The sequence below is a fragment of the Anarhichas minor genome, unplaced genomic scaffold (genome assembly GCF_050575085.1).
Source record: "Anarhichas minor isolate MPS153535 unplaced genomic scaffold, ASM5057508v1 ptg000006l, whole genome shotgun sequence".
Classification (NCBI taxonomy): Eukaryota; Metazoa; Chordata; class Actinopteri; order Perciformes; family Anarhichadidae; genus Anarhichas; species Anarhichas minor.
In genome coordinates, this window is record NW_027466452.1 from 1,867,361 (window position 1) to 1,933,660 (window position 66,300).

A 66,300-nucleotide genomic window follows, 5' to 3' on the forward strand; every position below is an offset into this window, starting at 1 on the left:
GGCGAAGTCCCCGTCCCCGGTTCCCGCAGAGTCGGGCTGGGCACCCGGGTGGAGCCCCTGCACCGAGCCGGAGTGCTCCGAGTTCTGCAGCGGGGTGAAAGCCACGTCGCTCTTCTTCATCTTCAGGACCCCGTCCGATTTAGCCGCCATTATTGGAAGCTTGTAATATCACTCTCTTATTTTTCCAGCGGTCCTCCCCTCCTCTTCTCCTCTAGGCTTCCCCCTGCCTCTCTCCGTCGACACCCTTCTGTGTGTGTCTCTCCTCCTCCTCCTCCTCCTTTCTGGGCAGGACTAGCTCCTTCACACTGCCGCCTGTTCATAATACACAATCGAGACAAAATAGAGGACTGACCCAGAGCTTGCTCTGATATTCTGGTCCATATCACGTCTTTATTGGACTTCTCCTCTGGTTTGTGATCCGCTCACATCCAGCCGGCAGGAAGGGGCTTTTCCGATTTGTGTCCTCCGCCTGCAGACAGGCAGCGAACAGATTCTGCTTCTGCGGTTTTTCCCTCTTTGTCCTCGATGAGTCCTAATGCTGAGGCAGATGTGGAGGGTGGAGACGGAGACAGGAGCGGAGGAAAAGGAGGAAGGCTGCATCCATCTGCTTCTTCTATCGCACAAACTAAAAACTATGACATCATCCTCCTCTCTCTCCCTCGATGACTCTCTCCCTCTTAATGCCAGTCTCTCTGTCTCAAAATCTCCTATTGCAGGCGAATCAATCCGCCTCTCAGTTTACCTGTCAGCATGCAGCATGCCCTATCAATCGGGATGTTAAAAACCTGAGGTGAAGCAGCCTCTCGTCCTGCAGAGTACAGACTGCTTTCCAGCACCATGGACAGTTACTTACTGTTACTCAGCATTCTCTGCAGAGACTTGAACTTCATAATCCTACAGTCAAGTGCTTAATCCCGAAACATTAGCAGCAATCACCACATCATTTTATATTGTGCAACACTTCCTTTGCCCAACAGAAGGCCATCTCACACTCAAAACCTTCCCCAAACTGTTGCCAAAGAGTTGGAAGAATAGGCCACTGATGTCGGAAATAGCATCATATACTGTTAGGAAGCCGACCCTGACCTAAAGTACACCAGGCCCATGTGCGCATGGGCGGATAATAAGAAAATGGCCGCCTGGGCGCGGACATGCAAACGGCCCCATCACCTCTCCTGAGGAGCAGGACACACATACTTTATAGTTGTTCAGCCTCGCTTTGTGGTCACTTTGTGTCTCTGTGGTTGCTTTGTGTCTCTAGTCTTTGTCAGTCTCTTTGTAATTTATTTGTGTCTCTTTGTAGTCATTTTGAGTCTTTTTGTAGTTGATTTGAGTCTCTTTGTTGCTGCTGTGTGTCTCTTTGTGTTTTTTGTCCCATTTCATAGTTGCTGTGAGTCTCTTATTGTCTCTTTTTAGCTGTTTAGCAGTTTATTATATTTGTAGTTGCTTTGCGTCTCTTTGTAGTCATTCGAGTCTCTTTGTAGTTGCTTTGTATCTCCTTGTAGTCATTGTGAGTCTCTTTCTATTTGCTTTACGTCTCTCATACATCAACATCATACTTTTTGTGAAATCTGAGCCACTATGTGCCACAAATCTTTGTTCATCATCATCAATCATGTAAACTATTAATTATAAATCGATTCATTGTTTTTGAGAATCGATACAGTATCGCAAACATAATATTGCAATACCAAGTGTATCAATACTTTGAAATAATAGTTGGATAATATGCTTTGAAATACTTTTCAGAAGTTGGTAAATATTGCATAACTTTGTAAATTTAATCTTATATTCTATCTTTAGGTTGACTTTGTAACATCTGCCCTGGGACTACAGATGTAAAATAGCCTCTTGGCTAATGCTGGCGCATTTACAGCAATGTTTTATTAATGTGCACAGTCCATGACCAAATAATAATACATAAAGATCACCTCACATATGAAGCAGTACAAGTACAGGAACAGCAGGACAACAAAATGCAATCTATTGGTTCATGAACAGGAACACAGATTGTCTGGTTTTTTTTGTAGCTCTGAACGACTTCTTTTATAGTCTTTTATAGCATATTCAGGATGCGTTTAATTCATGTGTCCACCATGAAAAAGGGTCCTAATTGACTTTCCAGTCCAAACTGACTCACCAGTATTTTTGCCCTACCTCCCCAATCAAACTGATGCACATGCCAGTGCCAGCACTAGGGATGGCGATGTCCATGTCTGTCAGTCATCTGGTCGATCACAAAATATCTCTTTAGGAAAGATGGCCATAATATTTTGAATGGAAATTCATTGTCCCCAGATGATAAAGCCTCCGGACTTAAGTGATCCACTAACCTGTCACTGTAAGGTTGCCAGTTTTGGTCATGAGTGAAATATCTCAAAAACGATTAAATAGATGGCCATGAAATTTGGCACTCTACAGTAATACTACTGCAATATTTATAATAAATGAGCTGAGTAAATATGTTTTGGACAAACAATAGTTTTAGGCTGTCAGAATGTGCCTTAGTCTGATACCTTATCCTATTGCCCATGCATGCTAGAATGCCTACAGACAAGGCCGGACATGGAGAATATTTCAGCATATTAGCATCAGCCCAGGCTAATCTCCACACATTCACACCATGTATACTGTAGCAGCTTTGCTGAAATATCTTTTCTGTTTACTGTTTATCCCAGAAAAATGTGTAATGGGGCGGTACATTTATTTAGACCTAATTTTCCACTTGGTATAATTATCAACGTTGTTTGAATGTTAATGCATGTGTAAAATGTGATGCTGATGGGGGCAGTCACAGTCTCACTTGCTAGTGTGTAATGTGCAGTATTATTGTTACTCCACTGAATACATGGTTCGTCTTTTCTGTTTATGTGCGACTACAAAGTGCAAACAACCTGATTTGCAGACAATGATGTGACCTGTTTCAGTGGATGTGCAAAACAGGAAACTTAGTCCCCAGTTAGCAGCCTTGGTCACTTTCCTAGCATATCTCTGCCGCATTAATTAGCTTAGCTGCAACGTTGTCAGCTGTTTCTGCCTGGCATACTCTGTCCTTTCAACACTACATGTTATTATTCACCCATTCACACCCATTCATACACTGATGGCAGTGGCTACCATGCAAGGTTAGCACCTTGTAAAATAGTCTTTAACTAACCATTCATACCCCCAAATTCACACAAGGATTGAACCGCCGATCTACTGATTGAAGTACGACTGCTCTACCACTTAGCCACAGTTGTCCCTATATATAAAATATTGTGGGTCAGAATAGCCAGAAAAGCATGATCAGATATAGCAGAATGTCCTGGTATTTTTGGCATACTGCAAGTGACATACTATGTGACACACTAACACTCTTTTTCTGGCATACTGAATAGCATGGTTGTGTTGGGTATTGGAACACAGAGAGTGTGTGTGAGACGATGAAGTTAGCAGTAAGGTTATAGCTGTAAACATAGAAGTGAAGTGTGTGTAACATTACAGTTTATTTGTTGGTGAATACATGCTTCAACTCCTCAAGACCAACACGTTCCAGTTCCAGTGTCTAGCTTGCCAGCCACCTGCTGGCTGAAGTGAAGGCTGTTAGCCTCAAAGTTAGCAACAACTCTGTAACAACGTGCTGCCGCTCAGACACACTGAAATGGACCAACGCTATTCTCCATTAAAAAATACTAATACTAAATACTTATTATCAGTTTACGGCTAAACGGTTAATTGTTTATCTCCCCAAGTCATTCATGTTGAACCGCTCACACACAGCGACAATAGACACAAATCAACAACAACTCAATTGAGCTCTCGAAACGATATGTCAGTAGGTTGGGTTCAGTGTTGTCAACTCCTCAGTAAGGAAAGTGGCTGTCCTAAAAGTCGCTAGAACTCGCTAAATGACGTCATCCCGAATTGGCATAATTGTAATGGGCGCTGTAGGAGAGAGGAATAATGTCGTGGGAGAGACAAAAAGTGAGTAAAAAACACCCTAAATATGTTTAGAACTACAAATGAACTTTCTTCTGTTGATTCTTTTTAATTTTTTTATTTTGCATTGAAATAATAGGCCATCACTTCTCAAAATAACTTCATGACTTTAATGCTTCGTCTAGACCCATATTACATAAAACAATTTTGTCCTGTATTGTTAAATGTTAGAATATCAAATTTAATCAAAAGACTGTTATGTGGGGTAGAATTGCTAGCTCTACGTCCAACCCTACTCTTTTATCCGGGCTTGGGACCGGCAAAGTGACCCAAATGAGACACTCTGGCAGAGTTACTTAGGTTTTTATTTTTTTTTTAATTTAATTAAATTTTTTGGTTGTTTTTTTTGGGGGGGGGGGGGGTCGGAATTTTGGTTTAGTTTCTAACCTTATGCTCCACTTAGGAGCCTACAAGTCACAGTAAACGGTTTTACTGACAACTTGACAACATTAACAATCTAAATGGACCAAAAAGAGACAATAGAAAAAACTGTCAATGGCAATGTGAGAAAATGATGGTAACTAGTCTGGCCCTAATTCAGGTTCATTTTTTTTTTTTTTTCAGAACCCCCTCCACACACACACTGTGCTGGCTCACAGAAAGTGTAGGTCATCTTCATTTTGGTCAAGTTTTTCTATGGCAGGTTCAGCAACTGAGGGAGCTGACTTAAATGAGTAAGCAGCTGATGTGCCAAAAAGCTGCAAAACATTATCAGGCAGCTTGTGCTCATAGCAAGCCTCACCAGACAGCTTCAGACCATATCGGACATACAGGATGGAGTTAAGGGTCTGCAAGGACCGAATTCTAAGTTTGCTTTTTACCACACTCATCTGGCTGAATAGTCTCTCGACTTCAGCATTCAAGTGTGGCAAGGACAACACAGACACAGCAGCCATGGCAAGTTCCTGAAACAGGTTGATATCAGCTGCATCCCTGAACTTCCAAATCTCACTCCAGAAGCCCACTGTGTTTTTTGTTTCATTCCACTTACTAAGATGGATGGCACGCCATTGCTGGACAATCTTGTCTATCTCTCCAGGAGAGTAGCCAAGGAGCTTGGCTATTTTTGCTATTACTCCCAGGTTCTTATTGTGCTCTAGAGTATCCTCTACATTGAAAACTGACATGTGCTGCAATGCTTCGATGTTGTCCGGCAGTCTCACCCTCAACTCATTAGTGAGGGAGATGTTGAAGGCTACACACCGCTTTCGGACACAGTTCTTCTCCTCAGGCGCAAGGTGGAGCTCAGCTGCCTATGACTCAAAACGGTAACCAAGGTACGGTTTGGGACTGATGTATCCATCAATTGGCTCTTTGAGTACATCAATATTTGCCAGTGGATTCAGCACCCTGCTACTCATAGACTTTATCAGGCTACCCAAGCTGTCAAGAAGTTTAAGAGGATCTACCTGTTCTCCCTCAAAAGCCTTGATGGCCAACTGTACTTCACCCAGCACTGACTTCAAAAAAGTCAGATACAAGATGTTTTGACGATCACTGTACATGGAGTATAAAACCTCAGCCATGTAGCAGTGTTCACTGAACTTGGTGACTGCGAAATGCAGTTTAAGTGCCTCCCACTGGTCCAAAATGCGTGAAACCGCTGGTTCAATGGAGAGCCAACGTGTGGCACACACCTTGGTTATTTGTAAGGGTTTCTCCCCACAGTTGATGGTCTCATATATGGCCTGGCCTCCCTGCGCTTTGGAGACACTGAAAACCAGTTATAAGTCTCCCGTACTAAGTACTCCACACTACGGGGGATGGTGTCATTGGAAGCATGACTTACAGCAAGCTGAAGAGAGTGACACTCACAGCGAATAAGAACCAGATCTTTGAGGCCATGCTCCTCCTTCAGCACTTTATGGACCCCATTGTTAATCCCCGTCATAACGTCAGTCCCTATCCCGAGGAGTTTCTCTTTTTTAGGACAACACTTCTCCAGGAAAGCCACAACAGCTCGGAATATAGATCTGGCATCTCCTCACTCCAACTCAACAAGCCCCAGAAATGTTGAGACAATTGTGTGTTTGGCGTCACTAAAGTACCTTATCACAACCCCCAGGTACTTAGAAACACTAATATCTGTGGACTCATCGAGGAGGAGGCTGAAATGCTGGTCACCCACATCTGCGACCAACTTTTTTAGAAAGTATGGTGCTAGAACACCATTACTCATTTCCGTGTCCTGTGCATTTTGAAGTGAGTAGCAGCAGTGGAGTCTGAGAAAGCAGCTTTACATGCTTCCCCAATGTGATCACATGCCAGCATGGAACAGTGTTCAGCAATAGCTAATGCCATGGTGGCTTCAGCCTTTTTTGCAGAGTCAATATTTTTACTAATGAATGGCAGCTTGCTTTGGGTGGAACTGTTATAAGGCTTTGCCTTTTGAGTATGTTTTTTAGTTGTCATGTGTTTTTTTATATCACAAATTTTGGCGTAGAAATCAGCCTTACAATACAGGCAGTATGCCCATGAATCATCGGCAATAGACGGCTTCAACCAGCCTTTGAATTCAGGGTTTGATTGCCACTCCTTTCTGTATTTTTAAGCGTACAGTTTAGAGGAGTTGGAAAGTCGCCAGATTTAGCGAGAAAGTCGCTAAGTTGGCAACACTTGTTGGGCGGTTAGCCAACATGCTAACAGCATTGATAGCTACGCCAAACAGTACTGTCAGGACTTTTTTTAGTAGTTTAGCAAACTGTGTACTGATTGTCACTATAATGTGAATACAATTAGACGTTGATACGTGGAGTCTCAGCTAACTCTGTGACAGCTGGAGGGCTAAAGTTAGCTAGCCGTCTTAACAGTTAGGAAACAATTTTTGGTTCATGTTGAAACAGTGTTTCCCATGCCTCTTTTGATTCACTCGGTCTCTACCGTAGCTTCCAATCCATGTCCTAAAATACCACAGTGCTTTGTATTGCTCACTGCCACTCACATTACAATCCTATTCCACTTTGTTACTACAGAATGGTAAATGTTACTGGTTTTACATTCACTATAACCCTATTTAGCCACAAGACAATTTGAAGGTTTTTGATTTACAACTATGCAATTTTACATAATTTGGGATTATTATTATTATTATTGCTATAGATAACACCCAAGAAGGTCAAAGACAAAATTTGCTGTTGACTAATTATTTTATTGTTTACACATATCAAAGCCTAAGCATTCATCTGATCATTAAATTCTCTGGCACTGTTTGTCCTGTGAAATCATATTTTAGATATGTTTGAAATTATGTTTACATAAAGGAACTTGCTCATGATAATAATAATAATGTATAGCCTAGACCAGAGGTAGCCAACACGGTGCCCGCGGGCACCTGGTCGCCCGCAGGGACCACGTGAGTCGCCCGCAAGGCATGTTCTAAAAATAGCACTAGTCACCATGGAGCTCCGTCTAAAAATTTTAGATGTTATTATTGTAGATTTTAAAATGACAATATTTCTTGTCATAAGAGAGTTGGGTACCCAGAGGCGCACGGCGGACAGCCAGGAAGAGGCTGCCGTACCGCACTGGGTTTTCAGGTTCCGAATGGCCATTAGAATTGGTGTCGGTGTCGGTGACAACAGACGGGGCTCCCGCCATGACGGGCCGGCATGCAGGCTTCATTGCGCAATGTAAAGGTGACCCAGACTTCCCAAAATGTCTACATTACCACTGCATCATTCACCAGCAGGCGCTATGTACAAAAGTAACCGGCTTTGATCATGTGATGACTCCTGTCGTGAAGATCATTAATGGCATCCGCTCCAAAGCCAAACAACACAGGATATTCATAACTGATCATTTGTATAAACATGGGACAGAGTTGATTTGTTGATCATGATTTGTTCAAAAATGTTACAAAAGTGGTTAGTACAAACGAGACATGATGTGAAGATATGACAGTTAATGATTTCATAAAAAATGTTAGAAGTGATAATTTTTACAAAAATATAACAGGTGTGATTTTGAACCAAATGCTACAAATGTGCTTATTCATACAAAACTGTCAAGAAAGATATTTACTAAAATATTAGAGATGTGATACCTCTGACTTTCAAATGTTGAAACAGAATAACAGAAATAAATGTTTAAATATATCTGTGTTTCCTACCATCACTGTTGTGGAAATCATTGTTAATAATTATTGTGAGGAATAATTAACATTGACATGTGATCAGACAGTGTCTTCACACATTATTATTATTAAAAGGTGATCTGTGCAACTTTGTTATTCAGGAAGTTTGTATCAAACAAGTAGCCCTTCGTACTACTCGGTACCCTTGAAGTAGCTCTCAGTTTCAAAAAGGTTGGTGACCCCTGGCCTAGACCCTGGGTTAGAAGCTCCAGACTTAAAAATACAAACCTGCAGATTTTTCACTTCTCTCTGCTCCAGCACACCTAAACCAGCTGATGCTCAACAGTAAGGGCTGCTGAGCGGCACCAGGTGCATCAGGTGAGTTCAAGACATAACACAGTGAGTATATAACTAACTACTACCGTTGTGCTATTGATTAATTTTCCACTACTCATCCTAGTGGAATGACTATATTATCTACTGCTTTTGTGGGATGTGAACATTGTATCGATAAATTATATATAATTATAGCACACTGATACGTCGGCTCGTCCAGATGCTCTCTACACAGAACAAAGACGCGCTGTCCCTCATAACCAGATTATTAGAAATGTAGAATATTGCAGGGCAATGGGGATACAGCCATTTCATACAGGAGACGAGCAAGGATATAATGATGCACCCTCTGCACCCCTGCTTACCACGCCGATGGCAAAAAACCCTGAAAATAGTCCAAAACAAATAAAGTGTCTTCAGTTTCAAGAGCTAGTGTTCAAGTGTTTGTATGTTGAGTGGTGGTATTACCAACGCTAAATGATCCTACACTAATCTTATGATATTAATATAAGATTAGCTCACACTAAATGCTTCAGAGCAAAAAGAATGACTCAACGATGCCCTTAGCTTTCAGTTACTACTGACAGCTGTGCTTTGTGCATGAAGAAATGTCCTCAGTCTGTCACACTCATCAGGATGGGCTGATTCCACATGAACGACCTCGTATATTAATTAACACTAGTAGAAAAATGGATGGAATGATGACTGCGACAATGGCAGAATTTGACATTTGGAAATGGTAATTGGACTGTACTTGTATAACGCTTTTCTGGTCTTCCGACCACTCAAAGCACTTTAAAACATATTTCCTCGTTTCCTCTCTCCTCGCATGGTTTCCTTGCGTCTCTCCATACATCCCTGGTGGGAGGGTCTAAGATGCAAGGAAAGGACGCAAGTGAAGGAAACGGGGATGCAATTAAGAGACTTGGGATGTACCCTTAGGCTGTTAGGTACTTATTTAGATGTACATTATTCATGCATTTATATATATAATGGTTAGGGACTATGTTAATATATGCTTTATAAACGCGTATTAATACTGCAATTCATGATTAATTCAGCTGTTTGTGTTAAAAAAATATAATAAAGCGATAGGTTGTGTGAAGAGTCACCATTTCCTGTCGGGATAACTCACTTTCAGTCACAGGTTGTCACGTTCTCTCAGGTTTAGCTAAGACTCAAGCGCAGACAGACACTGGAGACGAGGTGAAGTTTAAAAGTAAGGTTTTTTACTTGTCACCCAAAAAAGTCATAAACAAAAACTTAAAGTGTCCCCAACAGGGAGCGGGCAAAAAATCCAAACTGAAATAAAAAAAGGCAAAGTCACAAAAAAGGCAAAGGTACCAACCAGGAGCAAACACGAGGGCCAAACGCTGGAGCACGGCGCAGACAATGCTGGAACAGACAGGGGAACGAACAAGGACGATCTGACAACCAGAACAGGGAAAGCAGGGGAGTATATGTGTGGGGTGATGAGAAGATTGAAGGCAGCTGGGTGGACTGGGCAGGTGAGTAGGATGGGTGTAATCAGAGGAAACACACACACAGACACAGGAACACAGGGGGCAAAGCCTAAACCGTGACACAGGTACAGCGACACGCTATCCACCTGATCTCACGTTGGCGCTGAGGAAGAACTCGGAGGAGAAAACAGACTCTGGAGCAACAAAGTTGTTTCTGCGAATAAGTTAAACTCACTCCATCAGCCTGCTCACAACAGTGGTGGGAAGTACACGAGTAGTGCAATTTTAGGGTGCTAGTATTTAGTCCTTAGCATTTCCATTTCATGCTACTTTATACTTCTACTCTACTGGAGTGGACAAAATGAACTTAAAATGGAGTTGAAACTAGCTCCACCTCAAGTGACTACAACTGTAAAATGCTTCCCCTGCACTGATGCATTAGTATTGTAATAATGTAGTCATATCATGTACTAAATCAGTCATAGGGAACCTTTTACAGCTTAATCATTTACATGTTTTGATACTCTGCTGATAATATGTACTTTTGTTTGAGAGGGATTTTGAATGCAGGACTTTTACTAATAATGGAGCATTTTTAGATTGTTGTATTGGTAAGATCTGAATTCTTAACACAACTGTGCATGTTTAACAATGTCAACTTCAAAATATGAGACTTGGTGTGCCTGCTGACATCTGATATTATAATAAATTAGGTGGCTCAGATGCAGAGCTGGTGGTTGCACTTATTTAAGTTCACATGACATGAAACTGCATCACCCAGCTAATCTTAATATTATGAGATCTCAGATGTAACAACAGGTTAACAACAGATCTCAGTCATTTCATCAGAGCACATTCATGCTGAAGAAGAGAAGAGATAGTCCAAACAGTTAGTCTACACAGGACAGGAGGCATTTTATATCAGGGGACTCGACTCATGGCTGAAGAAACAAAACCCAAAGTATGTTGAATGTTTACAATTTGAAGGAGCCGTTATCATTTATCATTTAATCTCTGCATATGTGAGCCCTGAGTATAATCTGTAAATATTATTCTTCAGTGCAGGGGTCACCAACCCCTTTGAAACGGAGAGCTACTTCAAGGGCACTGAGTAGTACGAAGGACTACTTGTTTGATACAAACTTTCTGAATAAAAAAGTTGCACAGATCACTTTTTAATAATAATAATAATATATGTGAAGAGACTGCCTGATCACATGTTAATTATTCCTCACAATAATTATTAACTGATTGTGTAGTTTGTTCAAAATCACACCTGTTATATTTTTGTACAAATTATCACTTCGAACATTTTTTAGGAAATCACTAACTGTCATATCCTCATCATGTCTCGTTTGTACTAACCACTACCTTTGTAACATTTTTGAACAGTTTATGTGTTTAATCACTTATATCATGAAATAAAACAGGTCATATGTTGTATCGGTTATACTTTTAAAGCAAACAGGTTATATGTTGTAACGGTTATACTTTTATGCTTTCATACTTTTCTACAATCTTCTAACACACCCATTCATACACTGATGACAGGGGCTACCATGCAAGGAGCCATCTGCCCATCAGAACTATCTACTCATTCATACCCATTCACACACAGCAGGAACAGCCTGCGGGAGCAATTTGGGGTTAAGTGTCTTGCCCAAGGATACATCGACATGGACTTGCGGCGCTTGAAGGACGTATGACTTGAATACGAGCTTGTTATTGTTGCAGAACCCCTAGCACTGAAAGATAAATCAAAGAGTCCAGTAAGACTGGGATATGGTGTCCCACTAACAGTGACATATAGGGCTGCAATGAAGGAAATGGTTGGATGATGTCTACAGCTGATGATGTTTTAAGCTGGATCAGCTGATACCAAAGGTGACAATTTAATTCGATGCCAGTCTAGTGGTCATATCCAGATCCGCGGCTCCAAATTACAGTTGGGAAACTTCTGGTTTTAGGTTTAGACAACAGCTGATAATAAGCGAAATACTTACAACTAGTGCAAGATTGTAGAGTTCAAGAAACAAATGAATTTAACGTTAAACAGGAAAACTGCTTGCAGTTAAATGGTTTCTGAGTGTTGCTAATGGTCGACACTTGATCCCTTGCTGTGTAATGATGATGATTTATCAACTTTCAGGCAGTCTTTTGCGATGCGTTTATTGCGGAAGTTCATATCTCGATGACAATCAAAATATGATTTAATTGTAAATGTACTTGTATTTGTCTAGTGCCTTTCTAATCTTCTAACCACTCAAAGCACTTTTACGTTATTCACCCATTAACACACACATTCACACACTGGCAGATGCTACCATGCCCATGATGCCTGGATTTCTGCCTTTGCCTCACATTACTAAAGGCTTAAATACTGTAACGTTGCTCTTATAAGTAGAAATATAAAATTTTAGGAGGTGGAAATATGCTAGTAACTATATACCAGTTTACTCAGGGATTTAACAACTTGCGGATATATATTGATACTTTCTACAGTGGCTTAAATCCTGGTTATACGATATCAATGTTTGAATATTGAACGAAGAATTCTCAGTGATTATCAAATAGTATTTTTGCTTGATAAGCCCATCCATCAGCATATCTGGGGAGTGCACGTGTGAGGCAGGAGTTGCTCAGTGGGTGTTAAAATTCTATTTTTAGATTTTATGACACAGAAAAGTCCCGACTGGTCGGCTTTATGTCAGCGTTGGCCTGCAAGGTTCTGGGCTGATTTAAAACAGTAGATGGCATGTTGAGCCATTTTTAAGACTAAGACATGGTCTTAAAAGACAACATGACATTTTTCTGGTTTCTTCGGGTGGTAAATGCCGTGATCCCTTGAACTTCTTCTACGTCACATCTTTTGAAGATTCCAGTTATGTACTTAGCATAATCTTCCTTGTAGCTCTCGAATTTCTTCTTGAGATGGCCGAGACTGACCTCTGTGAGCTGTCTGCTATCAGGCATGTATGGCCTTTCATTAAGAGGCAATGGCATTTCATATTGTCCATGCTCATTTTTCTATATGCCTTCCATAAGTTTGTAGAGGAAGATGAGATCCTCTTGAGACACTGTGTTGTCATTCCCACTGAGTTCTTTTAACTCACTTTCTAATGCACGAATTGCAACATGGGGAGTTAATGGGAAAATCTCTTTTACAGCAACACAGTGACAAAGGCTGTTCCTCATACCTGTTTCGGGGAAAGGTGCTAAACGGCCAACTTTAATGCACATTACTGACTTTGCTTCTTCCCCGGAGTCTTTGTGCTTTCTCGCTTCATAGGTTTCTATGGATCGTGGTTATATCTGGACCCTGCTCCTTCCTCCTGCCATGGCCCTGCTATTACTGATACCATAAACGCACATTACTGACTTTGCTTCTTCACCGGAGTCTTTGTGCTTTCTCGCCTCGCAGGTTTTCCGTGGATCCTGGTTATACCTGGATCCTGGTCTTGCCTCCTGCCGTGGTTCTGTCATATGTATTGAATGTGTTGTAACTCTGTTATGTTGTTCATTCTGTACATATGGCATCTATTTTAGTTCTGTCCATCCCAATAGAGGGATCCCTCCTCTGTTGCTCTCCCTACGGTCTCTTCCTCTTTTCTCCCCGTTAAAGGGTTTTTTGGGAGAGTTCTTCCTGTTGTGATGCGAGGGTCCTGGGACAGATGATGTCGTATGTGTACAGATTATAAAGCCCTCTGAGGCAAATTTGTAATTTGTGATTTTGGGCTATACAAAAATAAATTGAATTGAATTGAACTACGCTCCACTGTTTGAACAGCTCATCATCTTTGCCATATCGCTTGTTAAGGTGCTAATGCTCTGGAGCAGTTCTAACCTACAGAGACCTGCTTTACGACTGAAGAGCAGCGATACATTCAGGTTTACAGGTTTGTAGTGCTTTGTGTGCACGGGAGGGAGGTGGAGGTATGTTGCTGAGCTGTAACCTCTCACGCAGAGACCAGACAACTGTGTTCCTCTCCCATCGTGGTGGTTAGTTTTAGTTTCACTTGATCTTCATGACTCACCTCTTGATCGACGAAGGCGGTGTCACTTTGAGTGTCCAATAAAGCATATATGTTTTTCTTCGTATGGGTTTGCAGCAGATGACCCAAACTGGAACAATCATTGAACTACTAGCAGCATGTCCTTCCCTGGTAACATTAAACGACATAGCAGCTGTTTTCTCTCTGATATATTAATTTGTGTACTCACATGGCTTTCTCTTTCCACATCCTTGATGTAGTTGCCATCGTGAAGGCAGGTTGAGTGCATTCTCGTGTCACAGGTGAGGTGGCGATGACAACCCTTCACAATGTGACCTTGTTTCAAACTGCCACAACAGAGTTTATTGTCCTTAACATATGTACTTCTATCTTCCAGCTAACTTCTCTTGATTTTTGGAGCTGATGTGTGTTTTAGCATGGCTTGCTCTGTATTTGCTTGTCACAGTGTGCATCTGTTTTTATACAGAAGACACTAGCCATGTTCCTCTTGCTGTCCTTTAGATTCCTTTTAGTCACTGCACAACTCAAAGAACCAAGAGCATAGATGGAGCTGACTGGGTTGCAGGGAACTTCTGCTTCCAATAATAGAAATACAACACAATGTTTGAAACTGGGAAACTCTTTACCTTCCATCGGTGCCTTTATAACCTGGTGGTTCCATCTGGCTGCTGACCAATCTGGCAGATTCTTCCAGGCCCTTTACATGAGGCATAGCTGGCAGATGAGCATTTATGAAGTCTGCAAAGACCCTTAGTCCTTCAGCATCTTCAGAAAGTATTTTTGGCCAGCTTGATAACGTCTGTCTGAATGCATAGGAAGTCTGTTCATTGTTACACTGCCATGAACTGTTTGTGCTTGTTGAGCGACACCAGGGGACGCAGGCAACATGGCTGTGATGGGTGTAGTATATATTTATATATATATATATATATATACTGTGAGTATTGCTGCAATGTAGTGGCAACAGATACAGAAAGCCATGGTCTCAAAGTAAAGTATATAGATGAGTCTGCATGTCTTTAACACCTTCTCAAAGGAAAAAGCACAAAACAGCATAAAAAGCCCTGTGTGAAAGTTAAAATTGTCAGCAGTATGTTTACATAGACAGTTAATCACTCTTCCAGTTAGGAAGACTAAAACTATGGTAACAGTTCTGATGGTAGATTAACACAGTTGCAGAATATTGATTCCGTGTTCACCGGCAAAAGAGGCTGTGACACTTGTGTGTGATGTTGAAGTTGCTGTTAGAGTTCGCTTCAGGTCTTAATAGTACCGCCCAGCTCACCACACACTGACTCAGAGGAAATGAGCGGGGCAAAAACCTCTTGACACGTTAGAGCAGCTCATTCAGTTGACGTGTGTTGTAGGTTTCCCGTGTAAACTGTGTGCACACATTGAGACCGCTGAACTAAGCTTTTCACTTGAGAGGAAGGGAAAGAGATACATTATGGGAGCATCTTCCTCTGGCTTGTTGGATGAGGCTAAAATCAGCAACATCAAAGGTAAAACTGGGAGATCTCTTCTCTTTGTTCCACATTTATAAAGTGTATTCTGCAACTTTGGACACTTCTTATTTGGGGGGCGGGGGCATGGGGGGGGGGCACAACATAACAATTGATGTTGGTCTGTGTATTATAGCTTTCGGCTAAGACATAGACAGGAAAAAAATGGGCAGGGGTGTGACATGCAACTAAGGTCCTCAGAATCAAAGTGGGGATGGTATATGTTGCTCACATTAACCACCAGTTAGCCTTTCTTTTCATTGAATTAAAAAAAAAATTAAATTCAACGAAAATTATAATTTTAACTCAAAATTTGCTTTGACTGGACTTAAACAAACAAATTAAGCAAAGAGTGATGTGCAATGAGAGTTGCTTGTCTCATTCCTATGTGTGCATTCCTAAACATGTTATCAGCACAGCAAAGTCACATCCGGTCACTAATCTCCTACAATGTAATTACTGCCATTACCAACCATTAGATTATTATGGGTTGTCTGATCTTTGTGTGTGTGTGTGTGTGTGTGTGTGTGTGTGTGTGTGTGTGTGTGTGTGTGTGTAAGATCAAAGTCAGGCTACAGAGTGACCCAAACAATGTGTGATAGTGGCCATACACTGTAAACAAATGATAAACAACTGATTATGACTGATCTGCATTCAAATTACATATGATGAGATTTGGAGAGAAGTTGTTCTTTTGACATTCGGGGTGTGTGTGTGTGTGTGTGTGTGTGTGTGTGTGTGTGTGTGTGATGTAACTGCTATCTTCCTCTCACCAGATGTCCTCTATACTTCTAACTGAACTCAGAGCAGCAGCAGTGGGATGGTCACCTGTTTTAATCCATTATACCAGAATCACTAACTTAACGTATTTATTGCATCGGTAGATAACTGATTTGATTAAACCATTCTACATGGTGGTATTGAATCAAAAAGTTTTTCTGGAGTGTTTGAGCTCCAGTTTTTGTCGGGCAGTGCCATCATGGTTAAAACATTACCTCCTCTTGCTACAGCGCAATCTGAGCAGATGCACTTTAAAATCATCATTAGGCTTCGGCGATGTCTATTTTTTTATACCTTCCTGATATTTGCTGGAGGATCTGATGACACTTGTTGCCACAGTGCATGCGACACATCAGTGGGCTGAGCGGAGAGAATGTGCGGGTAGTGGTGTGGGTTAAATAAAATCATGTGGTAATTAACTGCCTTTGTAGTGGGAGGAAGACATCTCAAGATAAAGTTATTCGCTCTCCTTTGTGTTCCGTTTTGTTCTGACTTGTTTGTATTATCTTTAAATTAATCACAATCGTCTTGGGCAGCACTAAGCACAGGACTTTAAAATAGATAGCGTTAAAATACGCAGCCAAAGGCTTATACCCACAGTCTACATCCTACAAATCAGATAGGTCTCCACCAAGTCCTGAGAAAAATATCTGGCTCTTTAGCAGCTAAATGATCCACTTTGTTCAGCAGCTAATGACTTTGAACTTTGTCTGTCTGTCGTTTTGCGCTGAGCAAGTGGCGTACAGTTGGTTTATCAGTACTATTGAAAACAAGGTAGACAAGGGGAATGTCACATTACACATATGTTATTTAATTCTTTGTTAAAATACATGTATTGATTTGTGCAGCTAAAATAAATTCACTTTCCCCAATAAAGCTAAATCTACCACCTATAGTTACTATCCACCAATGCTTTCTTGCAATAAATGAATAAACTGAATATTCAGTTTTCAGGTTGAAATAATACTATTTTTTAAAGGGCCAGGCAAAAAGAGGTAAATACAGTATACTTTTATTTATACAGTATTTGACTTTTAAAAAATGTTCATGTGTTGTGTGTGCATGCAGGACTTGTCAACAGTACGTTCCAGAGCTTCAGTGTGTTTTACCATCAGCAGTATTCAGCAGCCTACATCGGACACTTACACCAGGAGGTGGAGCCTAAAAAAGAGGGGAGGGGCCTATTGCTCACACAAAGGGTAAGAGCACCTGTCAATCTATGGGGTCAGATCAGTCTCAATAATTGCAAATGCACACAGAAAGACTCACAAATGCAAACAGAAAGATTCACAAATGCGCACAGAACAATTCACAAATATATTCGATTTACAAATGCACACAGAAGGATTTACAAATAAATTTGACTCACAAATGCACACAGAACGATTCACAAATACATTCCAATGCACACGTAAATAAATTACGATTTATATAAATGTAAAAAAAAAATCACAAATATATTTCTGCATTTGTATGTATTTCTGTGTGGATTTTTTCTATTTGTTTGTGGATTTGTATGAATTTATTTGTGGATCAAACTGCATTTGTTTGTGGATCGCCCCACATTTATTTGTGGGTTTTATGAGACTCCCCTGACGTCGCTGGATTCGCAAATGCATTTTTTTCAACGTTCTTATTTTCAACCAATCACATGAGCACAGCTCCTCCCTCCCCTCCCCACGAGGCTGCTAGCGTTATAGTTGCGCAATTTGCGGAGGCGACAGGTCAGAAGTCGAGAAAGGGCAAGCTCAAATCGTGGCAGCTGCAGCTAGTAGAGGCACTTCCTGTTGCAAGCTGTCACTGTTTTGGTGCGGATACCGCGGTAGTTTAGTCTTTATTTGTCGTTATTTGACATTATGTGACAATACATTAAGGTCCTTGAAGGTATGACTGTTGGTAGTTGTAATTAGTTTAGTAAAAAAACATGTGATCAGGTTCTTCTTACTGCCTCCCCCAAACTCCTGTCCTGTTGAGACAGACAAGACAAACAGAGAAAAAAAGTTGTATACAAAGTGTATAAATATATACATACATATAAATATATTTATATACATATACTGTATGTATATATATCCAAATCAATAGGTTATATGGGTTGCTATCATTCTAAACAGTACAATGCATATTATCCATGTTTACAATTTGCATTCCTTCAGTCTGCATGAAAGTGTGTATCGTTGCCATGGCAACAAGTACCAACTGATGTTAGCTTACATTAGCTTGGTAATAAAAACGAGTAGCCATACTATTACAATTCGGCCTTTTTTTACTAAACTAATTACAACTACCAACAGTCATACCTTCAAGGACCTTAATGTATTGTCACATAATGTCAAATAACGACAAATAAAGACTAAACTACCGCGGAATCCGCACCAAAACAGTGACAGCTTGCAACAGGAAGTGACCTGTCACCTCCGCAAATTGCGCAACTCTAACGCTATCAGCCTCGTGGGCAGGGGAGGGGGGAGCTGCGCTCATGTGATTGGTTGAAAATAAGAACGTTGAAAAAAATGCATTTGCGAATCCAGCGACGTCAGGAGAGTCTCAAAAATCCACAAATAAATGTGTAGCGATCTACAAATAAATGCATACAAATCCACAAACAAATATAAAAAATCCACACAGAAATACATACAAATGCAGAAATATATTTGTGATTTTTTTTTTACATTTATATAAATCGTAATTTATTTATGTGTGCATTGGAATGTATTTGTGAATCGTTCTGTGTGCATTTGTGAGTCAAATTTATTTGTAAATCCTTCTGTGTGCATTTGTAAATCGAATATATTTGTGAATTGTTCTGTGCGCATTTGTGAATCTTTCTGTTTGCATTTGTGAGTCTTTCTGTGTGCATTTGCAATTATTGAGACTGATCTGACCCCATATCAATCTGTCCATAAACAATGCTCAACAATTGTCAATCAACACTGGTTTACTGTGTGTGTGTGCGTGTGTGTGTGTGTGTGTGTGTGCTGCGTGCAGCCTCAGCATGCTCCGGAGGAAGTGCTGTACCAAGGGAGCATGAAGTTCTCCTGCTGGGATGAGCAGGGAAAGAAATGCAGAGAGAGATACACCGTCCTGAGAAGAGATTACAAAGTGGAGATACATGAAAACATGGAGGTGACACTTTCACATAAACATAAAAATATGATATTCGGAATATAAATGCTATGTACGCGAGTGCTGAACATTGTTGTCTGTGTTTCCACCTATAGACTTTTGGTCGTGGATGTGCTGCCAAGTTGGTCCTCCAGCCAGCAAGGGGCAGTGTGTTCACCACGGAGGAGGAGTCCAGGGCTCACCTGGAGCAAACCTGTGCTGGAATACTCAATGGTATTAACTTATTCCTGTTCAACAATAGCTTTATTTTATTATTTTTTGTTGTAGTTTTTGAATTTCTGGGGTTGAACATGGACACAAGAAACAATAACAGAGCAATACAAAGTGTCTCCTGGACTCCTCAACGCTATATCTTTCACCTCTCTCATCGCTTTGGTTCGAGGAATCACAGTCTGACCAGTTTGTTCAACATGTTGCTGCCTGCTGTGTGCAGTTTACATTAATAACGGCAAAGTATTTATGATAATGAAACATACACTGTTCAAGGATTAAAGACCATCTAAATCAGGGGTCTCAAACTCAAGGCCGGCGGGCCGAATCCGGCCCGCCACGTCATTTTATGTGGCCCGCGAATCCGCCAGCAAAAAAGTAAAAAAAAAAAAACAATTATTAAAAGTTAGACTTGATAATAAAAATATCCCCATAGTCGAAATTATGAGATAGAAAGTCATAACTATGATAGAAAGTCATAACTATGATAGAAAGTCATAATTCTGAGATAGAAAGTCAAAATGATGATAGAAAGTCAAAATGATGATAGAAAGTCAAAATAATGATAGAAAGTCGAAGTTATGAGATAGAAAGTCAAAATGATGATAGAAAATTGAAGTTATGAGATAGAAAGTCGAAGTTATGAGATAGAAAGTCGAAGTTATGAGATAGAAAGTCATAATGATGAGATACTTAAACAAAGTCATAGAAGCAGCTCTTTGGCTGGTTACTGTACACTTGACATGAAATGTATTGTGAGTACATTGAAGACTACTTTAAACGTGGCTTTACAACACATGAAATACTTCACGTGGGATTGTGCAAACGCATCCTTGAAAGGATTTTAAGCTTTGAACAAAGTTATTGTAATAACTTGTTTGATATTTGTCTTTGCTATTTTCTTTGATAGTTTGATCTTTGATAGAGTAATGTGGGTTTCTTAACCCTAAATTAAAAGGATTTAAGTTATAATAACACAAATGTGCTTAAATATATTTTTACATTTATATAACTGCATGTACAATATGTACACTTGAATAAACAATAATTAAATGCAGAGACAGTTATTTACCAATATGTTAGGAGTAGTTACATTTACACAGTCTTACATTTACAACCGGCCCTTTGAGGGCGACCGTGATGCTGATGTGGCCCAGAGTGAAGATGAGTTTGAGACCCCTGATCTAAATGAAGTAAATAATGATCAATGCTGTCGAGGTGATATTTTTGTTAATGTGAATATGTGTCCTAGAGCTCTGCAGGGGAAAATGTGAAAACTCGCAGCCTTTTATTTTATTTGCTGGTGGAGTACTTTGTAACATCAATGCCAAATATCTACTGTTTACTACGGGTGTAAGAAAATATCGAAACACTTGAGAATTTATTCTCAAAAACACTGCATTGATTTTTTATCAATTGTTTGCATTCAAAGATTTGTCGAAAAAAGTAGGGCTCTAATGTTGAATATTACAGATATCTTGTGCAGACAATTGGCAGAGAGAGAAGAACGACGTTTAAAAAGAACTAGTGCTGGGCAAGTTAACGCGTTAATTTCGCGTTAACGCATTCATTCATTAACGCCGACAATTATTTTATCACGCGTTAACACATTTTTTAATTTATTATGATTGTTTTATTTTTTATTTTTTATTTTTTTATTTTTTTTATTGAAAGACAAGAGACAATACATATACATAACAACAAGATGCTGACAAGAACAGTGGGATAAAAGCCAGCAAACATCCTATAGTCAGTAATTTTAGTGCACCTATATGCTGAAATTCACGGTAAACGCATTTAAACGGCACAGATCGGGAGCGAGCGAAGGACTTTGAAAGTTAGCGGAAAGATTAACGTGAGACAACATCCGGTTTCTTCAGACGAACATCCGGTTTTCAGAATAAGATGCCAACAAAGTATGAATTATATTCACATTAAGTATAAAACATGCTACCTGCATCTCGTGAACCAAATGTTATTGCCCTTTTGTTCATATAGCAGCACTTTTAAAATAAAAGTGCGCAATACACTACTTTTGAATTCATTATTGCCATTGCCATTGCCATTAACAATGCGATTAATCGCGATTAATCGCAAAAAATCCATGCGATTAATCGCGATTAAATATTTTAATCGTTGCCCAGCACTAAAAATAACCAAAACCAAAACCAACTGAGTCCAAATGCTATGAGTAGTGAGTGCAAAACGGCCCAAGTCCTGTTTCAGGCCAAAGCTGAATTGTTCCCAAAACTCAATACTCTGTTGGTGTGTTTCTACTCTCGTCTTGACCTATTTTCTCTTTTTTTGAGGACTTCTTAGAAAATGATGTAATTAAAAGCATGATTAAGAATCTGGTGTTGCTGTCACTGGTTAACATAAACCTCAGCTGCTTTTATTTTGTTGAGCATGGTTCATGCTACTAATTCATGCTTCAGAGAAAAAACACAGTCAAGCCCACATCTGTAACACTGTTGTGTGTGTGTGTGTTTAGGAGTGAAGGAGGATTCTTCTTCGGTGGTATCGTCTCCAGATGTGCTTGCTGTGTATCTGCACCTGCCTTATATGGGCCACACCTGCTTCCTGTTCCAACAGGAAGAGGAACGAGATAACTTCCTGTCTGCTCTCAAGACCTGCATTAGACACTGCAACCTTGGTAAAATACACACTCACATGCACATTTTCTCTCTGCCCACTTTTATACTTAGTTCTTTATCTATTTTTGATATATGTAGCATATTTAAACTAAAAGAGACAAAGGAAGTGATTTCATAATGGCAGACATCTTTTGCAAGTTGCAAAATTGTGGGGGGTGTAGTGCTGGATACATATGGCACTACACACACGGTATAATGTAAGACGTAGCTGAAAATGAGGAATTACTCACATCTGGAAAAAAAAACACTTATATTTTTTCATATGTATTGATTAAATATATCAGATATGTCATATTTTATGCCAAACTAGGTAAAAGTCATGGCTCCTGTTTACATTCGGAACGTTTTGGTACAAGGCTTCTAATCAATCAAATAGGCCTCAACACTTTAACTCGCGTGTGAAGTCAGATGAGTTTTTATAATATCTAAACCTGCTGTAGCAGAGGGCCCTTGCTGGTTGCCTGTTTTAGAATGTGTCACTCATGTGGTGGCAGTTGCCCTGGTGACAGATACAAATGTTAATGCTGTTGACTTCCTGTGTGGTTAGCTAGGATACAAAGCAAAAACAGCCCCTTTACTTTGCATCATAAAGTTGCGAAAACACGGCATGTCATATCTACACAGCAACTGAGATATTCTCAGCAGTAACAGGAAACAACACGCTGATAGCCAGCAGTGACTACCTACTTTAGACACTTGCAGGAATTACAATACAAAACAATGGTACTATAGTTATAAAATGGTTAAAAAAAAAATTATATGTTACTCTTTTTTTCCAAAAACACTCCCTTATTACTTTCTTGGAACATTAATTGTTTGATTTGATAAACTGAAGACAAGACTTCCTGTGGTGTCAAAAATAACTTCACACGAAACCAGCGTTGACCAGCCATTCTGTTTTGCATGACCAGATAAAAGATAAAAGTAAATGGGGGGGGGAAATTCCCCTAATCTTGTTCTCATCCAACATCACCCAAGTTAGTTTCTAAAATGTCTTAAAACTACTCAGATCAATACATATTTTTTTATAAACAATGAGTGGAACAACTATGGGCAACGTCTCTGCAGTTCCCCTCACCTCTAAAGAGCTTTTTAGCATCTTTCACCTAATTGACCCTTCCTAAGTCCCACCCCTTTTCGCTGTGTGCTCCAATAACTGCTGAGCAAGCTTGGAACCTGAAAGAACCTTGGCCAACGTTCCCCTTTCCAATACTTAGATATGCTTCTTCTGTTCCAAAGGTAACATTACAATCTAAGTCACACTGCACTGGTGTGATAATCGTCCCAGACACATTACGTTGTACACAGTCGCATCTTAAGTTAACTAATATTAGCAATAGCTGGCTTGTGCCATGTTTCTTTTTTTCAAGCTTGTCTGACCTAGCAACAGTAACTAAGGATGAGCGGGGCTTTGGATCCATCAGTTGTTGTTTTTTAATGACCCAAAACCTTCCTGTTCTGATTCAGTATTAACGTTCTCATCAACTTAGTTAACAGCGGTAGCAGACTGCTATTTTCCCATTACACTACCTTCCCAGCACCAAATAGCCTGCTAACAAGGCTAGCGACCAGCTGGTTAACATAGGTGAGCATTTACGTGCATACATCCCTCTCTCGTGGTGGTGGAGATGAAAACAGAGCAAGAAGGAGATTTAATACTTGACACAGCAAGGTGGCCAGACCCATTAGTCCTGGGATAAGTTCAGGCTCAAGGCAAATCCGATTTGTTTCCCAAATCAGATCTTAGAGCAAGACTGTCCGCACTGTTATTTGCAAGTGAGCCGATCGGATTTTTGTGTCCATACATCACCAACCTATCTGGATGGGTTGCTGCGGTAGCTACGTAGGCGTCAATAACTACTTGACTATGCTAGTGATGTGGCTTTCCAATGTGAAAGCATAAGCCCTCTCACGCTCTCAAGTCGCAGATTTGGGCTGGCATTATGAACAATGCCTGAACACATGCTAATGTTGCTTAATGTCTGCTGGATGTCTAAAAAGGCAATTGTTTGCTAAGATATGAGCAACTTTATAAGGGGATAGCATGTCAAACATGTGATGTTCAGCTTGGGAGTTCTGCCCCCAAGTGGCCAAAAAAACTGATAAATGTAGCTTTAGGTGTGCAAAAAGTTGGATATCACAGTTAGCAGCTTATTTACTGTTAGTACACAGGGAGAGCAGCTGTAGGCCTATTCAATAATTAATGTGTTTAAAATGTGTTATACTTTGGAAATATGACCCATTAGGTCCCCCAAAATAAATGGTAAAGGGATTTGTGTCCCCACATTGGCTGAATACGTGTGCGTGTGTGTGTGTGTGTGTGTGTGTGTGTGTGTGTGTGTGTGTGTGTGTGTGTGTGTGTGTGTGTGTGTGTGTGTGTGTGTGACCCTGACTGTTAGGGTTAGTTCAAACGAAGGCAAGCATAATTCGAAATGAGTAGTGGGAAGATCGTTGTTTACAGTCAACTCAATTTCAGTTTTCTACTTCAAACAGTATTGCTGGTGTACACGTTAACCATTTGACAACATCTCATCACATGTCAGCTGGGCAATCATTTTATGCTGTGTGCTTCAGTTTTTAGCAGCACTAGTTTGATTCATACTGATGGTGTTAATGACAAGGGAAGTATACTCAGCATTAGGGGAGCTTTCTGTTCCTCAAATATCCTGCATCGATTTAGTGAAAAAAGAATGCCCAAAAGCCTTATGGGGAACAAGACCACAAAAGAAATAATAATAAGATAATACATAGAAAAAACAGAACATAAGAATGTTGAAAATTAGAGATGTGAAACTTAATGCCACCGATCACAGCAACACTAGAACTAATAACTGTAAAGACTGAACAGTAAGATCATCATCACAGTTACAGCGTAAAGAGTAACATTAGTAAAAAATAACACATAAAAACACATGAGATAGATAGATTACCTGTCATATAATCACATTTACTCTATCAACACTTTATCAGATAGCCAGCAGCAGAGAGAAGACAGGAAATGAGTGTAGAGAGAGGCTGAGAATGACATGTAAGAGACGCCCTAACCCTAAGATATACTTGCTTTTTACCAAGAGCCTCGTTAATTTATGACTACGTAGCAGTGGCAGGCCATGCATTTTATACCTGGGCCTTCTGTGCTGTCCTACTGTGGCGACAGCTACGGTTATTTGTTTCTATTGGTGTAACAATACACGTATTCGTATTAAACCGTTCGGTACGAGGCTTACGAACCGAACAATATGTTTGAATAATACTAGTGCATTTGGAAAATGCAGAAGCTTAAATTGTGGGAAATATAATGTTTTCGGTGGACTGCACTCAGGTAGGAGACAACGGACTGTGTGACCTTTTGAACCCGGAACAATAACAAAAAACAGCTGAGGCACCGCACGTGTCTTCAGGGAGGCTAAGCTAAACTAGCTTAGCAGGAAACAACAGCAGTTAGCTGTTCCCTACTGATTCAAACAGAGAATCAAATGTCCGAAATAACCCCGCGATGACGGGATGCTTCGTCATTAACGGACAAGTCAGAATCAATGTAATTCACATAATGACAAGAACAAACTCACAAGAACCAGTCAGATATATTTATATGACAACATAAAATGTCAAGCATGACAAATCAACCCAGCAACACTGCAGCGCTAGAGCACGAGCCATTCATATTATTCATAAAAACGACACGACAGACAAATGAACACAGTAGAAACACTACTGCAGATGTAAAAAAACAAAAGCAGTTGACTTACTGTAGGTAGAACATATAACAAGCTATGATACACAAAAGTGAAGAGGATGATTTGATTTGAACCAAACTCCTCGTTAACATAACCAAGTCCTTCCTGCAGACCCCTGGTGTGATTCATCCTACGAGAGCCAGGCGTATGTTCGAGCCCTCCGACTCTACCGACAGGACAAAGGATGCTATGAATCCTGGGAAATACTGCAGGGCACTGAGGAGCAAGTCAGCAAACACAAACACACACACACATGAACAGACACACAGAGACACACACACACACACACACACACTTCAGCTTTCTGTTTGTCTGCGGTTGTTCGTAAACTTGCTTATCAAATTGTGTTTGCGTGTGTAGGTGCTGGCCTTCCAGGTGATGGAGGAAGTGTTGTCATGGTTACAGAGTCAGATTCAGTCCAGAGTGAAGGGCAAGAAGACTGAAAGGATACGACAGTGGCTGGCAGTGAGTTAAACTAATGCACCAACACAACACAGGTTGAGAGCGTGGATGTGTAAAGAGAACTGGATAGTGTTGGAGGCGGGGCCCCGTTCATTCCTATGAAAGTTGCTCAGTGGTGCACGAAGCAAAAAAAAGTTTGACTTCTGAGTTTAAAATTCAGATGAAATTACCCGGATCTTGCGTCGGTTCAGTTATTAGTGCATTTTATAATGTTTAGGCCCTAACGATTTGAATAAGAGCTGTACATTAAGCTGCCCGCAAGAGGGCCACAAAAAGCACTGCATGCTTTCAGTGCAATGCAGCTTCAACGCTTTAAGTATTGAGACATATCTTTCCTCCAAGTTCTGATTGTAATCTTATAATTCTGACTTCTCAGAAAGATGCATCAATTGTCAGAGTTTAGATATTAATCTCAGAACGTTTTTTTTCATGCAGCTTTCAGCACTAGAAACACAATACTTTTACCTTATATTTACTGAGCGGAAGTGTTGTGTTTGTGTATGTATAGACAGTGCAGGCAACCTACATTTTGGTGCTGGAACAACTCACTGCAAGTCTGGAGGCTCTGAGGGAGGAGTGTCGTCAGACAGCATCAGCCAATCAGGCATCGATCAGATCCAACCTGGACCAGATAATATCTTCTCACTGCTTCCTGGAGGAGAAGGTCAAAGGTACCAAAGTTAACCCCTTCAGTTAGAAAACACATCATCTGATGTTTTTGAAGAGCAAACAGTGCTTTTTAACGCAATATCTGGTGCTACAATCAGAGTTTCCTGTCTAATAACACCCAGTTTAAGTGAATATGTGTGTTTGTGTTTCAGCGTGTGTACTTGAAGAAGCAGAGAGAGTCTGCAGCGAGTCTGTAGCACCCTACATGTCCTCCATCCTTGAAGCGCTTACAGAAAACATAAGCGCTGGGATTCAGGGGATGCAACGCACACTGTACACACAGATGGACTTCACACACACAAATGGAGGAACGGAGAAGACGAAGAAGGTGAGAGAGACCTCTGAGTGTGCATGTGCATGTGTGCATTTTATTTGTATTTAAATTTGTATTTGAGCTCATGATTGTGGTTTTGCACGTGTTCTGTAGGCCTTGTCCCCGCTGCGCTCCATCAATCTTGGTCCGTGCTACAGGCAGGTGGAGAACCTGACGGAGAAACTTGAGGACTTAAAACAGCGGTTTGGATTGAGCAGCACTCAGAGACTGGTTCACTCTGCGCACCTGGAGATGGAGAAGGTATGGAGCAGTGTCGGAGGCATGGCCTTCAGCTGGCAAAGTGTAACATTCAATACAACTAAAAGCGTTTGTGTCACAGAGAAACACGGCATTTGTCCTTTGTGTCTTCCAGCTGTTGGACAGCACTGTGCACTCCTTAGAGCTCTTCCTCCAGTCATCAGCCAGACTGCAGCCTTCTCAAATCCCTGTCAAGATGGAGAGAGCCAAAGAACGAGTCCTGAAGGTAAAAAACAAATGACAAGATAGAATATCAAATGAATTATGTGGCATGAAATGATTTTTCAGCATAAGAAATCAACATGTCATGCATCTCTTTGTGACACAATAAATGTGTGAGCTAGATCATTATTTTCTGCATATGGATAATTGTTTAGGATCAATGATATGCAGAAAAAGTGCTGTTTTAGAAATTATAATCATACAGGTATGAAATTTTAAAAAAAGATTCTACCTTTCTTACGAAATCCTATATACTGTATAGGCAACTGGTGTATATGCATTTTCACATACGCACCTGTATGTGCAATGCAGTGCAATGTGCAAGCGTATTCTGTCACGCTAGGGTAATCATTTCTTATGTTTGCAAAAGATATTTCAAATGGCGATACTGCGCTGACTCCATCTGTAGGCTGTGATTACTTTAGCTTTATGTTAGCAGACTGCTCTTTTATACTGTCTCACTTCTTGCTTTCTATACTACTATTAGCTGACATTTCTTTTGTATGTTAAAAGAACAAAATGAACCCAAAAATGGTCAGAAATGGTCACTCCTGCACCACTGCAACATACCATCACTTGAAGTGATGGTATGTTGCAGTGGTGCAGGAATGAGTCCTAAAACCTTCTAATGAGTCAGCATTTTTGGTGGTTCCGCTTTTATTTAAATTTGTTTTTGGATAGATGACCTAAATAAGGTCTGTAATTAACACACGCTTAAAATATTTTAACGATTTGTTAAATATCATACTTGTGAATTCTGAAGCTTTTACGCATCTTAAAAAAGGCGGTCGCTAGCAAGTGGCAAATTGAGACGACTAAATGCCATCACCATCATGTGTGTGTGTGTGTGTGTGTGTGTGTGTGTGTGTGTGTGTGTGTGAGTGTGTGTGTGTGTGTGTGTGTGTGTGAGAGCAGCAGCTGGACTATGACAGCAGAGTTGTCCAGAGGAGGCTCTACCAGGAAGCTCTACTAGAGATCACTCTGCCTGCTCTCACCAGGAAGATGGACAGCAAGTGGATCAGTGTAGGTCAAAGACACTTCTCATACACATTACAGTGTCAACGTTCATACTCACTCTCATTGATTCTACGTGCGTTTTTCTGTCCAGGAGCTGCAGCAGTTTGAGCAGTACATTTTCTCAGACTACAGCAGTTTCATTCTGGTTCATAATGTCTACGATGATCTGCTGAGAAAGATGCTCAGTAAGGAGATAGAGACAGGTAAAAACACACACTGTATATCTTTATTACAGTGTATTTTCTTCTTCTTTTTATGTTGCGATATTCTTTGTTTCTGAATTGATTCAATTTCACCAAGAAGATTAGTGGAGTGGGCTGGGTTTCATCTCTTAGCCCCTTGCCCACTTTTTGGCATTTTTCTAAAGTTTGCAGTGGTGGAGTTAGGCTCAGACCTGGGGGTGAAGTTAAGTTCTCTGCAGAGTCCAACAATGATCTAAATGCTGTTTTCCCCGAATTACAGGAATTTAGTTCTAGCAAAGAACTCCCCTGTATTTAAGTCAGTATTCATCTTGCCTAAAACACCGTGACACAATCAGGCATAAAAAGCTCCCCACATGTGATTTATGTGTAATTGTAGAACGTTAACTCTTCGGGTCAAAAAGAGCCACAAATATCTTGAAAGTACATGACCTTCATGTCATTGATGGGAGCTGCAGCTCTGTCCTGTAGGCCACGTCTCTGAAGATAAAGATCAATGTTAAATGGAACATACCTGTCTTCCCGTCTCCTCAGCGGTCCAGGATGCAGCCAGTAAGAAGAGCAACAGTCTCTTGTTGGACACTTCAGATCTGACCTTTAGTCGGTACAGTCTGCTGGGGGAGACGCCACCTCGCTCTCCACTAGGCAGCCCCGCCATTGCCATTCGAGACTCCTCCTCCTCCTCCTCCTCAGTGGCGCCGCCAGGTGACGATAAAGAACCTGCTCCTGTGGGGGAGGAGGGAGGTCAGACGGTCACAGCTGAGGTTTGCCCTCGAAGTGACCCAGATCTTAACGGCGATGTCAAATCTGAACGCAGTATCGCTCAAAGCTGTGCCCAGAGCGCAGCGCTTCCGTCTCCTGTCATCGTTGTGACACAAGAGTTTGATGAATCTGCAGCCGAGGAGGCTTATTGCCTCGAGGAACCACAAGGAGAAGTTCGGCTTGGAACCGACACACCATTGACAACAGCTGAGCCTTCGGACGAAGCCACAACTGACTCTGATGCGGCTGTTACAAATCAAGTCGGTGCACTCGATGCACCTGCTAACCAAGATTCCACTAATCCCATCCCAGACTCTCCCGACCTTTCCATGTCCACTCTGTCCTCGTCGCAGGCCACAGATGTCCCAACTGAATGTGCTCAAAGTGATCAATCGTCGACGCCTGAAAATTCTGCCACACCTGACCTCTCAACCTCAGACAGAGTGACAGAAGACACAACTGTCCAGCATCCCTGCCCTGGGACACATAGGCCGACGAAAATCAGCCTCGGGTCACTAAGCGAGGTGATCAGTTGCAACTCCGCAGCGCCTTCTATAACGCAGACGATGCCACAGCAGCCCACTGACAGAGCTGTCTACCTGACGGGAGAAATAAAGGACAACTGGGAGGTGGAGAGGGTAAAAGAAGACAACCAGACAGAGGCAGCGGAGGAGAAAGAGGTACATGAGAGAATCAAAGAAGGGAAAGAAGAGACACAGGAAGGAGAAGGGAAAGAAGGGGACATCAGTGAAGGGCAGATGGAAGGTGTAGCCCAATCAGGAGGCGAAGGTTGCCAACCATCTGAATCACCAGCAGAGAGCGCCACTGCCTTAACCACTGAGCAGAGAGAGCGTGAAGACGAGGTAGACGATGAAGAGAAAGATAGTGAGCTTGAGACTATGAAAGGAAAAGAAGATGAGGAGGAGGAAGGAAAGGAGACAGAAGATCATGCAGAAAAAGAGGAGGAGGTTCTCCAAAGCCCTCAGCCAATAGATCCGCAGCCAGAGAGTGCTGCTGAGCTGCCATTGGACAGTGTGGCGATCATCCGAGAACTTGTGATTGAGATTACCGAAGTGGAGACAGTCGTCGGCCCCTGTCCCAACAGCAGCCACACAGCCTGACAGACACGATACTATGACGACCGGGTCTCCTACTTCACAGTTTCTAATGAAATGGTACAGTGAGGTGACAAAATCCAGAGAAGAGAAAGAAGGTTAGCTTGTTATGTTATTAGGCTACTGCATCACATTTATCCTACTACATGAAGAAGAAGAAAACGTTGTTTTTACATACTTTAATAAGCATTTTTGTTTTATGAAAGGTACAAATTCCTTGGTCTTCTCATGTTTACATTTGCTGTTTTTATTTTTCTGCTAACACTGAAAGAAATAAAACGACCCAATAAAGGCTTAAAAACACCCTATGATCTCAAAGCTGCATTCACTGATTTGTTGGCCATTTGGCCAGCACTAACCTATTATGGCATTATAAAGTTGCAGGTATGTTCAAACTTCATGATATCGTCATATACATACAGGTACATACAGTGCCCTCCAGAATTATTGGCACCCTTTAGTAAAAATGAGCAAAACAGGCTGTGAAAAAATGTCTTTATTGTTTATCCTCATGATCTTTCATTCAAAATATTCACAAAAATCTAACCTTTAACTGAAGTAACATAATTGAAAGAAACATTAAATTCTTATCCTGAAACAAATATTTTTCTCAAAAATATATGTGCCACAATTATTGGCACCCCTTCATTTAATATTTTGTGCAGCCTCCCTTTGCCAAGATAACAGCTGTGAGTGTTCTCCTATAATGCGTGATGAGGTTGGTGAACACATGGCACTGGATCTGAGACCATTCCTCCATGCAGAATCTCTCCAGATCCTTCAGATTCCGAGGTCGACTTGTGGACTCTCCTCTTCAGCTCATCCCACAGATCTTCTATGGGGTTTAGGTCGGGGGACTGTGATGGCCATGGCAAAACCTTTATTCTGTGGTCGGTGAACCATTTTTGTGTAGATTTTGAGGTGTGCTTCGGATCATTGTTCTGCTGGAAGGTCCAACCACGGCCCATTTTAAGCTTCCTGGCAGAGGCTGTTAGGTTTTCATTTAATATCTGCTGGTATTTGATGGAGTCCATGATACCATGTATCCTAACAAGATGTCCAGGGTCTTTGGAAGAAAAACAGCCCCACAATACCAAAGATCCGCCACCATACTTCACAGTAGGTATGAGGTGCTTCTCTGTATGGCTATCTTTATGTCTACGCCAAACCCACCTTTGATGTTTGTTGCCAAAAAGCTCTATTTTGGTCTCATCTGACCATATAACCGGTCCCATTGAAAGTCCCAGTAACGTTTGGCAAACTGTAGGCGCTTTAGTTTGTTGTTGATTGACAGCAGAGGCTTTTTTCTGGCAACCCTCCCAAACAACTTGTGGTGATGTAGGTGGGTCTGATGGTAGTTTTGGAGACTTTCTGACCCCAAGACTCAACTAACCTCTGCAGTTCTCCAGCTGTGATCCTTGGAGATTCTTTTGCCAGTCGAACCATCCTCCTCACAGTGCGTCGGGTCAATGTACACACACGTCCTCTTCCAGGCTGATTCTTAACATCTCCCGTCGCTTTAAACTTCTTAATTATTGCCCTGATAGTGGAAATGGGTATTTTCAACTGTTTAGAGATTTCCTTATATCCTTTTCCTGATTTGTGCAACATTTGTGCAACAACTTTTCCTCGCACATCGTCACTGTGTTCTCGGGTCTTTCCCTCAGTGATGAATGACTAAGGGAATTTGGCCTGTGTCACCTCATATTTATACCCCAGTGAAACAGGAAGTCATGGTTGACCACTTAAGAGTTCCTAATCAAACAGGTCAACTTAAAAATGTAAAATATGACTGGAATTATACTTCAGTTAGATTTTAATCATGAGATTTTCTAGGGGTGCCAATAATTGTGGCACACATGTTTTGGAGAAATATATTTGTTTAATATCAACATTTGTTTTTCTTTCAATAATTTTACTTCAATGAAAAGATAAGATTTTTGTGAATATTTTGAGTGAAAGACCAAGAGGATAAACAGCAAAGAATTTTTTTCACAGCCTGTTGTGCTCATATTCACTAAGGATACCAATGATTCTGGAGGGCACTGTACATGAATTTTGACATGTGCATTTAACCCATCCTAAGCATTGAGGAGCAGGAGGCTGCTGTGAAGAGCCCATGGAGCATGTTGGGGTTCAGTGTCTCGCTCAAGGACACTTTGACATGCGGGCAGTGGGAGCGAGGGTTCGAACCACCAACCTTATGGTTAAGGATTAACTTCACACTTAAACATGTTCTAGCTGTAAAAGTAAATTAAATGACAGTACTGGGATGAAACACACAGCTGGTGTTAAAATTGACATTTCTTTCCAAATTTGTAAAAATCTGCATTTCAAATGAAAATGGCTCTAAATGCCATCTACTGTTTTAAATCAGACCTGCTCTTTAAGTAATCCTGAGATAGAGTTGACCGCTTGGGACTTATCATGAATAAAAACAATGTTAATTCCCTTCCATCAGACCCCCCTCCTGGCCTCTCTTCACAGCCTCTATTGTTTTTTTTTTCTCATTTAGCGGCTGGCTAATTAGCTTGCTAATTCCAGCATGTTTTCATGCTCACATTACGCTGGTTAATGAGGATGAGAAAACAACAGGCTGGTGGCCAGCGACAGCGCTGGAGAACACCAGAAGAACGCCGATTGTTCCTCAGAATGTGTGGTTTATCGACTCCACAACGTTGTTACATAGATAGATAGATATGTACTTTATTCATCCCCAGGGGGAAATTTGTATGTTACAGCAGCAAGACATACCAAGTAAGCAAAGTAAACAGAGTAACCAAAAATATTAAGTATTAAAAAATGCACAATATATACAATATATTGTGCAACATTTTGTATAGGACAAATTAAATATCAGAATATAGAATATAGAAGATAAAATAACAAAAATGCACAGTACAATGAAATAGAATAGTGTTAAATTAACTAACTAGGTGAAAAACAGTAGTGCAAGAATCAACCACCAGCAAAAAACATGACAAGGTGCCATCAACCAATCTAGTCAGGGTTAGAGAACAGAAACCCTTTTTATTGTCATATACATATACACGAAATTTGACTTCTGCATTTGACCCATCCCTGTATATATGGAGCAGTGGGCTGCCAATGACAGGCGCCCGGGGAGTCGGGGGTTCAGTGTCTTGCTCAGGGACACTACGACACGTGACACGTCCCAGTCGAGGATCGAACCGTTGACCCTGCCTGCGGTTACCAGACAACCCTCTTAAGCCAGTGAGCCACGGCCGCCCCGTATGTCATGCACTGTTGCAGTTCTTCACAGCGTGGCTGCTTATTCTTGCTCTGTATTACCTCTGTAATACCTTGTTGCCAGGCAGGAAGGGGAGAGAAACCATAGCGCAGCAGCTAGGAGTATGGCAGAAGCTGTAGCGCCTGGAGCGAGTTTTCCAGGTATAATAGAAGCTCTGCGTTCAGAGGAAGGATTAAAGTCCAATACAGACAGCAATCAATGGCAAAAGAGCGTTCCTGGAGGCGGGGGAGATGTGGCAAGCTCACCTGCAGGCATTGGTGCATCATAAGCACGTTGACAGTGTTTGTGTAATTCAAATTCAGATTCAAATACTATTTTAATTATTGTAATTAAATTACTCTCACTGCCAGCAGAGGGAGACAACATTTCTGCACTCTAGCTTTAAATTAGAAACCGTCTAGCGATACTTGATTAAAAGCATGAGATACAAAGTCAAAATTATGAGATAATAAATCAACATTTTGACTTAGAAAGTTGAAATTTGACTCACAATGTGTAAAATAATGAGATAGTTCGTAAATATTATCTTGTGTGAGTACATTTTTGGACTTTGTATTTTATCATAGCTTTGACTTAATGTATCATAATTATGACCTCACTTAGTGTCCCATTATTTTGTCTTGGTCATAACTCTGACAGAAATAGAGGCATTTAGATATCAAAAAGAAGAAGCACCTTGAGCCCGACATATTTAGCATCAAATAGGTCCAACGACTCAAAACACTTGCATTTCTCTTAGAGCATCTGAAGAGCGTCTTTCTTTCATCCAATAGCTTTCAAATGGTATGAACGCTTTTTTGAAGATTAGAAGTATTAACTGATTTCGTTTGTCATTTCTGAGCATTAATGTTCATAAAGACGAAGACCGCAAGTTGAGTTTGAAAGCTTTGAGCTCCAGTAAGGGGACCTTTGAGTTAACATTCTCTGTACCATAAATAATGTTTAATATCTAAATCTATCACAGACAAAATAATCATTCAGTCAATATATATTTTTATATCAAAGTGATTCTTTCTGAGTTTTCAGACACACGATTGAAGCTGTAAAGTTCATTTTGTGGGTTTCTCCATCTTCTGTTATGCGCTGTGGTGCATGGCTCGAGCTAGGATGCTGTTCTTGCTCGTATATTTCCCCTTTTGTCAAATAATGACCTGTAAAAGGAGAACGTACTCCACAAATTCAGAAAACAATAAGCAACAACACTCAAAGGACAAATCTGAGTCACAAACAGCATGATAATCATGTATGAAAACATCACAGATTCAACGGCATGTAACACACATCAAAGTGTTAAATTGAAACTGTAAACTGTAAAACAAATGTCCTAGGTCTGTGTGTTGCTATAAAGTAACGTACCTGCGTCTGTCAGCGCTATGGAGCTATTCTCCTATCTTTATCCAAGAGCATGTTCTTTCAATTTGAGAGCATGACTCATTGATTCCACTTCAGATTTTGTAATGCTCTCCCTTCAAACCTAAAGCCCCTGCTTGCGCTTGGATTGCCGCTCAAAGTGTATGCCTGTTTCCTGCGCTCCAGCTTTAGCCCTCCTCACACTTTGGCTGCTTTCTGTGTGCTCGTGAAATATCTTCAGATATCTCCTCTGCTCTTGGATTGTCTTTGTTCAAAAACCCTGTCAAAATTCCCCAACCGATAGATTGCCAGATGTGATGTTGATCAATGAATTGATTTGTTTTTTTGCAGGTGCGTTTGCTTTTCTTCTTGGAGTGTCCCGGGCGGGCAGTGACTCTTTAACCTCCAAAGCTTTGCTTGCTTTCTTTAAGACTTTTGGAATACAATGATAGTATACCAGCACCTGTACTTTTACTGTAATAACTACTAATCTGAATTTCAATGTTGTCAGCACCGTTGCCGTTTGCACTGTTGGTGCTTTTGAAAGCCGTGCGGAGCGATCCATCAACCACAGGTACGCCCTAAACTCCATACTGAGCACCTTTAAGTTACATACAGAACTTTTGGTGCGAAACACAAAACAATGCTTGTCCAAGAAAAGTCCATGGGGCCCATTATGTCATTGTGAACAAAAGTCATGTGTCGTATGAAATGTGGGATTTATTTATTATTAAAGAACCTGAGGATGAAAGACAGTGAGAGAGATGGAGAGTATGTATAGTCCAGTACTATGTTTACAGTGTCTTTTTAAGTAGCAACAAAATCAACTATTGTAAAAAACACAATATACAGATTAACAATAATTTAAACAATAAAAAACAAAACATAACCATGCATCAAAATGTAACTATATGTGCAAATATGCCTATAAGTAACACTGCATGTGGTTAATAAAAAAAAAAGAAAGAAAGAATCTATACTACTCTGATTCACATGTATACATTCAGACATGCTCTGTTGTCTAGCAGTAGGAGCCCTGCTTGAGGGTACATTATTTATTCACTTAACCAAACTGGGATTTAAATGGGTGAGAATCGAGTCACAATTTTTTAAAATTATACTTGTCACATAAAAATCATACCAATAATGTTGACATTCATTATGTCAGAACAGGATGTGCAGAATAAGCTCACTGCTCTCGCAAACAAAAGCTTTGTCCCAACTGGTTACAGATCCACATTAGGCCTGGGCAATATGACGAGACGTGTCAACAATAGCACAACCATATTCAATTAAGCAAAGCTTTGAATTTTGCTGTATATTCAGTCTCTCGTTGTCTTGCTTTCTCTATGCCTCACCACATTCTTGTAGCATATCAAAAAGGTTACAACATGCTAGCATATGTCTGATTTTGTGTTATTGTGGTTGTATAAATGTCATTTATGGTGCCATTAGATTGCTGCCAGACCACAACGGTAAAGCAGGTGTGTTCTGGAGAGTAAACAGTTTCTGACCACAGTGAACAGGATTTTGAAAGGCTAAACACCAACAAATATGGATTGAAGCAGACTATTGCGTAGGATAAAAACATGGAATGAAATTCTAGAGATGATTGCATCGATCTTTTTTTAATTCATTTTGACTTTTGTCATTAGACATTTAAGAGGTGGACACAGTGCACTATCCAACCGAACATGTAAGTCTGCAACTGACTCCATCCACAAAGAGCAGCTGGACAGAATTAGAGAATAGAATTAGCCAGACCTTCCACATCCATTTTCCCATAAAGCAAGCGCACTAGTGTTTCATGTAATTCATCCTGCCAGCTGCTCGGCCTCGGGCTCATTCACATGAACGGAGGAAGAATACATCTGGTTTCAACTATTAGTGCATTTTACAACTTGTAGGACATAATGATTTAAATAAGGGCTACATAAGGGTTTGTACTGGGAAGATGTTTAAAACTTATAAATGTCTCTTTCCCAGTGTAAGTCTATGGGGAAGGGCTTTTTGGGCCCAGAGGTATCACATGACGGACCCAGAAGTTGTACTTCCACGGTTTGACCACGATGAAAATCTTCAAAGGCTTCCTGGGGGCTTGGTGTTTGGGTTAAGGCTAGTGGCAGGTCACTTACATCATGTTATTATGGAGTGACATACTGCATTGTTGGAAATGTTATGGGTTGACATCAGTAAAATATACAGCACACTGAGCGGTGGGCACCAGGAGGAGCCATATGCTGGTGCTAAGCTTCAATTTTGAGGCAACAGTTTTGAGCCACTTTCACACCGAGTTTGCTTTTTTGAATTTTCATCTTGAATTTGACCCCGTGTCCTAACGCTGCTGCTCAATCTGTGGTTATACTTTCCTCATCAAAGGAAAGTCAGCCCTCGGAACAGTGGTGGGTTACAATAATCCCACAGATTGTTCTTGTATTCAACAGCATACTGTAGGTTAGCACGTAGACATAGTGATAGAGGAGTCAAACTGTTGGGTCTCAAACAGGAAAATGTAACATTTGACTAATCGTTTCTTTCAGTGGATTTGAAGAAGCAATATTCATTATTACATAGGAAAAACATGCAAAAACTTACAAACATATATTAGAAAAGTCTCTTCACATTAAATTAAAAGCTGACCCACTGGGAAGTCACTATAAGAAGACGGTAGCCAGTGTGTAAGGAAGACTACTCCTTTTACATAATGGTGAATGGTTGAAATGGGTAATGAAAGGTGACTAATGTAATAACTAGTTGAACATCTGCAGTGGTAGTGTTTCAGCCTTTATGGTCAATGTCTAACTATAGCAACGTAAAGCAGTGACAATTCTAGCAGTGAAATTGGATCTGAAGATGTGGAATGGCGGTGGACATGCAGGAGGTGGATGGGGAATGGGTCTAAGATGACAGGACGTCCTGTGTGTGTCTATGTGTACTGATAGAAGGGCTGTTCATCAGGTCTGAAGCCGTAGGCGGTAGCTGGTCGTCCGGGTGATGAGCTGGTCTGGTCGAAGACATCGCTGCCATCTCTGGAAAACAAAGCCGGTCGAATGAACACAGTACCGGTACAAACGAGCTCGGTACAGACAGACTCTGATGAATTCTGTGTATTTTTGTTTTGACCAAATCAGGAACACAGAATATTTGATCGGTGATGCTGTTTTGCCCTCTATGTTCTCTGTGAAGTTAGCTTGAAGTGATGTATTTGTGCGTTTGTGTGCAGAGTCTGATATTGTAAAACATAATGAATGCCTGTAGTCTGCTCTTTACAGGTCACAGGTCATCTTCGACAACAAGATCGCTGACCTGATTGTTTGGGGTTGGGTGATATACTGCATCACCGTGATGTCCCACTGACATCCACAGTCTTTAATATGAAAGCTGTAGGCTTTTCTTCTTCAGTTAAATAACAGAAATCAGAGGTCTTTGCTGAGCAGCAAGCTGTAAATACAGCAACACTATTTGAAAAAGAGACTGAACAGGTCGGGATTAGGGATGTCACGATATGAACATTTTGATATTTTGAGTATTGTCAAGATTTTCACAATTATTAATCTTAATATTTGAACTAAGTGTCACAACCCGGCTCCTAGGCTATGACAAATACGGCAAAGACACAACAGATGATGGTTACGTAAAGTGTTTATTTTAACCAAATAAAGAAATAGTTAACTTTATGAAGTGTGTCAGTCAGTAACATCAGTAATGTCAACGTGGATGCATGTGTGATAAAGTGTGTGTGTTGTCAGCAAAACCAAACATAACCGGCAGCGATCACTCCACGTATACCAGACAACCCGCGCCCAGAGCAACACTGGAGCAGGGCTTTATGCTCAATGACCAGGTGTTCTGCATCCGTCAATCAGCCACGACTGCTGTTAGAGGCAGGGCCGTCACACTAAGATATCTATAATTATTATAATATCAACTATATAATTTTACTTTGTGAAAGTCATCTATATGTATTTTTATTGATGAAAAAAATCTCAATTATTGATACATGATAACGTCATAATTGACTTATGCATGGCAGTGGCACTAATAGGTCATCACTCATTTTCATTTCCACATTTATGTTTAAAATAAAAACGTCAATCTGAATAGCTTGTATGCATGATTATCATGCTATTGACAGACAATGTTGATATTGGCATTGGTATCAGCTGATAAGGTATGTTTATAAAAGGCAGTGGCACGGCCTCCCTACTCACTGTACCTTGCACATGTTTAAAATAAAAACATGAATATATGAACCTGTGTATTATTTGAATAGCTTAGTATTGAATGCACAATAAAGAGGTATGTTTATACATGGCACTAGGCCCAGTTTAATATAAAACACAATTTTATACGATATATATAGTCGGGGGTCCCTGCTCCATCTCTCTATCAGTTTGGGGGTCCTTGGCCTGAAAAACCTTGAAGACCCCTGCTCTAAAGTATTCTTTGTTGAATGTCTGTTTCCTCTGACATTTTCACAGCTCTTCTCTTCAAATCTTTAGTTGAGTGAAACACAAAACCCACCATCGCACACCAATGTGCTGTGCGACTCGCACGAGAGGAGAGCTCACTGCACACAGAAACCGTGTCACAGACAGGAATCAGCACACCATAGATATTGTAGCTTCTACAATTCTTACGGTTAAGAAAACTGTGATGTTATGTAACCATGGTTATGGCGAAATCCCTAGCCGGTATAACATAACTATGCTATTAACACTGCACGGCTTTTGGTCTCGTTCTGGAATATGATTTATGAATTGAGGTTGATTTTCAGCACCAATCAATATACAGTTGAATTATTTACAAAGTAAATCTCGAGGAGGCAGACCATTAAATCAGCTCAGTAAAAGGAGGGAAGACAGGACTCATTTCTTCTTGCTCTGAATAAGCGGTCTAGACCTTCAGTGAGACAGCTCATGTTGCTGGAGTGAGTTAACTCACCCTGTATGGTGCACGTCTCCATTTTGAACCTGTAGGTCATTGAAGAAATCTGGGCTGACTGAACCGTCTGCTGGAGTTATTCCATCTAAAGACACAAACACATAAGGATAAAACACACACACACACACACACACACACACACACACACACACACACACACACACACACACACACACACACACACACACACACACACACACACACACACACACACACACACACACACACACACACACACACACACACACACACACACACACACACACACACACACACACACACACCTTGGGGTTAAATATAGTGCTTACACCTCATACTAAACCAAAATCATCATCATCTTTTCTTAATGTTACCACAGTAAACAGTAAAATACCTCAAAACACTGCAGCTTCTATTCAGTGGTCAATCCACACTATCACCTAAGGCTTCAGTGTTGGTGAATAAATGAATCAATAGAAATACGCTTCCTGTATACACTGAATATAGTGAGTTCATGTGGCATTTCTGATATCGGTCAGCTGCCGTCTGTGCTGCTGCTGGTCAGTGTGGAAGACGTGGACAGACGCTTTGTGCTGCTCACTTCCGGTGTCAACTTTCAAACACACTTTGCTCATAAACACATGTATTGAAACCAGCGCAATGATCTGTTGGTACCGTGACAAGATCAAGATCAGAGATAAGTTGCTTTTCATGGTCAAGATGAAATGACCAGCATGTCTCTTTTCCGTGCACGGACCAGTGTTTTGCTTGTGTGTGTACCTGCGCTGTAGAATAGATCAGTCCTGTCATCATTATCGTAGAGATACGGTTCAGACTCGTCAGCCTGGCGACTCTCGACCATCTCCAACCACTGGTTGTTATGGAAACGGAACTTCTCAGACTGAATTTTCCTCCCCCACTCCTCATCGTACTCCTGGAGGATGAAGGAAAAAAGGAAATCAATTAGAGAACAACCTACTGACATAGACATTCCTTAATAAAGAAATGACTCTCTGATGGTTATAGGCTTGGCATCAAGGTAAACCACGGTATTTAGAAGATATGATTGTGGCTTGCTAGACACAGTGAATACACCTCGATAAAATCCACGGAGCTCCTCTGGACAATGTTATGAACCCAGACATGACGGCGTTTAGTTTCCCGTGATATCTGGGACTTCCACAACAGGTACTAAGCAGAAATAGAGGTTATTTTTTCCATGGTTAATGGCGGACAGTTGAACGGTTTCAGGGCGATAAGCCCTGCCCCCTCTCCGGCGCGTCCAGCGCGATTCACGCGAATGACTACAAATAGTCCCTGGCGAGACCGGCGGCGCGAATGACGCGATAACGCGGCGCCGCGTTTGGTGTGAACACGGCATAATGCTGTGTTCACACGATCTCCGTCCACACGGCGCTTCAGCGTCGTTTTCGAGATGATCTCCGTCCAGACTAAAACGCCTGAAAACGAATATCACGTGACTATTCACGTGCACTGGGCATGAGTGTGGCTCAACACACGTCAACACACGTCTCTCACTCGTTCCCTCGGTTTTGTTGTTCTCACTCGTAGCTCTGCTGGTGTCTGAAGTCTCTGTCCTACTGGAGAGCAATTACTGCTTTTGTTCCTTTACACTTTATCTGCGGACTTCACAATAGTTGTGCAGAACAAAATAAGCATTAATAAGGACAGGAAAGTCCTCTGTTTTGCGTCCATCACCCTCCCTAAAGCCGTTAACCGTGACTTCAGATGTCCGCTCAGTAGGTCTGATAACGCTGCTGGTCACGCCGCTCGCTGATCGCTCCAATAACATCTGCTTCCTCCACAGAAATGCAGACTTTAACTGAACAACAGCTGCTAGTAAAGACAACAAGGTAAGCATCACCTGTAATCAGTTGTCCATGTTAAATTAAGCTGGTAGTCGATCGGTAATCAAGGCTGTTGTTTGTGATAAGGGGTGTGACGAATCAGGGAAGGATACGTCGTGACTGCTAATAACCAATCAAGTAGCGAAGGCGGGGGTGGGCGCCATCGTTTCTAAACTTATCCGCTTTCAAACTTATCCGTCCTCGAGAGCGTTTTCAAACTCCTCCATTTTCAGTGCTCGAAAACGCCGGCGTAGTGTGGACGCTCAGTGTAAACATAGCAAAACATATGCGTTTAAAATGGAAACGGAGTAATGTGGATGTAGCCTAAGTTCCTGAGAATCAAACAACCTGACATGGTCATCACACATCTCCATCTGGTGAAGAAAACTCATAAATGCTGTGTTTCTTTAGGAAACTTAAGAACGCAAACTTCTTGTACCACGTTCTTGTCAACTTGTACAGAGGAGCAACAGAAAGCATCCTGACTGGAAACATTACAAACTATCATGGGATGTGCACGAGACAGGACAGGAGGGCTCTACAGCGGGTGATCAAAACATCATACCCATAAGCATCAGTGATATTGGTGAGAAGAGGAGCCTGCTAAGAGCTAAAGGATATTAAAAGACAAAACCCACCATAGCTACAACCTGTTAACCTGCTGCTGTCTGGAGAGAGATACACAAGTATCAGCTGATGAACCACCAGACTTCAGAACGGCTTCTTTCCTCTGGCTGTGAGACTCCTTAACTCATCCTCCACTCTCCATATATAATATATTTTTTTTGTGTTTTGTTATGTAGCAGACTGGGACTACAATCTGCATTTTGTTGTGCGACCCTCTTGTACAATGACAAATAAAGTAACCTTGTAACCTTGCATGTATGAAAAAAACAGATCCCGCTCAAGCCTAATGTGTCCCTTTAGTTAGTTCAGGTTGCTTCCATGCGAGTGCATCAGCAAAGGGTTCACTTACAGCAATAATATCGAGGGTGTTGTCGCACACTTTTCGGATCTCAGCATTCTTGTCATGCATCAGGTCTATCAGGTAGGCTGGAGCCTCTACAGAGACCATTAAAGAAAGACATTCTTTGGGTGGTTTTACAGTGTGTAAACTTGTCTCACTTCAACTTCAGCAGCTGTAAAGCCAGCCACGAGATTCTCATTTGTGTGTAAATTTGGGGTAGACAGAGTGCAGTGTGGGAAGGATACGGGTGTCTTTGATGATGACGTCTCGTGTAGCTTGGTGAAACACCATCTGATAGAAGACGTAGATGATCTGGCACACAAACTCATCGTCCTCCTGTTGGGCTGCATTCAGCAAACAGAAGAACATTTGGAAAGCAGGACATCATTATTTTCTATATGAGGTGTGATATCTGTCTCTGTGTGTGCCCTTCAAAACGTCACTGTCAAAAGTAAATAAACAAAAAATTGACCTTGATGTCATTGGGTTATTTCATTCAAACAAAATAAAAGTGATTTATTTTAATCAGACCTCTGTGAAACAGGTACATCTGTACCTAAATTAAAGAACTACTACTGGTCGTCAACAAACAAACAACAAAACTACAATCTCCTTCTCCCTGAGATGGCAAGACACCCTTCCTCACCATCATCCAGAAGACTGTTCTTTTAATCTAGGGGTCACCAACCCCTTTGAAACTGAGAGCTACTTCAAGGGTACCGAGTAGTACGAAGGGCTACTTGTTTGATACAAACTTCCTGAATAACAAAGTTGCACAGATCACCTTTTAATAATAATAATATATGTGAAGAGACTGTCTGATCACATGTCAATGTTAATTATTCCTCACAATAATTATTAACTTTATTATTAAGTTTTGCGAGCAGAAGAGCAGTGATGTAGTCCCGCGCTAGGCCACGCCCCTCGCACGCAAAAGCATGGCTTTCTCCTCGCAGGCTGCAATATTGCTCGCACGAGCAGAGATATCCTGCGCGGAGTGATGTGAAAGCACTTGTCAAAATAATATATGCGCGCTGCTGTTTAATTTGCACGCGCGGGACCTCTACACACACGCGCGTGCGTGGATCTTATTTGCACTCTCGGATTTTGACAGTTATTTGCCTTCATACTAGTGCTATTTTTAGAACATGCCTTGCGGGCGACTCACGTGGTCCCTGCAGGCACCGTGTTGGCTACCTCTGATTTAAAGACAGTTTAAAACCTCTTATCACTCCTGTAAAATTTGCCTCAAACGCCTATCCAAGGCGTACCCAAGGTAAACCGACAGCTCTTATTGAACCATTGGGAGTACATGTATGGTTTTAGTCTCTATTGAAAGGTAACACTCTGAAGTTTCTTCACAAACAGTTGAGCTATAGAGTTTACAACACACTGAAACAGAAGGTTTTTATTTCCACCTGGATTTTTTTTCGGCCAACAGATGCCTGCAGTTAACTATGGCTAGGACTTATTAGCTGGAAAACACAATGGTACCATAGCATGAAGTCATAGTACCTAGTAGAAGTTCAGACGGCGGGCGGGCCGTCAGAGTGGTAACAGGTTTTGATGTAAGACTAGAACACGTCGTTTCTACAGCAGCACTCATCCTGCAAACCAAATGCTTCAGCGGTCGTATTAACAAGCACATGCACTTTAACTTGAGCCATCTGTTTGCACTATAGTCTAGTTACTCTCCTGTTATTTTGGCAGCTTTCCTTTCCTTGTGTGCTGTCAGATTATATGTTTTGTTGTTACTGCGGCTGATTTGGCGATCAATTATTGAATCTTGAAGACTTTAACATCAGAGAGCATCGGAAAATTCTAAATCTCAAAAGGGTGCGTAAACGTTTGTGTGTGTGTGTTACCATTCAGCAGCTCGATAAGGGCAGGAATAATGCCAGATTTCGCCAACATGGCAGCACAGGCGTCGTCCATGGAAACTGTTCCGATCATAATCACCACCTCCAGGATGAGGTCATCCTCTGCTGAGCCTGGAACACAAACGATTCTAGAAGATGTAACTTTATTAAAAAGGGTATAATATGCAACAATTTCCTAAAAGACATTGTATAGACTGATACAACAATAATTCCTCTGTGTGGTGTCTCTATTTAAAGAGACCCTGCACTCTGCCTGGGTTTTCTCTTTCCTTCTTATTTTGCTGTGTTCGGGACATTTGGACCAATAAAAACCCAATGATATTATGTCAGATGATGTATCTTTAGAGTTGTGAGAAAAATATGTCTGAGGTAGGATATTTTACACTCGAATACTAAACTTTAGATGACAGGAACAATTAGGGCTACACAGAAAAGATTTGAAGCTTCATTCATAGCGTTTTGAATTCTAAATCAATATTCAAATGATGCACAGATTTGTTTTTGCATATTTATTCATTTATTCATTTCTGCACAGTTGCAGATAAAGATCAGGCTACACTTATATTATTAGTATTACTATACTATTTGTAGAATTAGATTCCAGTGGTGGCTGCATTGTAGTCATTTCCAAAATTCACAATATGTTTTTATCTAACTATCTAAATATACCGCTTCAAACCATATTGGTTTAGCCTTTCAAAAACAACATGCATTAATTATATTCATTATAGAAAGTTGAGTTAATAAAAAACCTACGTCATTTAATCCGATGAAACACTTTATTCCAATAAGAGTACTTTTATTGATAACGTCAGACATTCAAAGCTTCATTCAAGACCTCAATAGGAGCTCTGAATGTAAAAAAAAGATGTCCGGTATATATTCCCTAATAACAGGGAATATATGATATCAGTAAATTCTGAAGTTTCACTGTAAATAAAATGATTTATTTCATTTATTAAACTATAAATTAAAATTGCAATAATATACATACACTGCAGCCAATGAAAGATAGAGGGTTTTTTTGCATACAGTATATGCTGCATACATGTATATGCCAATGCAAAAATAACTTTACTAAAAGTGTGGCTCCATCAGTTGGGCCCTAAAACTGGTGCACATTATAGTTAAGGGTTAAGTTAAATCTGAAGTTGATATCTCAGCCTCATGCGTATTCTCTAAATCTAAGCCGCACCTGGTTTAAGTCTGTCTTTGAGGTAGGGTACCAGGTTGTACTCCTTCAGCACCAACTCCCAGTCCAGGTCAGGGATGGTGAGGTTGGCCAGCGTCCCGAGACACTCCAGAAGCCACTCCTCCTCTTCCTCTGCCCGGATCTCTGCTGCCAGGTCACCAACATAGTCCTAACAGACGCAGACAGGAGACATTATTCCTAAAATAAAAGACTGCTCCTCCTGCTTGCACTACTACCACTAACAGTTATACTGATACTTATACCAATACCAACAATACTTGTTCAAAACTTCAGTTATTCATAAACCTTTTGGGATCTTTTTCTTGTGCATGTCTAACTCACTATGAACACTGGTTTGGTCTGTCCGTCATGTTGAGAGATGTTTCTGATCATCTTCATCAGGAGGCAGTCTTTCAGCTTCAGAGCTCTCTTCATCAGCATCTTCAACCCATTTCCTACAGACGGAGACACAAACAGAGACTCTTGTTCAGTGAAACAAAAGAATTGTTTGTCCAAAAATCACAAACAATCAAACTGGGTTGTGTACCCACCCACCCACCAACAAATATGGATTGAAGCAGAATATTTAGATAAAAACAATGAGGAAATGACTACTTCTATCTCTCTTGACTTTTGGACTTAACGACACCATGGAGTTATTGTAAATGTTTAGATCACTTGAGTCAGAAACAATCCTATGCAATCTGCTTCTACAAATAACATGAAATACAAGCTCTACCCGTGGAGAAAGTTTATGGAATTTGGAGGATTTTGCAGAGATAGTGAGCCATTATCTGGCCTTAAAATTAAATTCAAGTCAACTAACTTATACAGCCCAAAAATCACAAATTTGCCTCGGAAAAGGAAAGAATCCCCCACCAAAACAAAAGCTTAAGTGGGGAAAAAACCTGCAGTACATGCAGCTCGGATAGATATACCTTCACACATGAGCTGTGCGTTCCTTTTGTTTGCAGCCAGGTTGATGCAGATGGAGATGAGCTCAGCTTCGGTTTCCTCCTCACCGTGCTCATACAGCATCTGCATTAGCTAGACACACACACCAGTTTCACCTGTAACTCTAGAACTATCAAAGTCAATGTAAATGTTGAGGTTAACAGTTCATATTCATTTAACAACATGTCAAATATTTACTATATTAAATCACCATGATATGTCCTCAGAGATTAAGTTGAAATCCTGGCTTCTACAACAACAAATTTCCATTCCGGTGCCGAACTTCTGTTTTTGTTTTGCCCTGTGTGACCCCACCCACTGCCCATCTCGGCACCTCGGGTTGCCAGATATGAAACAAATTGGCAAGCAAACACAGCGTGCTGTTGCCATGGAAGCAACAGCGATAACTCTGTAACGTTACGTTGAACACATACTGACATCCACATCGAGTACTTGAGAAACGTAACTCATGCCCTGTTTATCTAAACCATATACCTGTTTTAGAAGTTTATTACATTTTTGTGACTGAATCAATGATGTGTTCAAATTCGGTTCGTCCATCTTGCGCTGGGGGGGGGGGGGGGGGGGGGGGGCCAACTCTCTCCAACACTTTAAAATGTGCCTGCAGTACCCCCTGTGGCTAAGTGGAGAGCAGGGTCGTCCTTCAATCAGAGGATTGGCGGTTCGATCCCCGGCTCCGCTAGTCGCAGGTCGACCTTCCTTGAGCAAGAAACTTAACTCCAAAATTGCTCCCGCAGGCTGTTCCTGCGGTGTATGAATGTTAGTTAGTTCTGATGTGCAGGTGGCACCTTACATGGTAGCTCCTGTCATCAGGGTGTGAATGGGGGAACGATGACATGTAGTGTGAAAGTGCTTTGAGTGGTCGGAAGACTAGAAAAGAAATATACAAGTACAGTCCATTTACCATCTTAAACGCTAGTCAGTGTAACATATTACTCCTTGAAGTTTGATTTAAAGTGATTTTCACATGATGACATCGTACCTGAGGTATGCAGTCAGTGTAAACAAACATGCCCTTAAAGCGGTCGTCGATGCTGATGTGATACAGGATACGCATGGCAACCTGACGGTTGTTCTCATCACCTGCATGACGACAAACAAATCTTAAAATGGGAAAATAAGTAACACTACCATCTTAAGATATTATGCAAAAACTTCTTCACATGGCTACTGTACTGTGAATACAGTATATTGTACTGTACATGCAATATAGACAGTATATAAAGTATACGTTAGTGTTACCCAACAAAGCCGTTAATTTAGGTAACAGTCCAACTTCCACCATCTTGGCTCGGAGTCCAGAGTCAAAGGAGAGGTTGAGCAGCAGACGCAGAGTCAGGTTCAACAGGTCTTCATGGTCACAGGGGACCAGACGAGCCAATCGCTCCACAGTATCCACCTCAGCCTGAAAATCATCAACACAGACACTATTTGATGGGGCTCTGTGATCACAGACTACTTCACTACCACACATTTAGTTTCGACATTAAGAAAAAATCCCAAATTAAATCCTGGATTAAACAATTACAGCTTGAGGGAACTTTAAACGCAAAAACACTGCTTCCCTCGTCGTATCCTTGAAGCCAAACTCGGATACAAACTTGAACAGGAATTCAGCAACATGGACACCAGGCAAACATTTCAAAGAGTAAAGACCTCACTGGGTGTTACCCAAGACCCACCCTCCCAACAATAACTGACCCGGTCACTTCTGCAAGACCAAGATCTGAACTGCTGGAAACCAGGTGTTGGGAGAGGATCCAAAGAGCCTTTAATGGAATCTATAGCGGAGCCACACGTACATTACTGACCAAAACAAACAGTGTGTTAACATTCGGTCCAAAAGCCTCTTCTGAAGGAATTATGTATCGCAACTAAACAGTGACGATCAAGATCTGCTGTTCGCCGAGCATCACAATCACGGATCGTGCTGCAAACAGAGAGACCCGAAGAGGTGGAACCGCTGCTCCCTTAACAAGCACGTGGACATCAACAATGTGTGCACACAAAAGCACTAACAGAGACATCTCAATGCATTGGGTGCTTTAGTTCAAAGTAAGAGACCAGTTAGGAGATGGATCTCTGTGGTGATCCCACACACAGGTGCTCTTTGGAGCCTTCAGGTGTTCCGTGTTTATATCATTTGGAGAAAATCTATAATATCGAAAACATTTTTAATACATGTTTGCCATGTAGAATAGAGGCATTTCAATTTTGCACAAACCCTAGAATGGGCCTTGGAATTCTTTTTTGAAGGAGACTTGCATTTTATACTTTTATGGGACCATATTCCATCCATGCAATGAACCCTTCACAAGATTAATAAATAAGAGACTTCAAATTAGATTTACCTAAAAAGGTTTACACAAAGAATGTAAAAGTTAAATGCTTTATTTACGCCGTATGAAAACCCCTTTGTATGGTTGAAAACAAAGGGTCAAATGGATGGTAATCGTGTTCATGACGTTGATGTGGGTGAAAAGGCCGCATTGATTTGGTACAGTGTCCACTGACAATCAAACCGAGAAAGAGGAGGCATGCCAGTAAGGGTGCTGAAGCTCTGTGCCCTGGAGCTCTCCTCCCCTGCTGCTACACCTAGAATCTGTAGTATACCAGCAAAGTCTATCTGCCATTTACTAATTCAAAGCACTTTCTATTGCCCCCCCACCTTTGGTTACTGCTTTACAAAAGCAATATTCAGTCCATAATACTGCTCCCCCTGTTGGTGATTTATTTTTGTATTGGATCTGTCATTTTGAGGTTGATATGAGGACGAAATGCACTTTGTTACTTGGTTCATGGTTTAACAAGTCAATCACCTCATTTGTAGACTCTTGTAGTGACACTCTGGCAATGACTCAACAGCGCTGGGTCTCAGTGTAAATGAATACGTAAAACGATATCCAGGTTTTCTCTCTGTCTCTCATCGCTGCATTGATCTGGGCTGACAGGACGAATTCTAAAGAACATCTACGCTCACCATGTCATTCTTGTTCTCCAGGAAGATGGACAGTTTTTTGAGGAAGGAAACCACCAGGACCAGCAGCTCCTCGTCATCCCGCTCAAGGACTTTGACGAGCAGAACAACGATGTTTTTATTCCTCATCTTTAACTCCGTCCTCGTGTCCTCAGCAAGGTTCAGCAGGAGGTAAAGAGACACTGAGAGACAGTCAGAGGGAAAGAAGGAAAAGGGAGAGAGTTGCTATTCCAGCAATGGCAACAACCGCCCACTGCAGAGCAACCCAAACAAGGAACTTATCAAAAAGAGTCGGAAAATCAGTGAAGTCTTCCAGAGATGGAGAGAAAATGTTGCCAATAGTTTAGCCTTTTGCTAACCGTAGCCAAAGGATTAGAGGCTAAACTATTAGCAACACTTTCTCTCCGTCTCTGAAATGCTTCTCTGATCTTGTAGCTGGAGTCTTGAATCACAGCATGTCGTCTCAAAGGGCTTTAAAGGCCCACACGTTTGCAAAGAGAATATCATTGTGATTCTCATAGAACAGCAGCGGGATCACGATCATGATCGGGAGGATGTTTGCCATTAGTGACTATGGGTTACTGTTTGAAGCGCGTACAAAGACGTGTGCTCGGAGCTGCAGGATAATGGCTGTATTTTGTCTTTTTTGTTAACTGCCGACCCCGGTGTACCACTTGAATTACAATGTGCTGAATGGTTATTATGGAATTTTTAACGGAAAAATAAACAGCCAACCAAGCTTTTATTTGGATTTCACAATTTTGCACCAACACTGCATTCACGGCGCAGCAAAGAAAAACACCAGCTCTTGCACCAGCACAATGTTTGAGTGTTAAAGGGCCAGCCCACCTCTGAGCAGCTGCTCCTGTTTGGACAGAAGGCCATGGTATTTCCTCACAGCTTTGTCCTGGTCTCTTCTCAGAGAGCCGTTCTCTGGTGCTGACTCGCGTACACAAACCAGTGTTAAGGAAGGAGAAGGAGAACACGAACACGAACACACACACACACACACACACACCTCTTTGGAACAACCCGCTTCCATCACTACAATACACTCTACATGATCGTTATTCAAAAACAGGACTTTGATTAGTTGATGACTATTGCTATCTAATAGGAGAGGTATCTTCATGAGCCATTTTTGGCATCTAACCTTTCCTGCAGCATGTCTAAACTTTTTCTAAAATACTTACTTTCTTATAAACGTGTATATGTGCAAATAAATAAATACAAATAAATTTAAAAAACAGGCGACAGCAGATGAAGGATATAAGCCTTGTTTTTCTTGCGCAGCTCCTCGCGCCACACGTCATGTCTCTTCAGCTCGTGTTCCACAACACTCATGCACAACGCACCGATTTTATAATGACTCACCACGCCGTGAAACTGCGAGAAGCTGCAGGAAGGGGAGAAGAGGCGCACTGTGTGAACGGATGAAGTAGAACAGTACGACACACCAGAGGAATGTGTGCCATTGTGTGTGTGTATTACCTGGAGAAGCAGAAGAAGATGTAAATGATGATGGTAGCCAGCTCTACACTCTGTTTCCAGTCCTCCCTCAATACTCTGGCCAGAGCACCCAGAGCCGCCTCTACACACACACACACACACACACACACACACACACACACACACACACACACACACACACACACACACACACACACACACACACACACACACACACACACACACACACACACACACACACACACACACACACACACACACACACACACACACACACACACACACACGGTTGTTGCCTGTTACAGAAACTTATAACAGTAGATTGTTTACTTCACCAGAAGTTTTTACTCTTAAGATTTTTTTGTTGACCTTTTTGCTGATGTTTTTATTATTTATGGCCATATTGATGTGCATTACAGCCAGCTCCTTAGTAAACACATCAAAGTACAAAATAAGTGATTAATGATGGAAGAAATGTGTTGCATCATTACTATCCCTAAAATGAAAGCAGTTGTATATACAGGTGCTGGTCATATAATTAGAATATCATCAAAAAGTTGATTTATTTCACTAATTCCATTCAAAAAGTGAAACTTGTCTATTATATTCATTCATTACACACAGACTGATATATTTCAAATGTTTATTTCTTATAATTTTGATGATTATAACTGACAACTAAGGAAAATCCCAAATTCAGTATCTCAGAAAATTTGAATATTACTTAAGACCAATACAAAGAAAGAATTTTTAGAAATCTTGGCCAACTGAAGCGAGAGCGATACTAACGTATCGCACTCGCTACCACTATTAGCTGCTCAGCTTCTGGGCTGAAAGAAATGAGCATGCAGGCTGAAATTCAACCGTGGAGGTGTTCTGTCAGGAGATGCACTGACTTAAACCAAGTCAGTGTGGAAGAGCAATGAGAAAAGTAACTAAAATTCTACAATCATTTTTAAGAATCCATCAAATGCGGATAGCGGTTAATTTTGTGTGGGTCCATGTTGGAGTCGATGGCAATGAGAAGGCGGATAAAGCAGCAAAAAGGGCTTTGAAGAGTGGGAAAAATAATGTTAATGTAAATATAAGTAAGTCAGAAGCTAAAGTGGTGATTAAGGGACAAATCAAAAAGATATGTCAGAACGAATGTAATAAAGGGAGTAAAGGAAGATATCTGTTTAAAAATAAACCATTGGTTGGGAGGGCAGGATCTAGTGGACGAACTAGAAAAGAGGAGATGCTTATGACAAGACTAAGGAATGGCCATACTGGTCTGAACAGTTCCCTCTATGTTATTATAAAGCATAATAATGGAAAGTGTACATTTTGTGGAGAAGAAGAAACCGTGGACCATGTTTTATTGTCCTGTCAGAGGTACGAGTCAGCGAGAGAAGTTTTGAAAAAAGGTCTAAGAGAGATTGGAGAGGAAAATATCATTGATGTACTAAAGAAAAGCTTTAGTGACAAATGTTGGAAACGTTTTCTTGAATATTTAGAGTCAACAACACTAATGAATAGAATTTGAGAAAGAAATGAATTCTTATTTATTTTTTCTATTTTATTTTTTCTATATGTGTATATATATATATATATATATATATATATATATATATATATATTTATACATATCTTTATTTATTGACACACATATGTATATGTATGTGTGTGTATATATGTATTTATTTTCGTTTGGTTGTCGTATTAGAGTCCTTAGTCCACACTCCAGATTAGTGGGAGGCGGTAATGCACCCGAAAGCTGTTTGCCAACCGCCATAAAAAGCAAAAGAAGAAGAAGAAGCAGGCGGGTGAAAACGGTCCGACTTGAACGCAGTTTTTTGTCAACGCCCCTTTCTACGTCCGCCTGCTCTCATCTGCTTTCCGGCGAGGCGCAGTTCAACTCGAACGAGCCTATTGTGTTAGTTACATTGATTCTGACTTGTCCGTTAATGACGAAGCATCCCGTCATCACGGGCTTATTTCGGTTTTTTGTTATTGTTCCGGGTTCAAAAGGTCACAGATCCCGTTGTCTGTGACGTGAGCGCAGTCCATGGAAAATGTCGTTTAATACGAATACGTGTATTATTACACCAACAAATAACCGTAGCTCAGTAGGACAGCACAGAAGGCCCAGGTATAAAATGCACGGCCCGCCACTGATGTAAACATAGGTTAGAGCTACTTCGCTAAACATGCCACCAAACTAAGCCAGTGGACTGATGGAATACCGTTGTGTAGCAGCTCCTCCAGGTTGTCAGGGTTGCGGGCGAGCTGCAGAATGAGAGCGGAGCCTCTGATCTTCTCTGGGATGCCTTCATACAGCAGTTCAATGTACTCATCCACTCTGGTGATACTGGCTTCCTCATCTAACTACACAGACAATCACAAATACTGTCATTGTCTTATAACAAGGCGTGGCGCAATAGAGTGCTGGAGGAGTGACGTATTTTTGTAGGTAAACCCTGGAAGTTAGCGTCACACTGGTTCCCTCCACAAAAAGACAACGGGATTTTTCCAATGGATTTTGGATTTGTGCAAAAAATAAGCTCTGTGGCAAACAAACATTTATGATACTTCCATGTTTTGTTCAGCAAGATAATCTTCACAAATAATGACTTTTGAAGCCTGAAGTAAGAACAAAACAGAACAAAACAATAAAGTCTCGTCTTAAGCACAGATCAGGCGTCTGACCACCCATTGACTTCTATAGAGGGAACCGGAAAGGCAACAATGCCGAGTCATTTCTGGGTTTTAGGACTCATTCCTGCAGCACTCTTTTCCAGTGAACAATAAACATGAGATTTGATTGAGGTTTTTTCTTTCAGCCATGTTGTAAGTTAGATTCAATAGAATTAAATAAATAAATGTTGAGTCATAGATTATTGTAAGACACAGAGGCCTCAAATCAGATTAGAGAGAAGAACAACGATCATGAAAAATACAGAATTAAATTTACAAAGTGCTGTCTGAGAACTGAGATCAAACTGAAACGGCTGTGAAGCAACAAGACACATGAACAAACAGGCAGAGTCAGTCAGTGCTTTCCTTTGTTACCTCCATTCCTTCAAACGGTGTCAGCTCTCTGGGTTTCACTGTTCTTTTCTCTTTCTTCTCCGCTGGTGAGACAAAAACACAGACAGACAACATTATAGAAACATTACAGAATATATTAACCAGTGGGAAAATGTCCTCACTGCATCAATAAACACTGTACAATCTTCTCATCATGTATTCAACTATGTACACGTAACAAGATCTACATGGCTGATTAATGTACTGGTAAACACTGATGTAACACTCCTCAAATCTGCCATTCCTCAGTCCTTACAGGTTTAGTGGTTTTGGAATGTTTACAGACTAATGAAATGATCTACTTTACATTGGAAAAGTTGGCGTTGAGCAATGTTTACACCCACACTGTGATGTGATTTGTCGGCCATAGAAAGAGTAGCATTCGATGAGGAATCAGCTGATTGTAATTCAAGTTACGTATAAAAGAATTCAATCAATTGAACAACGTTTCTTCAGCCTCCAAGTAAAGCTTTACGTGTGAAAGGTTGCCAGAAGTGCGTTGCCGGAGGCACGTTGTCAGCAAAACATTTTTTCTGCGGTATGGCGAGCCTGACCTGTGCTCCTCTCTTTCACAACATTTTGCACTTTTAGAGCGTTTTTTAGACGCTGGTAAAAGTTCATATCTTATAATCTTAACTTTTCAGTGCAAGGCACGGAGTCGCACCGCTCATCAATGTTACACGTGGCCCAGGCAGCAAATCAAATCGAGCAAGAGGCGGGCTTTACTACTTTACAACTTCCTTTCAGTTTTGATGCCGGTAGATGTGGTAGGGCTAGCTAGCTGGTTAGCTGTTGGTCTGTGAGAGGGAAGGGGAAATTCATATTTATTGTTGTGATAGTTACATGTAAGCTACTGTCTTTGAGAGAAAGAGAGAGCGCATTTACATTAATCATACATGATCGATTACGCACACAGCCTCGTTCCACAGGCGCTTTAGACTCTACAGCAAGGGGGTAAAAATGGTGACATGACTGACTTTTGCCCTCGACGGGTGACGACTTCCTGTTCTGCAAGTAGTAGAGGAGCTGCTCCACCTGGGGCAAACGGGAAGGAGGGATGAGTTTACACTCCTCCACCACTTTCTTGGCCAAGGCTCCCACATCTGTGCTCGGAGAAAGACTTTTCACTCGGATACTGAAGGGAAAAAGAGCATGGTGACAGATCAATAAAAGGTTGATCTGACACTGGTCGAACTTCATTTATGTATTTATCTTAAAGCTTTCAACAGAAGAATGCAGGAAAGATGTGAAATTCAAAACTTAGTAACCTTCATTGCAAAGAAAAATTTGTTCATACCATTTAAGCATACCAAGCAAATGACAATTATATGGCAAGCTAGTCCTAGAGAGGTAAGAGTAACCCAATGGTGATTTCAAGAACCTGCCTGTATAAAACCTTCCCTAAGTCAGTTCCAATGAGAAAAAATAAATATGAATTAAAAGAGGTAGAGAACGATGGAATCTGGAGTGGATGGCGAAAGAAGGAAGATAATACAAATAGAAAATAAATGGTAATCATTAAAAAAGTTCAATGACAAACTTGTATCATTCCATCAGAATTAAATTAAAGAAAGAAGAAGTGATGGAGAAAAAAAAACAAATCATTGGAGTTCTTAAAATTCTCGTAAAGTACACTCACATTTTTTGTCCCTCCTTTCGTTCGCCCAGCATATGACCTCCACCCTCTCCCAGTATGGACGCCTCCACTTCATAGTGGACCACAAGGGCCTTCTCTGTGGGATGGACATCCAGACTGCCCGCAGTCACTTTGCTTTGGGTGATAATGTACAGACAGATAAGTAAACAAGACCTCAAACTGATGTTTTCCCGTAACTGTCTAAGACTCCAGTTAACTAATTTTAAATACATATTTCATAACCCTCGCATTGGACTTAAGTCTCAAATCAGTGAATTCTACAATAAATCAGTGGGGTCATTCAGCGTGACCTCAGCCAACAAATGTGTCTCCTTTTTCCACATTTGGAACGTAACGTTGCCCCAGAACGGAGGTTTATATCATACATCTTTCACTGAATGTTGATGACTGACTTTTAAAGGCTCATAAAGCAAATAATAATAAGAAAAATACACAAGTTAAATGGAGATAACGTCATTAAGTTTTAACCATCCACCCAAACAATACCGATGGGAAGACACGCCCAGACAGCGACATGCAGAGACATACCTTACTGGCTGCTTATTAACATGTTTCCATAAAGGGCTAGATAATAAGAAAGATTAGCTCAGCACACACGTGTTAACTCTTAGACATTGACCCAATTCAACATTAGACAGCTAATTAGCAAGGCATTTGATCGGTCACCGTTTCACGTTAGCTTGCTAGCTGTGTTAGCTGTCACCCAGGTATCCCAGCCCCCTTCATTGAGGGGATGTAATGCCAAACCCCGTTTCACAATCTGTCGCTTTAATGGCGTTGTAGTTACCGACGAAAATATAGGTCAGTAGGCAAATGAAATACGTTCCTTATGATTTTTGAAGTCTTGTGGTCGATTCGGTATTGTTGAAATTCCCCTCGTAGTTCCTTGTACTGATACACACAGATACACTACGCTAGCTATGAGCTACCGCTATCCTCCAAGGGTTGGTTTGGGAGAGACATGCAAGATTCTTTCACGTAAGTATTTATCTGTGGATTACATAACATGCCGAATTCATTGATGTGTCATAGTGCTTTACAAATGTCCTTAAGACATCGTACACTTGATACTAGCTTTACCCAGCGAGCAAGTAAATATGAAACTGCCCAAAGTTTGACAATTGGTGAGGCTTCTCTCCATGCCATAGAACCGCAGCCATCAAGGCTAAATACTTACCAAACACTCCTTAGTCTCATCTAACCTGGGTGCTTATTAAACGTCTAGAATTAGAGCTGAGACACTGTGCTGCCATATCTTAATTATATTAACATACGAGCGGTATTGTAGTAAGGCTAGTCATCGTTAACGACAACAACATATACCGTTTACCAAAAACATCTTGAAATAACAATCATGTTAGCTTTGTTTGCTCTCACCGTTTGAGGTAGCGCGCGTCATCCTGCATCTTCTCCAAATGTAATCTTTCAGATTTTGAATGAATTTAATGTTACATTTAACGGACCCTTCAAATCACGATCATAGAAATCCGCGTGCTAATCGCTAGCACCACTGTCAAAACAGCAGGAGTGGACTACAAACATGGGGTTCCGCCCTGGTTTAATATTACCAAAGTAGAGACTATCAGGCAGCATTTATATTCGTGCAGCGTACAAATACTGCCTCTGGTAAAACAGTTGGCATTAGGTAATAACCTTAATGTGAACCACGCTTTACCACAACACTTGTGCATCTACAAATGAACACCGTTCGCATTGCAGAGCAGGATGTGTGGCAGCAGCTGCCTGTAAGGCTAAACTTGGGGAAATTGATGCAATATCGAAACCACTAGGTTGAATCATTTTCTTTCACATTTAACTTTCAGTATTTCAAGTCGTTTCACCTCGTTAACTCATCACACATGAACCATATAATGGCCCTGGTTGTATTGCTCTCGGATGGAATTTCATTATTTATGAAAACAGAAGACTTTCTCCAACAGACTCCGCTGTCACAAGGACAGATTCAGGAGAACATTCCTGCCCACTGCAACAAGACTTTATAACAAATCACCCACCTCTGGCCAGATCATCCTTCAATTGACTACAACACCGCTACACTGTTGTTGTTTGCTGTTGGTGATCCTTGCACTACTGTTTTTTTTTTTTAACCTAGTTAGTTAATTTAATACTATTTAAGTATGAAAGATGCTCAATATATACAATAAAATAACAGAGCAGAATATAGTACATTTAAAGAAAATAAAAAATGCACAGTATAAAATAGAATTAATAGTTTTATTAGTGCTGGGCAAGTTAACGCGTTAACACATTCATTAATTAACGCCGACAATTATATTATCGCACATAAATGCAGTTTTTAATTTTTTATTAAGCAGACATTTTTAACACAAGAACCGGTGTTACGGTTTAACTAGGGACCCTGTTAACTGGCGACCTTCAGCCGAATGCGTCTGTTGTTGTCATAGTTACGGCAGCTGTTGAGAATGGGTAGAGAACACGTAGCTGTCCTCGTGAATGCCGCATTGTTTAGTTTTGGAATACAGTGTCAAACCTTCTCATTTACAGTCTGTGGTCAAAACATACCAGATTCGACGTTGGAGAGTATTTTGAGGAAAGTAGTCCACTCGAGTTTGAAACGTCGCTTGCTTGCTTGTTGTTTGTGTTGAAACAGGAAGGGAGCAAATTCCCCTTCCTTTGAAATAATAAAGTTGGTAAAAAAAACACATAAACGTCTTTGGAGTCTGTTTTGTGGAAACATGATTGTGTTACGTAGAAGAACTCTGTAGCGCAGTTTAAAAAAAATGTACAATTTTTAAAAAAAAAGGTAGACGGGTTTCGAACTCATATCATTGAGTGGAAAAACAATTGGCGGGCAGAGGCAGTGCCATTACGCCACGATAGATACGACGGAATTGCTGGAAGCATATAGAAAAATGTAAAACACAGTCAGCAGTCGCTCCTAAGAGCAGGGGTAACCAGATCAACTGGTGATTGCAGAGGGAACCCAGATCAACTTGTGACCGCACTGCGCGTTTACCATGCAGCATTTTGAAGTGTAACACAGAGCACTTTTGAATACAGCTGGTTAATAAGTGAAAGTCATGACATTCACTTATTAAAGTATAATGAACTAAACTTGCACTCTGTGTTCTTGGCTGGTTAAATTCTTCATTTTATGGCATTGCCATTTATGGTTTAACAGCTGCCGTAACTATGAAAACAACAGACGCATTCGGCTGAAGGTCGCCAGTTAACAGGGTCCCTAGTTAAACCGTAACACCGGGCAGCGAGCGGTGAACAGCTGTTTGTGTGGCATATCTTCCTTCTCTTCCTGCTGCTGCCGAATTTAACAAACATTAAAAAAAAGGAAAAAAACATGAAGTAGATAGGTTTGCAGTTTTCAAGGTGTATATTTCAAATTGCATCTATTACACACATGAAGATACAGTTGTGAACACCGGCTGAATATATATGATCAGAATCATTATAACTGTATATTAACTGCTGTTAAAAAAGAGAATACTGCTGTTAAAAAGAACCTTATTTGTTTAAAGTGTTTGCAAACCAAATGTTATTGCACTTTTGTTCATATAGCAGTACTTTTAAAATAAAAGTGCGCAATACACTACTTTTGCATTAATTATTGAACTTTGCGCATAACAATGCGATTGTAATCGTTGCCCAGCACTCATTTTTATGTTTACTCTGTAACTTTCTTTGCTGCTGCTACAAACAAATTCCCCCCTTGGGATGAATGCTGTTTTAGTTTTCTTTACGTATTGTGATTGCTCCCTGAGTTGGATTACGACCGACTTTTTGCCTACCTCCCTGAGTTGGAATACGGTCAGGATTAATTTGACCTCCCGTGTTGGAATACAATAGAAATACTGTGGACATTTGGTCAAACTGAGAGCTTACCTGCTCTACTGGAGTCCTTGTTCTGTGATGACTATTGGTTTTTGAACTGTTGGCATCTGCTGGCCTGTGGTCGTTGCCAGACGGCGCGGCTTGTTTTCTGTTCTGTTTTTGACATCGGTGCTGGAAATGATTTCATACACTGCCCTGCAGCTACGGCGTTTGCGCAGCTTCATGGTTCCATCCGACAAGGGGGTCCGTGTACGTTTTAGTCATCTGTTTTACCGTTCAGACGAAAATACGGAAATACCATGGTATTCTCGTTTTTCGTTTCAAACCAAAAACGGAAAAATCAAAGTCAAATAACGAGCCGTATTTCGTTTTTGCAAATCCCTTTTTTGTTTTTTTCATTTAAAACGAGATGCAGAGCACAACAGGTAACCCGGAACAAGAATATTTCAAAATAAAAGTGAAGGCAATATAATGACCGTATGCAAGAAATGAATACATTAATTAATTAATCTGGGCCGATGGGAGTGCGTTAGCATCAGTAGTTGACTACATGCTGTTTAATATTCATTTATCTATGTACACAGCAATAATTAAGTTTTCGATTAATCGGTGCATTGATGCAATATAGTTCGTGCACTGCTGTCTGTCCACAGGTCTCAGTTTTCGGTAAGTAAGCAATTTATAACCATATGTGTGTTGTATTTGTTCTAAAACAGAGTTTTCTTTACACTTTAAAACAGTGTTTGATAGTAAAAATCATTTAGCTGACTATCAATTGTGTGTTTGCTACTTTAGCTAACGTCACAACAGCTAACGTTAGCTTAGTTGCTACTTTAGCTAACGTTACAAGAGCTAGCCTAGTTATGTGGTAACATAATGTGAAGGTGATATGTATGTTAACATTAACCTAACATGATATTGCTCTCAAGTGTAATGCTAGGTGAATTCAATTTGAGTAGCTTTTAGACTGTTTTAGTAGCGTGTGGACTTCACAAACATGCAAATGTTAATGGACTATTTAATGAGTTGTAGACTGGCCATGCTGAATGCCAACTGTATATTCCTGACTGGTTGCAAGTATGTTTTAAAATCTTTTCAGTATGGTAGAATTAGACAAAGCTAACATTGAAATCACGTTAGTAAATGGTGTTGAAGATGTTCTCAAACAGCAAGGGGTTAATGTTACCGTCGCTCATAATGTAACGCAAGCTGCCGCTCAGTCAATGACGCTGAGTCATTACAGAGCAACAGCAGAAGCTCACTTTGTGTAAGTCTAGTCTGAGTTCACCAGAAGCAGGCTTCAGTAAAGTGAAGGTAATCACCAGGTTGTGCTTTATGAGAATAACTATAAGTAAAGGTAGTAGGGTCATGTAAGCAGAACTAAGATAATTAATTATTCCATTAAGAGAATGTATAATGAAGTCAGTGTATATTTTAAGGTCACCATAGGTCCTATATATATTCTAAACATTTTTTGTAATTATTGATGTTTTGAGGGATATTTCAACAAGTGTAATCCTTTCATACAGGCGACAAGTGCTTTCAAGGGCGGCCATCCTCTAGGCATCCAACTTGAGGAAGATGATGGACATCTCATTCTGAAGTATATGGTAAGTCAATGTAACCAGCCACATGTACTGTTTTGTATTACAGAAAATGTTTTAAGATCCTAATATCACTAATAGTTATAACAAGTCATTGCGACAGCACAAAGAACTCAGTTCACACCTGTTGAATAGGTATAGAAAATGTCTGTGATTTTGAGAAAGGAAAACAATGCTGAACTTTTTTGCTTTAACTTGTCATTGTGAAGTAAATGTTGATTGCTCAGTGTAAGGGCTATAGAAAAATGACACCACGTTCCTTTTGTCTTCCCCAGCATCGTCTGCTGTTCAAGTTCAAATGTGTCAGAAATAAAGTGATGGGATTTACTAGGTTACATGTGTCACACATCAGTCATGTGAATTAGTAGAGAGTGGGAACCTCCACACCACTGGTGGTACCACTCCATAGAGGGATGTACAGACTACTAGCAGTGTTTTAAATAATGAAGCACATTGTATTCACATGTGAATAAGGTCTATTAATTCCTTATAGGTAGGGAGAGATCTTCCAACTGTATATTAATGTGTTCCATTGATTCTCTCATATACAGCACGCCTTGGCTGGCAGCACAGTGACGGTTTCAAAGAGGGCCTTCCTGCGGCTTAATCGATCATGACCCTTTTTTGCCAGGAGCTGGCTGCTCTGGTGTTCACAAAGGAGGTCCTTGCACTGTCCACCCTGACTGGGAAGTCTGGGAAAGTGGGACCTCCTAAAACACAACTGGACGTTGCCAAAGTGCAGGCCATAACAGGTAGGTAATTGTCTTGAGTCGTATGTAGACAATTTAAAGCTTCTGTGATTTATAAAGCAGCAGGATCACATGTTCGTGGTAAACACACCACCCGTGATGAAATATATGTTTGACCTGCACTGGTAGGAATATTGGCATATCATATTGATATAGTTCCTCAATGTTAATCCTGATTTACTGTTCAAAAAATAATATTGGTTCAACAGGATTTCCTGTGTAGTCAAAATAGAAGAAAATGTTGTATGAATATGCTGTGTGACATCATTTCTCGTCTCTTCTCTTAACAGATGCTGTTATTCAAGAGTTTCCGCAGACGAGTGCCTCGGACGTGCGAGTGGTCATCAGACGGAAGTGTAACAACGAGCAGTTCAACCAAAAGAAAGGAACATAATGTGGAGCATGTTTCTGTTTCTATTTAGTGAGCGAGAGTCTGCAGCGGTGCAATTTGTTTTGATGGTTCAGTGTTCTGTGTTGTTTTAATTTGAAACATGGTCATTCTGTTTTGTTTAGTAATACATGTACCATATAAACTTAAATCAGAATTTTTTTGCTCTCTGTTAAGTATATGTTTGTTATATTTCTCGAAAATGCACTATATTACATTCATTTGAAAGTGTGTTTAAAGATTTAATTTGCAAATTGTTAGACGTACAATGTTAGTATATTTTATATATTTGCAAATAGTACAATTATTGGCAATGTACTATTATTTATATATATATATATATATATATATATATATATATATATATATATATATATATATATATTTGAAATTCAATAAATGTTTTTGAACTTTTTATTATTTTATTATTGAGAAAAACATGTCCCTCAAAATGTAATTGAAATTGCAGTTCAATGATATTGGAATGTAATTTTGTAGGAAAAAGGAATGTTTCTAGTGAGATACAATATTAGTTTCCTCTTTCGTTGTAAATTGGATTAATTTGCTCTATCATCACGAAAGTCAAAGGTCACATTTTGCCTGAGTACACTGTGTGTTGGCCTTCATAGTGGTTTAAATGATCAGATCCCCTTCCAGGTAGCAGGTGCTTGTGATTCTATACACGCAGTATGACGCGTCTCCTTTAAATAAAAAGTTTGGAATTTTATGTGGTACTTATTTCGCTTTCAAGTCAATAAAGTAGTAAAGGAAAAACTAAGTTTGCTAGTGTAATGCATGCACAGAAAACACATTGTGATAAGTGTAACCACAAATATTAACAATATCTGATGTAATTGATCTTGTTTTGAACAATAAGATTCAACAATAATAAAAAGTTCAAAAACATTTATTGAATTTCAAATATTATATATATATATATATATATATGGTACATCTATTACTAAACAAAACAGAATGACCATGTTTCAAATTAAAACAACACAGAACACTGAACCATCAAAACAAATTGCACCGCTGCAGACTCTCGCTCACTAAATAGAAACACAAACATGCTCCACATTATGTTCCTTTCTTTTGGTTGAACTGCTCGTTGTTACACTTCCGTCTGATGACCGCTCGCACGTCCGAGGCACTCGTCTGCGGAAACTCTTGAATAACAGCATCTGTTAAGAGACGAGAAATGATGTCACACAGCATATTCATACAACAGTTTCTTCTATTTTGACCACACAGGAAATCCTGTTGAACCAATATTATTTTTTGAACAGAAAATCAGGATTAATATTGAGGAACTATATCAATATGATATGCCAATATTCCTACCAGTGCAGGTCAAACATATTTCATCACTGGTGGTGTGTTGAACATGTGATCCTGCTGCTTTATAAATCACAGAAGCTTTAAATTATCGACATACGACTCAAGACAATTACCTACCTGTTATGGCCTGCACTTTGGCAACGTCCAGTTGTCTTTTAGAAGGTCCCACTTTCCCAGACTTCCCAGTCAGGGTGGACAGTGCAAGGACCTCCTTTGTGAACACCAGAGCAGCCAGCTCCTGGCAAAAAAGGGTCATGATCGATTAAGCCGCAGGAAGGCCCTCTTTGAAACCGTCACTGTGCTGCCAGCCAAGGCGTGCTGTATATGAGAGAATCAATGGAACACATTAATATACAGTTGGAAGATCTCTCCCTACCTATTAGGAATTAATAGACCTTATTCACATATGAATACAATGCGCTTCATTATTTAAAACACTGCTAGTAGTCTGTACATCCCTCTATGGAGCGGTACCACCAGTGGTATGGAGGTTCCCACTCTCTACTAATTCACATGACTGATGTGTGACACATGTAACCTAGTAAATCCCATCACTTTATTTCTGACACATTTGAACTTGAACAGCAGACAATGCTGGGGAAGACAAAAGGAACGTGGTGTCATTTTTCTATAGCCCTTACACTGAGCAATCAACATTTACTTCACAATGACAAGTTAAAGCAAAAAAGTTCAGCATTGTTTTCCTTTCTCAAAATCACAGACATTTTCTATACCTATTCAACAGGTGTGAACTGAGTTTTTTGTGCTGTCGCAATGACTTGTTATAACTATTAGTGATATTAGGATCTTAAAACATTTTCTGTAATACAAAACAGTACATGTGGCTGGTTACATTGACTTACCATATACTTCAGAATGAGATGTCCATCATCTTCCTCAAGTTGGATGCCTAGAGGATGGCCGCCCTTGAAAGCACTTGTCGCCTGTATAAAAGGATTACACTTGTTGAAATATCCCTCAAAACATCAATAATTACAAAAAATGTTTAGAATATATATAGGACCTATGGTGACCTTAAAATATACACTGACTTCATTATACATTCTCTTAATGGAATAATTAATTATCTTAGTTCTGCTTACATGACCCTACTACCTTTACTTATAGTTATTCTCATAAAGCACAACCTGGTGATTACCTTCACTTTACTGAAGCCTGCTTCTGGTGAACTCAGACTAGACTTACACAAAGTGAGCTTCTGCTGTTGCTCTGTAATGACTCAGCGTCATTGTGTTGACTGAACGGCAGCTTGCTGCTGAAATACAACGTTAACGTTACGGTGTCACACCGTTCAGTTTACATTATGAGGGACGGTAACATTAACCGAGCAATATCATGTTAGCTTAATGTTAACATACATATCACCTTCACATTATGTTACTACACAACTAAGCTAGCTGTTGTGACGTTAGCTAAAGTAGCAACTAAGCTAACGTTAGCTGTTGTGACGTTAGCTAAAGTAGCAAACACAAAATTGATAGTCAGCTAAATGATTTTTTCTATCAAACACTGTTTTAAAGTGTAAGGAAAACTCTGTTTTAGAACAAATACAACACACATATGGTTATAAATTGCTTACTTACCGAAAACAGACCTGTGGACAGATAGCAGTGCACGAACTGTATTGCATCAAACATCAATGCACTGATTAATCGAAAACTTAATTATTGCTGTGTACATTTGTCAGTGTTATTTACTGCTTTTTTCATGTTAGAATAAAGGTTAAATATTTAACTGCAAAGTAGTAATGCGTGTTTGATACCTTCATTTTTTTTGCATTAAATCATACTGGGATGTTTTCTGAAATTGATTGGATGTGGCACAGCCCTACCTAGAACATGTTCCACCAGCCGCCACTGGCTTTCAATATTTTTCTCT

At 40.5% G+C, this 66,300-nt stretch overlaps 3 protein-coding genes across 8 annotated transcripts in view; 1 reads left to right on the plus strand and 2 right to left on the minus strand.

Annotated features, from left to right (window-relative positions):
* xkr4 (XK related 4) overlaps positions 1-150 on the minus strand; it is a 20,171-nt gene extending 20,021 nt beyond the window's left edge. For all 3 annotated transcript variants that reach the window (XM_076078109.1, XM_076078104.1, XM_076078096.1), the window contains exon 1: positions 1-150. This exon is cut by the window's left edge and continues 548 nt beyond it. In XM_076078109.1, the coding sequence (XP_075934224.1) occupies positions 1-150 (150 nt within the window).
* Positions 151-15,247: 15,097 nt separating this feature from the next.
* LOC142934597 (protein Niban 1-like) lies at positions 15,248-31,196 on the plus strand. Its single transcript, XM_076079007.1, has 14 exons — positions 15,248-15,367; positions 17,216-17,346; positions 19,136-19,273; positions 19,369-19,486; positions 21,975-22,136; positions 25,986-26,101; positions 26,235-26,339; positions 26,845-27,007; positions 27,158-27,333; positions 27,433-27,579; positions 27,692-27,802; positions 28,714-28,821; positions 28,907-29,018; positions 29,550-31,196. The coding sequence occupies exons 1-14, from the start codon at positions 15,313-15,315 to the stop codon at positions 30,896-30,898; spliced, it is 2,991 nt and encodes a 996-aa protein (XP_075935122.1). The 5' UTR covers positions 15,248-15,312; the 3' UTR covers positions 30,899-31,196.
* A 5,024-nt stretch (positions 31,197-36,220) lies between these two features.
* LOC142934613 (kinesin-associated protein 3-like) lies at positions 36,221-58,037 on the minus strand. 4 transcript variants are annotated; one of them, XM_076079010.1, is made up of 20 exons: positions 57,869-58,036; positions 56,474-56,605; positions 55,812-55,969; positions 54,817-54,878; positions 53,991-54,132; positions 51,787-51,886; positions 51,670-51,691; positions 51,145-51,238; positions 50,299-50,477; positions 48,561-48,723; positions 48,301-48,401; positions 47,282-47,390; positions 46,686-46,798; positions 46,347-46,512; positions 45,137-45,262; positions 43,517-43,615; positions 43,281-43,366; positions 41,217-41,370; positions 40,458-40,542; positions 36,221-38,542 (listed from the first exon to the last, which is right to left on the minus strand). In XM_076079010.1, exons 1-20 carry the CDS (start codon positions 57,895-57,897, stop codon positions 38,440-38,442), a joined length of 2,223 nt encoding a protein of 740 aa, XP_075935125.1. In that variant the 5' UTR covers positions 57,898-58,036; the 3' UTR covers positions 36,221-38,439. The 4 variants fall into 4 exon arrangements, with proteins under 4 accessions (XP_075935125.1, XP_075935124.1, XP_075935126.1 ...); XM_076079009.1 differs by having other exon boundaries at positions 51,145-51,243; positions 51,567-51,691; XM_076079011.1 differs by lacking the exon at positions 56,474-56,605 and having other exon boundaries at positions 51,145-51,243; positions 51,567-51,691; positions 57,869-58,037.
* Between the last annotated feature and the right edge of the window lie 8,263 nt (positions 58,038-66,300).

What these genes read in the sequence shown, in the direction of transcription:
- LOC142934597 (XM_076079007.1), top strand. Translation starts at nt 15,313, where the DNA reads ATGGGAGCATCTTCCTCTGGCTTGTTGGATGAGGCTAAAATCAGCAAC. An exon ending in TGCAGGGCACTGAGGAGCAA is followed by an intron (nt 26,102 to 26,234) that starts GTCAGCAAACAC and finishes TTGCGTGTGTAG; the next exon opens with GTGCTGGCCTTCCAGGTGAT. An exon ending in GGATACGACAGTGGCTGGCA is followed by an intron (nt 26,340 to 26,844) that starts GTGAGTTAAACT and finishes GTGTATGTATAG; the next exon opens with ACAGTGCAGGCAACCTACAT.
- LOC142934613 (XM_076079009.1), bottom strand. Translation starts at nt 57,897, where the DNA reads ATGCAGGATGACGCGCGCTACCTCAAACG. An exon ending in GACGCGCGCTACCTCAAACG is followed by an intron (nt 56,606 to 57,868) that starts GTGAGAGCAAAC and finishes TATCACCCAAAG; the next exon opens with CAAAGTGACTGCGGGCAGTC. An exon ending in GCGCAAGAAAAACAAGGCTT is followed by an intron (nt 51,244 to 51,566) that starts ATATCCTTCATC and finishes TGGTTTGTGTAC; the next exon opens with GCGAGTCAGCACCAGAGAAC.